This window comes from Oncorhynchus mykiss, chromosome 4 (genome assembly GCF_057628025.1).
Source record: "Oncorhynchus mykiss isolate SJ-2025 chromosome 4, ASM5762802v1, whole genome shotgun sequence".
NCBI classification, from domain to species: Eukaryota; Metazoa; Chordata; class Actinopteri; order Salmoniformes; family Salmonidae; genus Oncorhynchus; species Oncorhynchus mykiss.
In genome coordinates, this window is record NC_143025.1 from 95,014,873 (window position 1) to 95,086,961 (window position 72,089).

A 72,089-nucleotide genomic window follows, 5' to 3' on the forward strand; every position below is an offset into this window, starting at 1 on the left:
ATGTAGTCACCATGTAGTCACCATGCTGTATCAGACAGGAGACCATGTAGTCACCATGCTGCATCAGACAGGAGACCATGTAGTCACCATGCTGTATCAGATAGGAGACCATGTAGTCACCATGCTGCATCAGACAGGAGACCATGTAGTCACCATGCTGTATCAGACAGGAGACCATGTAGTCACCATGTAGTCACCATGCTGTATCAGACAGGAGACCATGTAGTCACCAGGCTGCATCAGACAGGAGACCATGTATTCACCATGCTGCATCAGACAGGAGACCATGTAGTCACCATGCTGCATCAGACAGGAGACCATGTAGTCCCCATGCTATATCAGACAGGAGACCATGTAGTCACCATGCTGTATCAGACAGGAGACCATGTAGTCACCATGCTGTATCACACATGAGACCATGTAGTCACCATGTAGTCACCATGCTATATCAGACAGGAGACCATGTAGTCACCATGCTGCATCAGACAGAAGAACATGTAGTCACCCTGCTGTATCAGAAAGGAGACCATGTAGTCACCATGCTGTATCAGACAGGAGAACATGTAGTCACCATGTAGTCACCATGCTGCATCAGACAGGAGACCATGTAGTCACCATGTAGTCACAATGCTGTATCAGACAGGAGACCATGTAGTCACCATGCTGCATCAGACAGGAGACCATGTAGTCACCATGCTGTATCAGAAAGGAGACCATGTAGTCACCATGCTGTATCAGACAGGATAACATGTAGTCACCATGTAGTCACCATGCTGCATCAGACAGGAGACCATGTAGTCACCATGTAGTCACCAAGTATTCACCATGCTGCATCAGACAGGGGACCATGTAGTCACCATTCTGCATCAGACAGGAGACCATGTAGTCACCATGCTGTATCAGACAGGAGACCATGTAGTCACTATGAAGTCACCATGCTGCATCAGACAGGAGACCATGTAGTCACCATGTAGTCACCATGCTGTATCAGAGAGGAGACCATGTGGTCACCTTGTAGTCACCATGCTGTATCAGACAGGAGACCATGTAGTCACCATGTAGTCACCATGCTGCATCAGACAGGAGACCATGTAGTCACTATGAAGTCAGCATGTTGTATCAGACAGGAGACCATGTAGTCACCATGTAGTCACCATGCTGCATCACACAGGAGACCATGTGGTCAACATGTAGTCACCATGCTGTATCAGACAGGAGACCATGTAGTCACCATGCTGCATCAGACAGGAGACCATGTAGTCACCATGCTGCATCAGACATGAGACCATGTAGTCACCATGCTGCATCAGACAGGAGACCATGTAGTCACCATGCTGCATCAGACATGAGACCATGTAGTCACCATGCTGCATCAGACAGGAGACCATGTAGTCACCATGCTGTATCAGACAGGAGACCATGTAGTCACCATGCTGTATCAGACAGGAGACCATGTAGTCACTATGAAGTCACCATGCTGCATCAGACAGGAGACCATGTAGTCACCATGTAGTCACCATGCTGTATCAGAGAGGAGACCATGTGGTCACCTTGTAGTCACCATGCTGTATCAGACAGGAGACCATGTAGTCACCATGTAGTCACCATGCTGCATCAGACAGGAGACCATGTAGTCACTATGAAGTCAGCATGTTGTATCAGACAGGAGACCATGTAGTCACCATGTAGTCACCATGCTGCATCAGACAGGAGACCATGTGGTCAACATGTAGTCACCATGCTGTATCAGACAGGAGACCATGTAGTCACCATGCTGCATCAGACAGGAGACCATGTAGTCACCATGCTGCATCAGACATGAGACCATGTAGTCACCATGCTACATCAGACAGGAGACCATGTAGTCACTATGAAGTCACCATTTTGTATCAGACAGGAGACCATGTAGTCACCATGTAGTCACCATGCTGCATCAGACAGGGGACCATGTAGTCACCATTCTGCATCAGACAGGAGACCATGTAGTCACCATGCTGTATCAGACAGGAGACCATGTAGTCACTATGAAGTCACCATGCTGCATCAGACAGGAGACCATGTAGTCACCATGTAGTCACCATGCTGTATCAGAGAGGAGACCATGTGGTCACCTTGTAGTCACCATGCTGCATCAGACAGGAGACCATGTAGTCACCATGCTGTATCAGACAGGAGACCATGTAGTCACCATGCTGTATCAGACAGGAGACCATGTAGTCACCATGTCGTCACCATGCTGCATCAGACAGGAGACCATGTAGTCACTATGAAGTCACCATGTTGTATCAGACAGGAGACCATGTAGTCACCATGTAGTCACCATGCTGCATCAGACAGGAGACCATGTAGTCACCATGCTGCATCAGACAGGAGACCATGTAGTCACCATGCTGTATCAGACAGGAGACCATATAGTCACCATGCTGTATCAGACAGGAGACCATGTAGTCATCATGTAGTCACCATGTAGTCACCGTGTAGTCACCATGCTGTATCAGACAGGAGACCATGTAGTCACCATGTAGTCACCATGCTGTATCAGACAGGAGACCATGTAGTCATCATGTAGTCACCATGTAGTCACCATGTAGTCACCATGCTGTATCAGACAGGAGACCATGTAGTCACCATGTAGTCACCATGCTGCATCAGACAGGAGACCATGTCGTCACCATGCTGTATCAGACAGGAGACCATGTAGTCACCATGCTGTATCAGACAGGAGACCATGTAGTCACCATGTAGTCACCATGTAGCCACCATGCTGTATCAGACAGGAGACCATGTAGTCATCATGTAGTCACCGTGTAGTCACCATGCTGTATCAGACAGGAGACCATGTAGTCACCATGCTGCATCAGACAAGAGACCATGTAGTCACCATGTAGTCACCATGCTGTATTAGACAGGAGACCATGTAGTCACCATGCTGTATCAGACAGGATAAATGTAGTCACCATGCTGTATCAGACAGGAGACCATGTAGTCACCATGTAGTCACCATGCTGTATTAGACAGGAGACCATGTAGTCACCATGCTGTATCGGACAGGAGACCATGTAGTCACCATGCTGCATCGGACAGGAGACCATGTAGTCACCATGCTGCATCAGACAGGAGACCATGTAGTCACCATGATGCATCAGACAGGGGACCATGTAGTCACCATCTAGTCACCATGTAGTCACCATGCTGTATCAAACAGGAGACCATGTAGTCACCATGCTGCATCAGACAGGAGACCATGTAGTCACCATGCTGCATCAGACAGGAGACCATGTAGTCACCATGCTGTATCAGACAGGAGACCATGTAGTCACCATGCTGTATCAGACAGGAGACCATGTAGTCACCATGCTGCATCAGACAGGAGACCATGTAGTCACCATGCTGCATCAGACAGGAGACCATGTAGTCACCATGCTGTATCAGACAGGAGACCATGTAGTCACCATGCTGTATCAGACAGGAGACCATGTAGTCACCATGCTGTATCAGACAGGAGACCATGTAGTCACCATGTAGTCACCATGCTGTATCAGACAGGAGACCATGTAGTCACCATGCTGTATCCGACAGGAGACCATGTAGTCACCATGCTGTATCCGACAGGAGACCATGTAGTCACCATGCTGTATCAGACAGGAGACCATGTAGTCACCATGCTGTATCAGACAGGAGACCATGTAGTCACCATGTAGTCACCATGCTGCATCAGACAGGAGACCATGTAGTCACCATGTAGTCACCATGCTGTATCAGACAGGAGACCATGTAGTCACCATGCTGCATCAGACAGGAGACCATGTAGTCACCATGCTGTATCAGATAGGAGACCATGTAGTCACCATGCTGCATCAGACAGGAGACCATGTAGTCACCATGCTGTATCAGACAGGAGACCATGTAGTCACCATGTAGTCACCATGCTGTATCAGACAGGAGACCATGTAGTCACCAGGCTGCATCAGACAGGAGACCATGTATTCACCATGCTGCATCAGACAGGAGACCATGTAGTCACCATGCTGCATCAGACAGGAGACCATGTAGTCCCCATGCTATATCAGACAGGAGACCATGTAGTCACCATGCTGTATCAGACAGGAGACCATGTAGTCACCATGCTGTATCACACATGAGACCATGTAGTCACCATGTAGTCACCATGCTATATCAGACAGGAGACCATGTAGTCACCCTGCTGCATCAGACAGGAGACCATGTAGTCACCATGTAGTCACCATGCTGTATCAGACAGGAGACCATGTAGTCACCATGCTGTATTAGACAGGAGACCATGTAGTCACCATGCTGTATCAGACAGGAGACCATGTAGTCAGCATGTAGTCACCATGCTGTATCAGACAGGAGACCATGTAGTCACCATGCTGTATTAGACAGGAGACCATGTAGTCACCATGCTGTATCAGACAGGAGACCATGTAGTCATCATGTAGTCACCATGTAGTCACCATGTAGTCACCATGCTGTATCAGACAGGAGACCATGTAGTCACCATGTAGTCACCATGCTGTATCAGACAGGAGACCATGTACTCACCATGTAGTCACCATGTAGTCACCATGCTGTATCAGGCTACAGGTGATAATGCTTATTGGCATACCGACCTCTAATAAGCACCATTTACTATATAGGCCCTGAAGATATTACATGTCATCAATATGTTATTGGGCTAATTTATGACATTTTCTTTAAAGGTTAAGGCTATATGTCATCACTGAGAGGGGTGGCTTTACTTTTGTTCCCCAAACAACCAGTGTAAATATCAGATTGTATAGTTGGCTCTATAGGAAATTAAAAAAGGTACTTGCCCAGACTGCAAATGAAACATGAAATCACCCATGATTCAAATTCTGTGTGCATAACTTGGCCCAGCCAGTCATTTTCTCATTCGGGACAGTAGGTTTCCACTTGGTACTGGCAAGGTGTGCCACTGACAAATTTACCTGAATGTCAAGCCCTGAATGGTTAGTGGTTTATGATTCTAACACTTTATAGTGCGTCTGTACAGAAACACGCCCCCTACAGACAGTAACATATATAAAACAACATTATTGCACATATAATAGAAAGATGATCTCCTATGAAGTAGAGGATAACTGTAAGTACTGAACAGGACAAGTAGTAATGTGGTAGTCATGACGACAACAACATGGACTAAAGTAGTAACGTGGTAGTCATGACGACAACTATATGGACTAAAGTAGTAACGTGGCAGTCATGACGACAACTATATGGACTAAAGCAGTAACGTGGTAGTCATGACGACAACTATATGGACTAAAGCAGTAACGTGGCAGTCATGACGACAACTATATGGACTAAAGCAGTAACGTGGTAGTCATGACGACAACTATATGGACTAAAGTAGTAACGTGGCAGTCATGACGACAACTACATGGACTAAAGTAGTAACGTGGTAGTCATGACGACAACTACATGGACTAAAGCAGTAACGTGGTAGTCATGACGACAACTACATGGACTAAAGTAGTAAAGGTGGTAGTCATGACGACAACAACATGGACTAAAGTAGTAACGTGGCAGTCATGGATCTATTGAAGACTGAAAGCAACAGCCTGACTAACTGAACTCAGATCCCACAGTGGTCTAAAACCTCTGAGTCACTGTACGGCTTAGCATAACAACTCAACCACATACTAGATTTACTCACTTATTATGCTTGGTGTCCAGTGTACTATTGGCTCTTATTGTTATTATGACTGCTCCTCTCTGATGAGATAAACAACAAAATAACCATCAGAACAAAGCCACACTTTATCCTCTCCTCCTCCTCCACCACACTGAAGCTACTGTCCTTTACCGGTGTACGGAGCCAACTCTCATCTTCTCCTCTCCTTCTACTTTCTTCTCTCCTCCTCTATCTCTTCTCCTAACTCCCTCTCCTCTCTTCTCCTCTCCTCTAAAGCTGTAGTTCTTCAAGTAATAGCGGCTGGGCCATCTCGCTCTGCCTGCTGGGTAGTTGTCGGAGCGTCATCTGTTTGACGATAACCACCAGGAACCCTGTCACCATGACAACCCCCAGGACCACGCCCAGGGCGGTGGCGAAGGAAGGCTGGTATCTGCCCTCCAGCGGGGTGGAGTGTGTGGGGGGGGGGGGCTCAGAGAGGAGGTCCATAACCCGGGCTAGAGAACCATTGTTGGGGCGGGGCCGGACAGACAGGATGTGACACATGAGGGGGTAGAGGTCAACGGAACGCATGGAACTCTTCACGTAGTCCTGACGGAAGGCGGGGCCACGCGCCACCAAGACAGGATGCATGCTGGGTAGGGTGTTGTCATAGCCGTGGTTACCCACTGTGAAACACAGAGAGAGAACAACATTAAATAGGATCAAAACATTTAGAACACGTTTACTGTTAATTAGCGGTCATTGTGGACTGAATCCTAATATTGGTAACTCTAAATGTTTAACGGACAGCCTAAATATCTGAACTTGTGAAAGTCTGAGAGTTACAATAATACTGCAAATTTCAAAATTGGAATTTAGTTGATCTAGTATTTCCTTACACATGTGTGGTCCTGTGGTTCTGTTCTGGGTGATGGTCCAGCCCTCCTTGGCCTCGATAATTATGGGCATGATCCTGTTGTTGTGACGGTAGTGGAGACGCTCGGGGATCTGCTCCCTCCTATACACCACCATGTTGGGATTGGCCTCAACCAGCGCACTGTACACCTCCTCTAACTTACCTACAGGACAGGTGAGACAGTTACTATACACCTCCTCTAACTTACCTACAGGACAGGTGGGACAGTCCCTTCTCTAGGCAGCATCCCCAGGATCTTACCTCCTCTAGGTAGAATCCCCAGGATCTTACCGTCTCTAGGTAGCATCCCCAGGATCTTACCTCCTCTAGGTAGCATCCCCAGGATCTTACCTCCTCTAGGTAGCATCCCCAGGATCTTACCTCCTCTAGGTAGCATCCCCAGGATCTTACCTCCTCTAGGTAGCATCACCAGGATCTTACCGTCTCTAGGTAGTACCTCCTCTAGGCAGCATCCCTAGGATTTTACTGTCTCTAGGCAGCATCCCCAGGATCTTACCTCCTCTAGGCAGCATCCCCAGGATCTTACCGTCTCTAGGTAGCATCCCCAGGATCTTACCTCCTCTAGGTAGCATCCCCAGGATCTTACCTCCTCTAGGTAGCATCCCCAGGATCTTACCGTCTCTAGGTAGCATCCCCAGGATCTTACCGTCTCTAGGTAGCATCCCCAGGATCTTACCGTCTCTAGGTAGCAACCCCAGGATCTTACCTCCTCTAGATAGCATCCCTAGGATCTTACCTCCTCTAGGTAGCATCCCCAGGATCTTACCTCCTCTAGGTAGCATCCCCAGGATCTTACCTCCTCTAGGTAGCATCCCCAGGATCTTACCTCCTCTAGGTAGCATCCCCAGGATCTTACCTCCTCTAGGTAGCATCCCCAGGATCTTACCTCCTCTAGGTAGCATCCCCAGGATCTTACCTCCTCTAGGTAGCATCCCCAGGATCTTACCTCCTCTAGGTAGCATCCCCAGGATCTTACCTCCTCTAGGTAGCATCCCCAGGATCTTACCTCCTCTAGGTAGCATCCCCAGGATCTTACCTCCTCTAGGTAGCATCCCCAGGATCTTACCTCCTCTAGGTAGCATCCCCAGGATCTTACCTGCTCTAGGCAGTATCCCCAGGATCTTACCTCCTCTAGGCAGTATCCTCAGGATCTTACCTCCTCTAGGCAGTATCCCCAGGATCTTACCTCCTCTAGGCAGTAGCCCCAGGATCTTACCTCCTCTAGGCAGTATCCCCAGGATCTTACCGTCTCTAGGCAGTATCCCCAGGATCTTACCATCTCTAGGCAGTATCTTACCGTCTCTAGGCAGTATCCCCAGGATCTTACCGTCTCTAGGCAGTATCCCCAGGATCTTACCGTCTCTAGGCAGTATCCCCAGGATCTTACCGTCTCTAGGCAGTATCCCCAGGATCTTACCGTCTCTAGGCAGCATCCCCAGGATCTTACCGTCTCTAGGCAGCATCCCCAGGATCTTACCGTCTCTAGGCAGCATCCCCAGGATCTTACCGTCTCTAGGCAGCATACCCAGGATCTTACCGTCTCTAGGCAGTATCCCCACCACAGGACTCTTGTCCACCCAGGTGTAGAGGTCTCTGTCCAGGTATTGGTCCAGCTCAATCACCTCGTCTTTGGAGAGCTGGGTCATGCCATGATCACTGGTCACAATCAGGTTCACACTTTCGTACAGACCTAGGAATGCAGTCAAAATACAACTAATTACATTTAATTGACCAATAATTAAATATTTATTTCATGAATTGATCAATTACATGCGTTTCTTGATAAATTGATTAAAGCATAAGGTAATCTTTCTATCTTGGGTAGTGCATCATCAGTTCCTCTTGTCATGTCAGTCATTGCAAACCTTAGAGATATATTTATAACTTGTCAGAAATGTCCAGATCAACTATCCCAGTCAGCTAATGTTTTTTAGCCCATAGATTTTGTAGTAATGTTCGAGTGTCTCAAATATCACGAGTACACATAAAACATGGCAAAATACATAGAATTGCATGAAAATATGCTTTAAAACTGCAAAATGTTCTCTGTACCCCCATGACATAATGTTCTCTGTACTACATGACAAAATGTTCTCTGTACCCCCATGACAAAATGTTCTCTGTACCCCCATGACAAAATGTTATCTGTACCCCCATGACAAAATGTTATCTGTACCCCCATGACAAAATGTTCTCTGTACCCCATGACAAAATGTTCTCTGTACCCCATGACAAAATGTTCTCTGTACCCCATGACAAAATGTTCTCTGTACCCCATGACAAAATGTTCTCTGTACCCCATGACAAAATGGACTCTGTACCCCCATGACAAAATGTTCTCTGTACCCCCATGACAAAATGTTCTCTGTACCCCATGACAAAATGTTCTCTGTACCCCCATGACAAAATGTTCTCTGTACCCCCATGACATAATGTTCTCTGTACCCCCATGACAAAATGTTCTCTGTACCCCCATGACAAAATGTTATCTGTACCCCCCTGACAAAATGTTCTCTGTACCCCATGACAAAATGTGTAGAATTGCAGAAAATAAGCTTTAAACCTGCAACATGTTCTCTCTGCCAACAAGAGGAGGGTGAACAGTTTAATACTGGAAGGGGGGGGGGGGGTGAACAGTTTAATACTGGAAGGGGGGGGGGGGTGAACAGTTTAATACTGGAAGGGGGGGGGGGTGAACAGTTTAATACTGGAAGGGGGGGGGTGAACAGTTTAATACTGGAAGGGGGGGGGGGGTGAACAGTTTAATACTGGAAGGGGGGGGGGTTGAACAGTTTAATACTGGAAGGGGGGGGGGGGGGTGAACAGTTTAATACTGGAAGGGGGGGGGGGGTGAACAGTTTAATACTGGAAGGGGGGTGAACAGTTTAATACTGGAAGGGGGGGTGAACAGTTTAATACTGGAAGGGGGGGTGAACAGTTTAATACTGGAAGGGGGGTGAACAGTTTAATACTGGAAGGGGGGTGAACAGTTTAATACTGGAAGGGGGGGTGAATAGTTGTCACAGTGCTTGTGCCTATAGAAATAGACATTGCAGGGGGGAACATTAGCAACCCCTTATCTAGATCATAATGTATAATGTACATAGACAGCAGGTACAGACCCATCTTGCGCAGCTCATTGCGGAGGAAGCCCAGCTTGTCGTCGATATCAGCAATGACCGCGTCCATTAGAGGGTTCTCTGGGCCCAGGTTGTGACCGCTCTCGTCAGGCTCCTCCCAGTATAACACGCCAAAGTCCACACCCCCCTGCACAGACCGAACCCCCTCCCCTGGCCTCTCCCCCATCAGCCAGGCTACCATCGTCTCCACGCGCCTCTCGAAGCTCAGCGATGCGTTGTACGGAAGGTAGCGTGACGGGTACGCTCCCCCGATCTCCACGTCCGACCCCGGCCACATAACCCCACCGCTCCGCCCACCCTGCTTCTGATTGGTCACCCACAGAGGCTCTGCCCCAGCCCACCAGCGTGGCTCGTAGGCGCTATGCGTCTCCATGGAGAAGGAGGCGTTAAGGTCTGGGTCGTACATCTCGTTACCCACGATGCCATGTGTCTCGGCATGCAGCCCGGTGACCAGGGTGTAGTGGTCAGGGAAGGTTTTAGTGATGTAGGTGTTCTCAACCTGCTCAACTATTGACCCTTCCTCCATCAGGGCATGGAAGTTAGGGGTGGGGACACGGTCCACGTAGTCCCAGCGGAACCCATCAAAAGACAGCAGCAGTAGCTTGGGGCGAGCCCCTCTGGTGGGCTGGTGGTGAGGATGGAGGGGGTGTCCTGGGGTATAGAGAGAGGAGAGGGTAATGTTAGAATGGCAACAGGCAACATAAAGCCTGGAAGAAGAGGGACCAACACTGCTAGTAAAGGGGTAGGCAATGTATATCTCTTGCATTTGTCCCATGCTCCCTGGTCCTTGACCCTGCCCCATGCTCCCTACCCCATGCTCCCTGGTCCTTGACCCTACTTCATGCACCCTGCCCCATGCTCCCTGGTCCTTGACCCTGCCCCATGCTCCCTACCCCATGCTCCCTGGTCCTTGACCCTACCCCATGCTCCCTGGTCCTTGACCCTGCCCCATGCTCCCTGGTCCTTGACCCTACCCCATCCTCCCTGGTCCTTGATCCTACCCCATCCTCCCTGGTCCTTGACCCTACCCCATGCTCCCTGACCCATGCTCCCTGACCCATGCTCCCTGCCCCATGCTCCCTGACCCATGCTCCCTGCCCCATGCTCCCTGGTCCTTGACCCTACCCCATGCTCCCTGTCCCATGCTCCCTGGTCCTTGACCCTACCCCATGCTCCCTGGTCCTTGACCCTACCCCATGCTCCCTGGTCCTTGACCCTACTCCATGCTTCCTGCCCCATGGTCTCTGCCCCATGGTCTCTATCCCATCCTCCTGCTCCCTGCCCCCGGATCCTTGACCCTACTCCATGCTCCCTGCCCAGCGAGTCCTTGACCCTACTCCATGCTCCCTGCCCCCCGAGTCCTTGACCCTACTCCATGCTCCCTGCCCCCCCGAGTCCTTGACCCTACTCCATGCTCCCTGCCCCCCGAGTCCTTGACCCTACTCCATGCTCCCTGTCCCCCGAGTCCTTGACCCTACTCCATGCTCCCTGCCCCCCGAGGCCTTGACCCTACTCCATGCTCCCTGCCCCCCGAGTCCTTGACCCTACCCCATGCTCCCTGCACCCGAGTCCTTGACCCTACCCCATGCTCCCTGCCCCCGAGTCCTTGACCCTACCCCATGCTCCCTGCACCCGAGTCCTTGACCCTACCCCATGCTCCCTGCCCCCGAGTCCTTGACCCTACCCCATGCTCCCGAGTCCTTGACCCTACCCCATGCTCCCTGCACCCGAGTCCTTGACCCTACCCCATGCTCCCTGCACCCGAGTCCTTGACCCTACCCCATGCTCCCTGCCCCCGAGTCCTTGACCCTACCCCATGCTCCCTGCCCCCGAGTCCTTGACCCTACCCCATGCTCCCGAGTCCTTGACCCTACTCCATGTTCCCTGACCCTACCTTGGTGTCCATGGTGGTCCATCTGTAGGGAGGCCAGAGGCAGGGTCAGGGTTAAGGTCATAAGCCATCCCAGATAGCAGCTTCCTCGTCTTCGTGAGCTGCAACCCAGCATTATGCTCCACAACAGCATACCACCCTGTAATACAAACTGCAGTATAGTGTTATGGTGAATATAGGCAGTGTGAAATATAGTGTTGTGGTTAATATAGGCAGTGTGAAATACAGTGTTGTGGTTAATATAGACAGTGCTGAATACAGTGTTGAATACAGTGTTGAATACAGTGTTGAATATAGTGTTGTGGTGAATATAGACAGTGTTGAATACAGTGTTGTGGTGAATATAGACAGTGTTGAATACAGTGTTGTGGTGAATATAGACAGTGCTGAATATAGTGTTGTGGTTAATATAGACAGTGTTGAATACAGTGTTGTGGTTAATATAGACAGTGTTGAATACAGTGTTGAATACAGTGTTGAATACAGTGTTGAATACAGTGTTGTGGTTAATATAGACAGTGTTGAATACAGTGTTGTGGTTAATATAGGCAGTGTTGAATACAGTGTTGTGGTTAATATAGACAGTGCTGAATACAGTGTTGAATACAGTGTTGTGGTTAATATAGACAGTGTTGAATACAGTGTTGTGGTTAATATAGACAGTGCTGAATACAGTGTTGAATACAGTGTTGTGGTGAATATAGACAGTGTTGAATACAGTGTTGTGGTGAATATAGACAGTGTTGAATACAGTGTTGTGGTTAATATAGGCAGTGTTGAATACAGTGTTGTGGTTAATATAGACAGTGTTGAATACAGTGTTGTGGTTAATATAGACAGTGTTGAATACAGTGTTGTAGTTAATATAGACAGTGTTGAATACAGTGATGTGGTTAATATAGACAGTGCTGAATACAGTGTTGAATACAGTGTTGTGGTGGATATAGACAGTGTTGAATACAGTGTTGTAGTTAATATAGACAGTGTTGAATACAGTGATGTGGTTAATATAGACAGTGTTGAATACAGTGATGTGGTTAATATAGACAGTGCTGAATACAGTGTTGAATACAGTGTTGTGGTGGATATAGACAGTGTTGAATACAGTGTTGTAGTTAATATAGACAGTGTTGAATACAGTGTTGTGGTTAATATAGACAGTGTTGAATACAGTGTTGTAGTTAATATAGACAGTGTTGAATACAGTGTTGTGGTTAAAATAGGCAGTGTTGAATACAGTGCTGTGGTTAATATAGACAGTGTTGAATACAGTGCTGTGGTTAATATAGACAGTGTTGAATACAGTGTTGAATACAGTGTTGAATACAGTGTTGAATACAGTGATGTGGTTAATATAGACAGTGTTGAATACAGTGTTGTGGTTAATATAGGCAGTGTTGAATACAGTGCTGTGGTTAATATAGACAGTGTTGAATACAGTGTTGAATACAGTGTTGTGGTTAATATAGGCAGTGTTGAATACAGTGTTGTGGTTAATATAGACAGTGTTGAATACAGTGTTGTGGTGAATATAGACAGTGTTGAATACAGTGTTGTAGTTAATATAGACAGTGTTGAATACAGTGTTGTGGTGGATATAGACAGTGTTGAATATAGTGTTGTGGTTAATATAGACAGTGTTGAATACAGTGTTGTGGTTAATATAGACAGTGTTGAATACAGTGTTGTAGTTAATATAGACAGTGTTGAATACAGTGATGTGGTTAATATAGACAGTGTTGAATACAGTGATGTGGTTAATATAGACAGTGCTGAATACAGTGTTGAATACAGTGTTGTGGTTAATATAGACAGTGTTGAATACAGTGTTGTGGTTAATATAGACAGTGTTGAATACAGTGATGTGGTTAATATAGACAGTGCTGAATACAGTGTTGAATACAGTGTTGAATACAGTGTTGAATACAGTGTTGTGGTGGATATAGACAGTGCTGAATACAGTGTTGTGGTGAATATAGACAGTGTTGAATATAGTGTTGTGGTGGATATAGACAGTGTTGAATATAGTGTTGTGGTTAATATAGACAGTGTTGAATACAGTGTTGTGGTTAATATAGACAGTGTTGAATACAGTGTTGTGGTTAATATAGACAGTGTTGAATACAGTGTTGTGGTGGATATAGACAGTGTTGAATATAGTGTTGTGGTTAATATAGACAGTGTTGAATACAGTGTTGTGGTTAATATAGACAGTGTTGAATACAGTGTTGTGGTTAATATAGACAGTGTTGAATACAGTGTTGTGGTTAATATAGACAGTGCTGAATACAGTGTTGAATACAGTGTTGTGGTTAATATAGACAGTGTTGAATACAGTGATGTGGTTAATTTAGACAGTGTTGAATACAGTGTTGTGGTTAATATAGGCAGTGTTGAATACAGTGATGTGGTTAATATAGACAGTGTTGAATACAGTGTTGTGGTTAATATAGACAGTGTTGAATACAGTGTTGTGGTGAATATAGACAGTGTTGAGTACAGTGTTGAATACAGTGTTGTGGTTAATATAGACAGTGTTGAATACAGTGATGTGGTTAATATAGACAGTGTTGAATACAGTGTTGTGGTTAAAATAGGCAGTGTTGAATACAGTGCTGTGGTTAATATAGACAGTGTTGAATACAGTGCTGTGGTTAATATAGACAGTGCTGAATACAGTGTTGAATACAGTGTTGTGGTTAATATAGACAGTGTTGAATACAGTGTTGTGGTTAATATAGACAGTGTTGAATACAGTGATGTGGTTAATATAGACAGTGCTGAATACAGTGTTGAATACAGTGTTGAATACAGTGTTGAATACAGTGTTGTGGTGGATATAGACAGTGTTGAATATAGTGTTGTGGTGAATATAGACAGTGTTGAATACATTGTTGTAGTTAATATAGACAGTGCTGAATACAGTGTTGAATACAGTGTTGTGGTTAATATAGACAGTGTTGAATATAGTGTTGTGGTGGATATAGACAGTGTTGAATATAGTGTTGTGGTTAATATAGACAGTGTTGAATACAGTGTTGAATACAGTGTTGAATACAGTGTTGTGGTGGATATAGACAGTGTTGAATATAGTGTTGTGGTGAATATAGACAGTGTTGAATACAGTGTTGTAGTTAATATAGACAGTGCTGAATACAGTGTTGAATACAGTGTTGTGGTTAATATAGACAGTGTTGAATACAGTGTTGTGGTGGATATAGACAGTGTTGAATATAGTGTTGTGGTGGATATAGACAGTGTTGAATACAGTGTTGTGGTTAATATAGACAGTGTTGAATACAGTGTTGTGGTTAATATAGACAGTGTTGAATACAGTGATGTGGTTAATATAGGCAGTGTTGAATACAGTGTTGTGGTGGATATAGACAGTGTTGAATATAGTGTTGTGGTTAATATAGACAGTGTTGAATACAGTGTTGAATACAGTGTTGTGATGGATATAGACAGTGTTGAGTACAGTTTTGTGGTGAATATAGACAGTGTTGAGTACAGTGTTGTGGTGAATATAGACAGTGTTGAATACAGTGTTGTGGTGGATATAGACAGTGTTGAATACAGTGTTGTGGTTAATATAGACAGTGTTGAATATAGTGTTGTGGTTAATATAGACAGTGTTGAATACAGTGTTGTGGTGGATATAGACAGTGTTGAATATAGTGTTGTGGTTAATATAGACAGTGTTGAGTACAGTGTTGTGGTGAATATAGACAGTGTTGAATACAGTGTTGTGGTGGATATAGACAGTGTTGAATACAGTGTTGTGGTTAATATAGACAGTGTTGAATACAGTGTTGTGGTTAATATAGGCAGTGTTGAATACAGTGTTGTGGTTAATATAGACAGTGCTGAATACAGTGTTGAATACAGTGTTGTGGTTAATATAGGCAGTGTTGAATACAGTGTTGTGGTTAATATAGACAGTGTTGAATACAGTGTTGTGGTTAATATAGACAGTGTTGAATACAGTGTTGTGGTTAATATAGACAGTGTTGAATACAGTGTTGTGGTTAATATAGACAGTGTTGAATACAGTGATGTGGTTAATATAGACAGTGCTGAATACAGTGTTGAATACAGTGTTGTGGTTAATATAGGCAGTGTTGAATACAGTGATGTGGTTAATATAGACAGTGCTGAATACAGTGTTGTGGTTAATATAGGCAGTGTTGAATACAGTGTTGTGGTTAATATAGACAGTGCTGAATACAGTGTTGAATACAGTGTTGTGGTTAATATAGGCAGTGTTGAATACAGTGATGTGGTTAATATAGACAGTGCTGAATACAGTGTTGTGGTTAATATAGGCAGTGTTAAAGACAGTGATGTGGTTAATATAGACAGTGTTGAATACAGTGTTGTGGTTAAAATAGGCAGTGTTGAATACAGTGTTGTGGTTAATATAGGCAGTGTTGAATACAGTGTTGTGGTGAATATAGCCAGTGTTGAATACAGTGTTGAATACAGTGTTGAATACAGTGCTGTGGTTAATATAGACAGTGTTGAGTACAGTGTTGAATACAGTGTTGAATACAGTGCTGTGGTTAATATAGACAGTGTTGAGTACAGTGTTGAATACAGTGTTGAATACAGTGCTGTGGTTAATATAGACAGTGTTGAGTACAGTGTTGAATACAGTGTTGAATACAGTGCTGTGGTTAATATAGACAGTGTTGAATACAGTGTTGTGGTGGATATAGACAGTGTTGAGTACAGTGTTGTGGTGAATATAGACAGTGTTGAATACAGTGTTGTGGTGGATATAGACAGTGTTGAATACAGTGTTGTGGTTAATATACAGTGTTGAATACAGTGTTGTGGTTAATATACAGTGTTGAATATAGTGTTGTGGTTAATATAGGCAGTGTTGAATACAGTGTTGTGGTTAATATAGGCAGTGTTGAATACAGTGTTGTGGTTAATATAGGCAGTGTTGAATACAGTGTTGTAGTTAATATAGACAGTGTTGAATACAGTGTTGTGGTGGATATAGACAGTGTTGAATATAGTGTTGTGGTTAATATAGACCGTGTTCAGTGTCCAGTCGTGTGTCTACGTGCACTTCGCTATGTATCCTCCTTGGCTTGTTTACAAACACGTTGTTGACTTGCTACAGTAGCCTGACCTATGTGCTTGGAGAAGAGACGGCTACTAGTCCTGTGTTACTGCTACAGTGTACAGTAGAATGATGTTGCACAACATGTTTATTACTGCACTCTTATTAAAAATGTACAAACAATGACAATCCATATGAAACGAGTGCTAAAGCAAACCCACTCACAGCTGCACCGCAGACATATTGCAACGAGTAAAACGACAGACAGTAGGACTGTTATGATGTAGCTACCTATGAGTTATCCGGAGGGTTACTGGGCACAAACTGCATCTAAATGACAGCGGTCACCTCGACCGACCTCCCAATAATGCAACAGTCGGGAATGTAACCAATATACCGCTAGCAGTAGCTCGGTAGTTACCTACTGCAAAATGGAATTATTATGGTATTCATAATCAGCTGTTAGCTACTATCCCCGAAGTGACTGCTGCCCATCAGTCACCCATAACACGGTCAAAGGGAGACGTTCATAATAATGTATAATGGTCGAGATGAAGATTCAAAATGTCTAAACGTCGTTTTAGAGTGCGGACATTTATAAAGACTAAAAAGACGAACTAAAGTCAACCTTACCTTCTTATCTGCTCTGTGCAAGATCTCTCTGCTATTTCTGCAACACGCACAGATAAACAGTGTTGGCTACAAGGAAGTCCCGCCCATATACAGCAGTCTCCAATTGCCAAGCGCAAATGTTATTCTATTCAAGAGACTGAACAGTGGCTTATTTAATGAAATGTTAGCGTAATATAAGTTATCGACGTGCATCAACTATAAAAGCTATGCTGCAAGTTCTGTATAGTCTGAAAACACTGAGTAAAAAAGCACCTGTCTGAATGACGTAATGGACCTCTGTATTCATTACCCAGACACACTGTCGTCTACTAAAGACTTACACCCTCCCGACGGTACCGAGCCTTACGGCAGGGTTTCTCAAACTCGGTTTCTGCACCCACCCCAAAATAACCAAAGCTTGATCAGCTGTGTAGTGCTAGCAAACGACCGTGCACCGGGAGAGGGGGGGGGGGGGCAGGACCGAGTTTGCGAAACCCTGACCTACTGAATAGACCAGAGACACCCCCCCTGTCATGTCAGTCATTGCAAGCCTTAGAGAGATATTTATAACTTGTCTGAAATGTCCAGATCAACTATCCCATGTCAGCTCACGGTTTTTATTCCATAGATATTGTGGTAGTTTTCGAGTATCACATGAATACACAATAGACACGGGAAAAGGTATAGAATTGCAAGAGAATGTGCTTTAAAACCAGAAGTGGAAAAAGTACCCAATTGTCATACTTGAGTAACAGTAAAGATACCTTAATAGAAAATGACTCAGGTAAAAGTCACCCAGTAAAATACTAGAGGAAAAGTCTAAAAGTATTTGGTTTTACATATACTTATGTATCAAATGTAAAAATAATTGATACAATATACTTAAGTATCAAAAGTAAACGTACTTAAGTACTTTACACCACTGCTTTAAAACTGTAACTAATCAATACATGCAAACAGATATTTTGATTAGCGAGGTAGTTAAGTAGCTAACATTACCTAGCTAACGTGAACTAGCTTGTACAAAGTCCAGTAGCTAACCTCTGTAGCTAGCGAACACCAGTCAGTTGAAAGATAGCTAACGAACAGGGAAAAAAGGTAGCTAGCCAATTTCTGACATTATACCAGTAAGGGTAAGCGATATCCAGGTGAATGACAAAGGTTTACTAGATAAGAAATTCAACTATTGTTTATTATGGGATATTTTCTACAGGAAGTCTATTCCCTCTGCAATATTTTGTTGAGCTTCATTGTTTGATGTAGACTGGCGCTGTGCTTGGCTCACTCAGAACAAATGTATGGTGATCATCAATAACGTAAAGGAGATCTCCTTTAAGATGCTCCATAGATTCTATCCGTGTCGTAGCTTGATTTCTAAATATATACCTGATGTTACCAGTGAATGCAGTTTTTGTGAACTAGAAACTGAATCTATTGAACACTTATTCTGTCATTGTTTACATAGTGAAGTGTTCTGGACTGATGTAAAACTATATCTTGGCAACATAATGCATACAACCATTGAAATATCTAAGTTTGACATGTTATTTTTACAATACTGAATCCACAATTTAACGTGAAAATGTCATATCTCTTTATTTTATCAGGAAAATGTTTCATTCACAAATCAAAATTGATGAAGATTTGGTTTAACTTGACATCTGATTTAGAAAACTATTTAGAATCATTCAAATGTATACACACAAAAAAATGTCAAAATAATTTATTCGCTACATGTCTGTATTTGAATTGATATAATGTGGATCTGCATTATTTTATATTTTTCTTATTTCTTTGTGGAATTTTTTAGTGTTTTGCATGTTACTGTTTAAAAGTGAAAGATGAGAACTAACGTTGGCTAGATAGCTAACCAACTTGCGAGGACATCTAGATAGCTATATTTAGCCAAGAACGGTTTTTCATATTACGGATGAAGTCATCATGTGTAAATTGCTGACGTAAAAAACATGCGTGTAATCAGAGCACAAAACAAATATGCACAAATAAAGCTAGCGAACATCCTTGGCTGCTGATAGCCAGTTAGCTAGCTAGGTAACGTTAGCCAACGGTAAGACTGTAACTTAAGCGAACGCGTATGGCCAGTTCACGCACCACAATATACTGTGTCCTTGCCTTGTCACATCTAAATAATGTCTTGAATTATTATTTTTGGTGGAACCGCTCTGCCGCATCCACAATAATATCTATCTTCCTGGACCTTCTCTCCACCTTGGCAGCGCCCTTAATTACCACAGCTAGAAAGGCCACAAAGTCCACCTTCTCTCCACCTTGGCAGTGCCCTTAATTACCACAGCTAGAAAGGCCACAAAGTCCACCTTCTCTCCACCTTGGCAGCGCCCTTAATTACCACAGCTAGAAAGGCCACAAAGTCCACCTTCTCTCCACCTTGGCAGTGCCCTTAATTACCACAGCTAGAAAGGCCACAAAGTCCACCTTTTTAACATTTAAAATATATCGGTCCTGCTGGTGAAAGGCAACCATTCAAACCCTCAACCCCTTAATGGCGCCGGAGAAGAAGGCTGACGTTTTACGTGTCCCTAACCAATTGTGTTTTTTGTTCGTTTATTTGCATTGTTTGTAACTTATTTTGCACATAATGTAATGTTACCGTCTCTTATGACCGAAAATAACTTTGGTCATCCGGGACTGCGATTACTCACCCTGGACTGGCAAAATACTTTTTTCCCCTTTAATGAGGCTGACGAGCCCGAAGTGAATGATATTCTGCTTTCTCGGGAACTGGCCCAAATCCCCGTGATTTGCATGAAGAGGAGGCAGAGAAATGGTCCGGAGGGCGGGGCTGCCTTCTGAGAAATCGTAGGTGGATCAAATAAACCCCCACTTCCTTCCATTCTGCTTTGGAGAATATAATTGACGCAGAAGATTAAACTACCAACGGGACATTCAAAACTATAATATCTTATGCTTCACGGAGTCGTGGCTGAACATCGACAATATCAACATACAGCTGGCTGGTTATACGCTGTACCGGCAGGATAGTACAGCATCTGGTAAGACAAGGGGCGGCGGACTATGTATTTTTGTAAATAACAGCCTGAAGTATTTGATACACTGCCGATTTTGCAGGTTTTCCTACTTACAAAGCATGTAGAGGTCTGTATTTTTTTTAATCATAGGTACACTTCAACTGTGAGAGACGGAATCTAAAACAAAAATCCAGAAAATCACATTGTATGATTTTTAAGTAATTAATTAGCATTTTATTGCATGACATAAGTATTTGATCACCTACCAACCAGTAAGAATTTCGGCTCTCACAGACCTGTTAGAACCTCCTGTTCTCCACTCATTACCTGTATTAACTGCACATGTTTGAACTCGTTACCTGTATAAAAGACATCTGTCCACACACTCAATCAAACAGACTCCAACCTGTCCACAATGGCCAAGACCAGAGAGCTGTGTAAGGATGTCAGGGATAAAAGTGATTATCGACATATTTCTAAACATGCCTAGCTAAAATATTAGAATCCACGATGCATTCTCAGCTGAGATCTTTTTTATCTTTGAAATGTATTGTAAATTACATCAGTCTGATTTTAGACCAGGTCATAGCACTATCTCTGCTGCATCCCTAGTTATAAATGATGTGAACTGTATGGATAAAAGGTAACATTGTGCTGCCTTCTTCATTGACTGGTCAAAGGCTTTCAATACTGTTGATCACTCACTGCTAATTCAGAAGCTTCTGTCACACCCTGATCTGTTTCACCTGTCTTTGTGCTTGTCTCCACACCACTTCAGGTGTCGCCCACCTTCCCCATTATCCCCTGTGCATTTATACCTGTGTTCTCTGTTTGTCTGTTGCCAGTTCGTTTTCCCCCTGCCTGTTTCTTGCTCCTGTTTTCTAGCCCTCCCCAGTTTTGACCTTGCCTTGTTTTGACCTTGCCCTGAGGCTGCCTGCCGTTTTGTACCTTACCCCACTTTACTGGATTTACTGACCCCTGCCTGCCCTGACCCTGAGACTGCCTGCTGTTCTGGACCTTACCCCACCTTTATGGATTACTGACCCTGCCTGCCCTGACCCTGAGACTGCCTGCTGTTCTGGACCCTTACACAACCTCTCTGGATTACTGACCCATGCCTGCATTTGACCTGTGGTTTGCCTGCCCCTGTTTTGGAAATAAACGTTAGTTTCTTCGACACTGGGTCATACCTGCAACCTGATGCTTTCCTCAATAGCCCTTATGCACATTCCATGATCGAACGTTCTAAACACACTTCCTATCGGTTTGGAAATTTCTGGTCAGTCTAGTTGTTATCGACGATGGAGCGTTACTACCACTATGTCGCAGTTTTTTACTAGGTGTCTTCAGGACTTGCCTGAAATGAAAATGAATGATGTACATCGAATTGTTAAATCAGCCTCCGAGCAAGAATGAAAAGGGGTTCAAGAACAGTGGCAGAAAGCTGATTTGTCCAAGATGGAATCGGACGTTGTCTTTGTCTTATCCCGTGTAAAAAAAAAAATATATATATATATATTTTAATCTCACTTTCTATCTATGAACTAAATATACTTTCCTGCAACCTGTCTCACCCAATGTGGTACAGATCTGCTATTTTCATTCCTTATAACTGGAACCTCCATCAGGAGCTAGCCAGCTAACTAGCTTGTAGCCAGTTAGCCAGAGCAAATCGGACTGCTTTTCTCTACCACATCTCCGGATTCCTGACGCAAGCTCTGGACCATTACACTGAATCATCGCAGCTAGCTAGCTGCAATCGAGTGGCTACTGTTAGCTAACACCTCTGTCCTGAAGCAAGCACAAGCTAGCCTCGAGCTAGGCCCATATACCTGCTAACTTCTTGGGCTACAATACCCCTTTATTGTCGACACGGTGCCCCGTTGATCCATCACGAATGGTCTACCCACGTAATCGTCGGATGTGGTTTCAACAGGCTTTTCCGTTGCGATGTCGCCGAAGACCCATCCACTAGCCCCGGCCCGCTAGCTTTCTGAATACTGTAGTAGTAGCGTAGTAGCGACTACCGAACAGCTCCCTGAATCACCTATTGCTGCTCATTGGACCCTATGATCACTCGGCTACACAGCTGATGCTGGACTATTCAATAACGCGGTACCTCTTTTTGTTTATCTGTCGCCCCAGTCCCGAACTCAGGCCCTGTATGTACCTAACTGACCCTCTCTGCCCATTCATCGCCATATCCGTTGTTGTCTTAGCTCTCCCGATCAAAACCCGTGATTGCTTTATGCCTCTCTCTAATGTCAAAATGCCTTGTCTACTGCTGTCTCGGTTAGTACTTATTGTTTTATTTCACTGTAGAGTCCCCAGTCCCGCTCATCATGCCTTAGCTTTTGTCCCACCCCCCACACATGCGGAGACCTCACCTGGCTTAACTGGTGCCTCCAGAGATGCAATCTCTTTCATCATCACTCAAAGTGATGAAATTGGTGAAGTAGAGGTTAACCAAGGCCCTAGAGCCCCCACTACCACACCTATCCCACAGGCACGCTCATTTGTTGATTTCTGTAACCGTAAAAGCCTTGGTTTCATGCATGTTAACATCAGAAGCCTCCTCCCTAAGTTTGTTTTATTCACTGCTTTAGCACACTCCGCCAACCATGATGTCCTAGCCGCGTCTGAATCCTGGCTTAGGAAGGCCACCAAAAATTCTGAAATTTCCATCCCCAACTACAAAAAGGCTATCTTTTTCATAAAGAAATTTGCATCCCGTAGCACAAATTCCCCAAAGTTTTGGGACACTTTAAAGTCCATGGAGAATAAGAGCATCTCGTCCCAGCTGCCCACTGCACTGAGGCTAGGAAGCACTGTCACCACCAATAAATCTACGATAATCGAAAATGTCAATAAGCATTTTTCTACAGCTGGCCATGCTTTCCACCTGGCTACCCCTAACCCAGCCAACAGCTCTGCACCCCCCGCAGCAACTTGCCCAAGCCACCCCCACTTATCCTTCACCCAAATCCAGATAGCTGATGTTCTGAAAGAGCTGCAAATCTGAACCCAATAAATCAGCCGGGCTAGACAATCTGGACCCTCTCTTTCTAAAATTATCTGCCACAATTGTTGCATTACTAGCCTGTTCAACCTCTTCGTATCGTCAAAGATCCCTAAAGATTGGAAAGCTGCCGCGGTCGTCCCCCTCTTCAAAGGGGGAGACACTCTAGACCCAAACTGCTACAGACCCATATCTATCCTGCCCTGCCTTTCTAAAGTCTTCTAAAGCCAAGGTAACAAAATTCCACCGAACCTTCTCCGCTATGCAATCTGGTTTCCGAGCTGCTCATGGGTGCACCTCAGCCACGCTCAAGGTCCTAAACAATATCATAACCGCCATCGGAAAAAGACAGTACTATGCAGCCGTCAAAATCGACCTGGCCAAGGCTTTCGACTCTGTCAATCACCGCATTCTTATCGGCAGACTCAATAGCCTTGCTTTCTCAAATGAATGACTGCCTCGCCTGGTTTACCAACTACTTCTCAGATAGAATTCAGTGTGTCAAATCGGAGGGCCTGTTGTCCGGACCTCTGGTAGTCCCTATGGGGGTACCCCAGGGTTCAATTCTCAGGCCAACTCTTTTATCTGTAGATATCAATGATGTCGCTCTTGCTGCTGGTGATTCTCTGATCCACCTCAACCTAGACTACACCATTCTGTATACTCCTGGCCCATCTATGGACGCTGTGTTAACAAACCTCCAAACGAGCTTCAATGCCATACAACACTCCTTCCGTGGCCTCCAACTGCTCTTAAATGCTAGTAAAACTAGATGCATGCTCTTAAACCGACCGCTGTCCGCACCCGCCCGCCCGACTAGCATCACTACTCCAGACGGTTCTGACATACAGTTGAAGTCAGAAGTTTACATACAACTTAGACAAATATATTTAAATTCAGTTTTTCACAATTCCTGACATTTAATCCTAGAAAGAATTCCCGGTCTTAGGTCAGTTAGGATCACCACTTTATTTTAAGAATGTGAAATGTCAGAATAATAGTAGAGAGAATTATTTATTTCAGCTTTTATTTCTTTCATCACATTCCCAGTGGGTCAGAAGTTTACATACACTCAATTAGTATTTGGTAGCATTGCTTTTAAATTGTTTAACTTGGGTCAAACATTTGGTGTAGCCTTCCACAAGCTTCCCACAATAAGTCGGGTGAATTTTGGCCCATTCCTTCTGACAGAGCTGGTGTAACGGAGTCAGGTTTGCAGGCCTCCTTGCTCGCACACGCTTTTTCAGTTCTGCCCACAAATTTTCTATAGGATTGAAGTCAGGGCTTTGTGATGGCCACTCCAATACCTTGACTTTGTTGTCCTTAAGCCATTTTGCCACAACTTTGGAAGTATGCTTGGGGTCATTGTCCATTTGGAAGACCCATTTGCGACCAAGCTTTAACTTCCTGACTGATGTCTTGAGATGTTGCTTCAATATATCCACATAATTTTCCCTCCTCATGATGCAATCTATTTTGTGAAGCGCACCAGTCCCTCCTGCAGCAAAGCACCCCCACAACATGATGCTGCTACCCCTGTACTTCACGGTTGGGATGGTGTTCTTCGGCTTGCAACCCTCCCCCTTTTTCCTCCAAACATAACGATGGTCATTATGGCCGAACAGTTCTATTTTTGTTTCATCAGACCAGAGGACATTTCTCCAAAAAGTATGATCTTTGTCCCCATGTGCAGTAGCAAACCGTAGTCTGTCATTATTATGGATGTTTTGGAGCAGTGGCTTCTTCCTTGCTGAGCGACCTTTCAGGTTATGTCGATATAGGACTCGTTTTACTGTGGATATAGATACTGTTTCCTCCAGCAAGGTTCTTTGCTGTTGTTCTGGGATTGATTTTCACTTTTCGCACCAAAGTAGGTTCATCTCTAGGAAACAGAATGTGTCTAGGTTCTTCCTAGGTTTTGGCCTTTCTAGGGAGTTTTTCCTAGCCACCGTGCTTCTACACCTGCATTGCTTGCTGTTTGGGGTTTTAGGCTGGGTTTCTGTTCAGCACTTTGAGATATCAGCTGATGTACGAAGGGCTATATAAATACATTTGATTTGATTTGGTCTCCTTCCTGAGCGGTATGACGGCTGCGTGGTCCCATGGTGTTTATACTTTGGTACTGTTGTTTGTACAGATGAACGTGGTACTTTCAGGCGTTTGGAAATTGCTCCCAAGGATGAACCAGACCTGTAGAGGTCTACATTTTTTTTCTGAGGTCTTGGCTGATTTCTTTTGATTTTCCCAATATGTCAAGGAAAAAGGCACTGAGTTTGAAGCCAGGCCTTGAAATACATCCACAGATGTCATTCAGCATATCAGAAGCTTCTAATGCCATGACATAATTTTCTGGAATTTTCCAAGCTGTTTTAAAGGCACAGTCAACTTAGTGTATGTAAACTTCTGACCCACTGGAATTGTGATGCAGTGAATTATAAGTGAAATAATCTGTCTGTAAACAATTGTTGGAAGAATTACTTGCGTCATGCACAAAGTAGGTGTCCTAACCAACTTGCCAAAACTATAGTTTGTCAGGGATAGGTGGGACGGTAGCGTCCCACCTGGCCAACATCCAGTGAAAATGCAGAGCGCCAAATTCAAATAAATTACTTCTTTTTTTTTTTACTTTCATGAATTCACACATGCAATACACCAAATTTAAGCTACACTTGTCGTGAATCCAGCCAACGTGTCAGATTTCAAAAAGGCTTTACGGCGAAAGCAAACAATGCTATTATCTGAGGACAGCACCCCAGAAAACAAACACAGACAATCATATTTCAACTCTGCAGACGCAACACAAAACGCAGAAATAAAAATATAATTAATGCCTTACCTTTGACGAGCTTCTTCTGTTGGCACTCCAATATGTCCCATAAACATCACAAATGGTCCTTTTGTTCGATTAATTCCATCGATATATATCCAAAATGTCCATTTATTTGGCATCGTTTGATCCAGAAAAACACTGGTTCCAACTCACGCAACATGACTACAAAATATCTCATAAGTTACCTGTAATCTTTGTCCAAACATTTCAAACAACTTTCCTAATACAACGTTAGGTAGTTTTTTACGTAAATAAGATCAAATTTAAGACGGGATAAACTGTGTTCAATACCGGAGGAAAACAAAGTGGAGCTAGCTTTCAGGTCACGCACCTCTAACAAAGAGTTCACTTCCCTCTACCCTCGTTCTGAACAGTGCTACTTCTTCATTTCTCAAATGAAAAACCTCAACCAATTGCTAAAGACTGTTGACATCCAGTGGAAGCGATAGGAACTGCAAGCAAGTCCCTTAGAAATCTGGAATCCCAATGAAAAATGGAGTGACCTCAAAAAAATAAATTCTGAATGGTTTGTCCTCTGGGTTTTGCCTGCCAAATAAGTTATGTTATACACAGACATGATTCAAACAGTTTTAGAAACTTCAGAGTGTTTTCTATTCAAATATACTAATAATATGCATATCTTAGCTTCTGGGCCTGAGTAGCGGTCAGTTTACTTTGCTTTTCATCCGGATGTGAAAATACTGCCCCCTGTCACCAAGAAGTTTAAACAAGATATTTGTTGAAAAACGAGTTTTAATGACACCAACCTAAATGTATGTAAACTTCCGACTTGAACTGTAGGTGTTTGGTTAGACTTTAAACTCTCTTTCCAGACACACATTAAGCATCTCCAATCCAAAATGAAATCTATAATCGGCTTCCTATTTCGCAAAAAAGCATCCTTCACTCATGTTGTCAAACATACCCTCGTAAAACTGACTATCCTACCGATCCTTGTCTTCGGCGATGTCAATTACAAAATAGCCTCCAACATTCTACTCAGCAAATTGGATGTAATCTATCACAGTGCCATCCGTTTTGTCACCAAATATCCATATACTACCCACCACTGCGACCTGTATGCTCTCGTTGGCTGGCCCTCACTTCATATTCATCGCCAAACCCACTTGTTCATCTATAAACCAACTCCTCCTTTGGCCGACTTTCCTTCCAGTTCTCTGCTGCCAATGACTGGAACAAATTGCAAAAATCACTGAAGCTGGAGACTCATATCTCCCTCACTAACTTTAAGCATCAGCTGTCAGAGCAGCTTAACGATCACTGCACCCATCTGTAAATAGCCCATCTGTAAATAGCCCACCCAACTACCACATCCCCATATTGTTATTTATTTTTGCACCCCAGTATCTCTACTTGCACATCATCATCTGCTCATCTATCACTCCAGTGTTAATGCTAAACTGTAATTACTTCGCCACCATGGCCTATTTATTGCCTAACCTCCCTACTCTTACTTCATTTGCACACACTGTATATAGACTTTTATATTGTGTTATTGACTGTACGTTTGTTTATTCCATGTGTAACTCTGTGTTGTTGTTTGTGTCAAACTGCTTTGCTTTATCTTGGCCAGGTCGCAGTTGTAAATGAGAACTTGTTCTCAACTGGTCACCTGGTTAAATAAAGGTGAAATAAAAAACTAAAATAAAACAATGGAGGATCTTACTACTGATGAATGTGTGTTTTTGGTGTCTCGAGGTAAATTCAGAAAGCTGATTGAGGATCTTACTACTGATGAATGTGATGTTCTGGTGTCTCGAGGTCAATTCAGAAAGCTGATTGAGGATCGTGTTACTGGTGAATGTGTGGTTCTGGTGTCTCGAGGTCAATTCAGAAAGCTGTTGGAGGAACGTGTTACTGGTGAATGTGTGTTTCTGGTGTCTCGAGGTAAATTCAGAAAGCTGATTGAGGATCGTGTTACTGGTGAATGTGTGTTTCTGGTGTCTCGAGGTAAATTCAGAAAGCTGATTGAGGATCTTACTACTGGTGAATGTGTGTTTCTGGTGTCTCGAGGTCAATTCAGAAAGCTGTTGGAGGATCGTGTTACTGGTGAATGTCTGTTTCTGGTGTCTCGAGGTAAATTCAGAAAGCTGTTGGAGGATCGTGTTACTGATGAATGTGTGTTTCTGGTGTCTCGAGGTAAATTCAGAAAGCTGTTGGAGGAACGTGTTACTGGTGAATGTGTGTTTCTGGTGTCTCGAGGTAAATTCAGAAAGCTGATTGAGGATCTTACTACTGATGAATGTGATGTTCTGGTGTCTCGAGGTAAATTCAGAAAGCTGATTGAGGATCTTACTACTGACGAATGTGATGTTCTGGTGTCTCGAGGTAAATTCAGAAAGCTGATTGAGGATCGTGTTACTGGTGAATGTGTGTTTCTGGTGTCTCGAGGTAAATTCAGAAAGCTGATTGAGGATCGTGTTACTGGTGAATGTGTGGTTCTGGTGTCTCGAGGTCAATTCAGAAAGCTGATTGAGGATCGTGTTACTGGTGAATGTGTTTGTTTTTTGTGACTGTAACGGTATTCGTCGTCTGAAGAGGAGGAATCATCTGACCAAAGCGCAGCATGGTAAGTGTTCATGCTTTCTTTATTAAAACTGAACACTATTAACAAAATAACAAAGGGAATAACCAAAATAGTCCTGAAAGGTGCAGAACACTAAACAGAAATGAACTACCCACAAAAACCCTGTGGGGAAAAAGCTACCTAAGTATGTTTCCCAATCAGAGACAACGATAGACAGCTGTCCCTAATTGAGAACCATACCCTGCCAAAACAAAGAAATACAAAAACATAGAAAAAGGAACATAGAATGCCCACCCAAATCACACCCTGGCCAAACCAACATAGAGACATAACATAGCTCTAAGGGTGTGACAGTGACCGTGTATTTCGTTCTGCTTGCATGTTATATTTATGTTAAAGTCTGTATCATCTGTCATTTCTGTAATTCAGGGCTCATCTGTAAAATAGATCTTGGTCTCAGTATAACTCCCTGATAAAATAAAATATAAAATAATTCACAGATAGAGCCCACTCAGCACAGGCAGTCTAGGACTATTACTATGGGAACAGAGACACCACCACCACCAGGTCCTAGACTATTATTATGGGAACAGAGACACCACCACCACCAGGTCCTAGACTATTACTATGGGAACAGAGACACCACGACCACCAGGTCCTAGACTATTACTATGGGAACAGAGACACCACCACCACCAGGTCCTAGACTATTACTATGGGAACAGAGACACCACCAGATCCTAGACTATTACTATGGGAACAGAGACACCACCAGGTCCTAGACTATTACTATGGGAACAGAGACACCACCACCAGGTCCTAGACTATTACTATGGGAACAGAGACACCACCACCACCAGGTCCTAGACTAATACTATGGGAACAGAGACACCACCACCAGGTCCTAGACTATTACTATGGGAACAGAGACACCACCACCAGGTCCTAGACTATTACTATGGGAACAGAGACACCACCACCACCAGGTCCTAGACTATTACTATGGGAACAGAGACACCACTACCACCAGATCCTAGACTATTACTATGGGGACAGACACCACCACCACCAGGTCCTAGACTACTACTACAATATTCTAATGGATTTCTGCTTGTACACATGATGTTGTACCCATATGATGTTGTACCCATGATGTTGTTTGGATACAGTACTGCTTTGTCCACAAGGTGTCAGTCAGGTGTAGAGCTGATCTATTTGGGGCTCTACTTTTGACCAGGGCCCATAGGGAATCCCATCGACTAAAGACTGTTAGATGTTTTTGTGACCCTTCAGATAAAAACACAACCCAGTCAGTCAGTCATTCATTCAGTCTAGTCAGTCAACCAGTCAGTCAACTAGCCAGTCAATCTGCCAGCCAGATAGTCAGCTAGTCAGTCAGCCAGTAAGTCCACTAGTCAGTCAGCCAACTAGCCAACCAGTCAGTCAGCAGCTAGTAAGCCAGTCAGCCAGTCAGTCAGTCAGCTAGCCATCCAGCCAGCCAGTTAGTCAGCAAGCCAGCCAGTCAGCCAGTCAGCTATCCAGTCAGGCAGCTAGCCAGTCAGCCAGCTAGCCAGTCAGTTATCCATGCACAGGTCAGTGTTTAGCTGTAATGTCTGTAACAGACTGAGACCCTGACCTTGACTAGCAGGGACCTAGCAACATTAGAGACACACTGGGTCTAAAGTAAGGTCACAGTGTCACTCTGGGTTAAATGTAACAGCACAGTGCCTTACTGACCACCTCTATCAGGACCTTAATGGGCTCTGAAGCCTAGTTTTCATGGGAATTTAGGGCCATGTATATTTAGGACCATGTATATTAAGGACCGTGCTAATCCTCATGGATAAACTGATTTAAATAATAACTAAAGAGACACTACATTTGTAATACAGCTCTCTATGTATTATACCTAGACCTTGGTTAAAATACAATTTTAAATATCTCAATTACTTTCACATATGTTCAAAGTCAGTATTCTGATATATTATTTTAAAAGATAAGAGTATTTTAATATTTTAATGTATTTGGAAATACAACTTGAAAAGTATTCGACAGTATTTTCAAATACTTATTTCAAATATTATTTTCAAATACCTGGGTGCATTGAAGTGTATTTGAGTCAGTGTATTTGAAATATAATTTGGCATACTATTTGTCACGTTCGTCATAGTGACGCAGCGGGATATTAATACATTCTTCTTTTAATAAAGAGAGAACACTAAACAAACTAACGTGCCACTATATAGACCTAGTGCTGACATGCAACTACACACAAACAATAACCCACAACACTAAAATGGACATTTGGCAACCTAAATGGTAAACAGCTGCCTCTGATTGGGAACCAATTCAGGCCACCATAGACCTATAATAAACCTAGACTAACAAACACCCCTCGATATACAAAAAAACCCTGGACAGGTAAACAAGCATACCCGTCAGGGCGTGACAGTACCAAAATAAGGAACGATCGATCGTGACGCCACATAGAACAAGTATTGACAGGCAACTACACATAGACAATAATCCACAAAATACCCAAGGAATATGGCTACCTAAATATGGTCCCCAATCAGAGACAACGATAAACAGCTGCCTCTGATTGGGAACCAATCTAGGTAACCATAGACATATAAACACCTAGATATACAACAACCCCTAGACATACAAAACCCCTAGACAATACAAAAACCACCCTCGTCACACCCTGACCTAACCAAAATAATAAAGAAAACAAAGATAACTAAGGTCAGGGCGTGACAACGCTATACACATGGTCTGCGTTTGTGAGGCTGGTTGGACGGACTGACAAATTCTCTAAAATGACATTGGAGGCGGCTTATCGTAGAGACATGAACATTTAATTATCTGGCAACAGCTCTGGTGGACATTCCTGCAGTCTGAATGCCAATTGCACACTCATGTGTGTGGCATTGTGTTGTGTGACAAACGGCACATTTGAGAGTTGCCTTTTATTGTCTCCAGCACATGCTGTTTAATCAGCTTCTTGATATGCCACACCTGTCAGTTGGATGGATTATCTTGGCAAAGCATAAATGCTCACTAACAGATGTAAACAAATTTGTGCCCAAAATTTTAGAGAAATAAGCTTTTTGTGTGTATGGAACATTTCTGTGATCTTTTATTTCAACTCATGAAACGTTGGACCAACACTTTACATGTTGTGTTTATATTTTTGTTCAGTGTGTAAAGTTATATATTGTATATTATATAATGTAAATTTAGGACTTTATACTGTATATTATATAATGGAAAGTTAGGCCCTAATATACTGTATATTATATCTTGTAAAGTTATGCCTTTATACTGTACATTACATAGTGTAAAGTTAGGTCTTTATACTGTATTCTATATAGTGTAAAGTAAGGCCCTGATGTACTGTATATTATATAGTGTAAAGTTAGGTCTTTATAATGTATTCTATATAATGTAAAGTTAGGCCTTTATACTGTTGATTATATAGTGTACAGTAAGGCCCTGATATATCGTATATGATATAGTGTAAAGCAAGGCCCTGATGTACCGTATATTATAAAATTGTAATTTAGGCCTTTATACTGTATATTTTATAGTGTATATACTGTGAATTATATTGTGTAAAGCAAGGCCCTGATATACTGTATACTATAAACCAGTGGTTCGAGCCCTGAATGCTTCTTGACTGAAAGCTGTGGTATATCAGAACGTATACCATGGGAATGACTAAAACATTTATTTTACTTGTCTAATTACATTGGTAACCAGTTTATAATAGCAATAAGGCACCTCTGGGGTTTGTGGTATATGGCCAATATTCCATGGCTAAGTTTTGTATCCAGGCTGTGCGTTGCCTCTTACATATGAGCAGCCCTTGGCCATGGTATATTGGCCATATACCACTTCACCTCGAGCCTTATTAGTTAATTATATAGGGTGCGTTCCAAAATTAACTCTGGCTATCAACTCATATTTCAGAGCACTCTTGTCTGAGTGTGCCAGAGCACAGAATAACTGAGGAATTTTGTAATGCACAACACCTGTTGAATATATATATTTTTTTTAATTTTACCTTTATTTAACTAGGCAAGTCAGTTAAGAACAAATTCTTATTTTCAATGACGGCCTAGGAACAATGGGTTAACTGCCTGTTCAGGGGTAGAACGACAGATTTGTACCTTGTCAGCTCGGGGGTTTGAACTTGCAACCTTCCGGTTACTAGTCCAACGCTCTAACCACTAGGCTACCCTGCCGCCCCATATGACCTGTGTCAGTACATTTTGGAGAAAAAAAACGTAATTAAATTCCTGCCAGCAGCACAATTACAGTCACCAGCGCTCTAGATCACATTAAAAAAAACTGCCTAACCAGCTCTGCTAGGGCGAGTAAAATGGTCAGGTTGAGGTATTCTCGTATTTGTGTCTGGAAGTAGCTAGCCAACTTTAGTCAGTTAGCTTGAGTGCTTGACTGCGGTTGTGAGATCAACCCACCTCATCTGCCAGAGCGAATTTACTAACACACCCATAGTCTTACCTGGCTGCTCCTGAGTGTTCTAGTTCCTGAAACGCTATTGTATGGTTCTGGTCCACACATGCAGTTAGCCTGGATGGGGGGGTTTGTTGTGTGTGTGTGTGTGTGTGTGTGTGTATTGTAGCCTATTGTGGTGTGCTGTGCTGTGCTGTGGTTTTCCCCATTGTGATGTCACTGTAGAATGTTGCGATGCGATGGCCAATGGCCATTGTTGTTCGGAGGGTTCTTTCTGTAGAATGTTGTGTGAAGTGAGCTCCATTGTGATGGTTTTGTAGAACGTTGTGTGAGATCCAACCATTATGACATCATAGTAGAGTAGAATGGTTGTGTGAACTGGGCTGAGTTCTGTTGTCACGTGTCATAGTAGCCTTAGTGCCTATAGTCTATAGCTACTCTGGAAATATCATCAGGGATGTGGTGGTGGAATCATTCATTCATTCATTCATTCCAGAGTTTCCCTGGACTTCTAAGTTGTTGTGTGTATAAATGTGTTGAGTAAGCTAATGCTGCTATTATGGATCCAATAGATGTATCAATTAATCTGTGTTTCAACTTGGCAGTCATAAGGTAAATTGTTAATATTCATCAATGCATGTGATGTCATCTAGTAACATCCCTATGATATACTATAAATACATGGATATTGCATTGATAAATAGACAATAAAACATTCAAGTTAAAATCCAAGTGAAAAACATGACAAAATGTACATTTACATTTGGGGATACTGAAAGAGTTGTGGTGATTAAGTGGCATAAGTAAGTTTTGGGTGAATGTTTATATTGTTCAGTCCTGGCCTTTGGCATGTTTCATGTAAATAACACCACTTGTTTTAATTTTGGTCGTACTGTGGAAGACGTGGCAATATTGATTGTTGAATATAGCTACTCTATCAACGTTTGTCTTATTGATTTGTTAATGATTGATAGTGTATTTAAAACTCAACCCTTATTGATTGATAATGATTGATAGTGTATTTAAAACTCAACCCTTATTGATTGATAATGATCGATAGTGTGTTTATAACACAGCCCTTATTGATTGATAATGATCGATAGTGTGTATAAGACAGAGCTTATTGATTTGTTAATGATTGATAGTGTTTATAACACAGCCCTTATTGATTGATAATGATTGATAGTGTGTATAAGACAGAGCTTATTGATTTGTTAATGATTGATAGTGTTTATAACATAGCCCTTATTGATTGATAATGATCGATAGTGTTTGTACTTTCCTTTAGACTGCTATAGTCTCATTCTTCTGGCCTGGTCCCTGCCAGCTGGTAAGAACTTGGACTCGGCCCCGAGGACAGTCAGACCCGACCCGAATGGACCCAATAATTCATTTTTAAAATGGAAAACCGGACTCGAAAGGACCCTGAGAAAAACCAGATCCGAACCCGAATGGACCCGAAGACAATTCAACCTAGACCCGACCCGTACCCTATTAGGTCGGGTCCAGACCCTGATTAGACCCGAGTGACAAAAAAATAGAGATCAGCCAAGTTGCTCTTCTGGTTAACAAATAGGTCCTTATATGTTGACTAGGACTTCTATAAGTCAATAAATTCATCTTATTAGCTTAAAATAAATATCTTATACAGTCTATGCAGAGCCATGGTCGGGTCCATTTAGGTCCACTCGGGTCTATCAGCTGTAGTTCGATAGACCAGATGACAATCAAACAGAACCCAACCCGGACCTGAGGGACAAATTACAATTTCAGACCCGAAAGCAAATCGTGCCCAGGTCGGGCCTCAGGTATATTGGGTCCACCCAGAACCGTGAAGACCTCTACTTCCCGCCTAGACTTCCCAGAACCACTTAGAGCCCCATCATCTTTCTATTGGCCTCTCTACTTTTCTCTTCTCTTCTCTTCCCTTCTCTACTCTTCTCGCTTTCTTTCAACCTACACATCTGGCCATCACCCACAAGCGGCCATGATTTGCTTACAAAGAGTGTGTAGCCAATCAGACAAGCCATGGGATCCCCTATTCTTACGCTTCAACCAATGTGCGCAGCGGTGATATTTGCATACAGGGGGCTTGACCAATCCCTTGTCACGACAGGAGCTGGTTTTGCGGGTTCTGGCCTATGGGTGGGCGGGATGCAGAGATAAAGGTCTGCATATGATTACCATGTGATTATAGAAGGTGTTTAGTATTGATCCGGTATCTGGTGGAAGGTTACTTCTAAACTCGCGCTGTGGACCTGCAGGGTGGACTATTTGATCCTTTCTGACGGCAATAGTATCTCTGTAACATCATGCCTAAAAGGAAGGTGAGTCGCTCTGTTTATTTTTTTTTTTATCTAAACCGTTGTATCTGTGAGAGACAGGATAAGCGGCGCGTCTCTCCTAGCAGGTGAGCTGATGCGAAAGTTTCCAAACCCGAGCACCGCCTGTTAGAACGGTTCAACTGGGACCTTTTCGGTCTGATGGGAGTGTAGAGTGGATGCGCGGGACATGGCAGCGTTCCTCCATGTTATTCGGTGTGTTTTCTGTCAAAGCCCCTGCTCTCTTTCTCTCGCTGTTCATGGCCGGTGTGTACTCCCTGTTCACACATACCGGACTGTCTGTAACCACGCAGTGCACAGCTCGCGCTCAGGAATACCGACCGGTAGGGATGCGTGCCGTACCACCGCCGCTGGCGGTTTGAAGTGGCCGCTTTATCCCCGTAGTGACTGCTTGGAGATTATTGTGCCTTTAGTGCATTTTAACGTGTTAGACCTGTCTACCGGTAGGGATTTAAATCTGTCGATGGAAGAAGGATTTCAGATGTTTTTTCCCTCTAGAAGGACAGCCTCTTCCTCGCTCTCTCTCACGGTGGCGACCTGTCATTTTGTTTTCCTACCTGTTTACCTAAAAAATAAAAAAGATCAATTTGCAAACAATGTAAAAAAAAAAAAAAAATGTAATCCTTGAGTTGCTAAAGATGCATAGAAGCATGGTCTCTTGGGTAAGGCTGTTAAATGCAGGCGTTTCAGCCTGGCTCGGTGCTGACTGTGGTGGAGAGGCAGGCAGCGAGAGCACCGAGCATAGGCGTTGGTCATCCTCTCTACTTATGTGGTGATTGGCTCAGTGTTCCGTCACTCATGGGGACGCTGTCACCGCAGAATCTCCAGGGAAAGCAAGCCCCTTTGGGTGCTGCCATACATTTACATTAGAAGTGCCTGTCCAAGAAGGCTCAAGATCATTGGCCACAGATACAATTACGACAAAATCAGGTTATTTCTGCCGTAGCTTTGATTGGACTGATCATGTCAACGCATACTTTAAAAATCTTGGCTAACATGCTAGCCAGACAAGCAGTCATCATCATGAATCACGTTGACAATCTACTGGCAAATCCTTTTCAATCCTTGTCATATTCAGAGAAATTATAGATAAAACGTATCGGTGCTCATCGGCCATTGGACATTACCCAGCAAGTCGGAAATCACAAATTAAACAATGAGTGGTTTGGAAGGAATCAGTGGCTAACTGCAATGCAAAGCAATCACTATTTTGCTTCCTCAGCCCGCTATTCGGGTAAACCACGTCTCCAATCTTTTTGGAACTACAACAAAGAACAAACAGCAAAAACATATGTTGATGGTATTCTCACTGAAATTATATAATATACAGACCACAAATTCCAATTGGCTATACTTAAACTCTTTAACATCATCCTCAACTCTGGCATCTTCCCCAACAAATTTGACCTCAATAACTACTGTGGGAGAAGCGTCAACAGCAACCTTGGGAAAATCCACAGCATTATCATTAACAGCAGACTCGTACATTTCCTCAGTGAGAAAATGTCAAAGTAGCTTTTTAGCAAATGACCTTACGACAGGCCACACATTCACCCTGGACACCCTAATTGACAAACAAACAAAGGCAAAGTCTTCTCATGCTTTGTTGATTTCAAAAAAAGCTTTTGACTCAATTTGTCATGAGGGTCTGCTATACAAACTGATGGAAAGTGGTGTTGGGGGAAAAACATACACCATTATAAAATCCATGTACACAAACAACAGGTGTGCGGTTAAAATTGCCAAAAAACACACACTTCTTCCCACAGGGTCGTGGGGTGAGACAGGGGTGCAGTTTAAGCCCCAACCTCTTCAACATATATATCAATGAATTGGCGCGGGCACTAGAACAGTCTGCAGCACCCAGCCTCACCCTACTAGAATCTGAAGTCAAATGTCTACTGTTTGCTGATGATCTGGTGCTTCTGGCCCCAACCAAGGAGGGCCTACAGCAGCACCTAAATCTTCTGCACAGATTCTGACAGACCTGGGCCCTGACAGACCTGGGCCCTGACAGACCTGGGCCCTGACAGACCTGGGCCCTGACAGTAAATCTCAGTAAGACAAAAATAACAGTGTTCCAAAAAAGGTCCAGTTGCCAGGACCACAAATATAAATTCAATCTAGACACCGTTGCCCTAGAGAACACAAAAAAAACGATACATACTGTACCTCGGCCTAAACATCAGCGCCACAGGTGACTTCCACAAAGCTTTGAACGATCTGAGAGACAAGGCAAGAAGGGCCTTCTATGCCATCAAAAGGAACATAACGTGCTTCTACACATGCATTGCTTGCTGTTTGGGGTTTTAGGCTGGGTTTCTGTTCAGCACTTTGTGACATCAGCTGATGTAAGAAGGGCTTTATAAATACATTTGATTTGATAACATTTGACATCCCAATTAGGATCTGGCTAAAAATACTTCAATCAGTTATAGAACCCATTGCCCTTCATGGTTGTGAGGTCTGGGTCTGCACATCAACCAAGAATTCACTAAATGGGACAAACACCAAATTGAAATTCTGTATGCAGAATTCAGCAAAACTATAATCTGTGTACAATGTAAAACACCAAATAATGCATGCAGAGCAGAATTAGGCTGATACCCTCTAATTATCACAACCCAGAAAAGAGCCGTTAAATTCTACAACCACCTAAAAGGAAGTGATTCCCAAACCTTCCATAACAAAGGCATCACCTACAGAGAGATCAACCTGGAGAAGAGTCCCCTAAGCAAGCTGGTCCTGGGGCTCTGTTCAGAGAGAGAGAGTGAGGGGGGGGCATGGAGAGTGAGGCAGAGAGAGAGTGAGGGGGGAGGCATGGAGAGAGTGAGGGGGGAGCATGGAGAGTGAGGCAGAGAGAGAGTGAGGGGGGAGGCATGGAGAGAGTGAGGGGGGAGCATGGAGAGTGAGGCAGAGAGAGAGTGAGGGGGGAGGCATGGAGAGTGAGGCAGAGAGAGAGAGTGAGGGGGGAGGCATGGAGAGTGAGGCAGAGAGAGAGAGTGAGGGGGGGCATGGAGAGTGAGGCAGAGAGAGAGTGAGGGGGGGCATGGAGAGTGAGGCAGAGAGAGAGGGGGCATGGAGAGTGAGGCAGAGAGAGAGAGTGGGTGTGGGGCATGCAGAGAGGGGGGATAGAGAGTGAGGCAGAGAGAGATAGGGGGCATGGAGAGTGAGGCAGAGAGAGAGGGTGGGGGGCATGCAGAGAGGGGGATAGAGAGTGAGGCAGAGAGAGATAGGGGGCATGGAGAGTGAGGCAGAGAGAGATAGGGGGCATGGAGAGTGAGGCAGAGAGAGATAGGGGGCATGGAGAGTGAAGCAGAGAGAGAGGGAGGGGGGACATGGTGAAAGAGGTTGTTGCTATGTAAATTATGTATTGTCCTCTGGCTAAACCATCAGGGTGTTTGGATAGCCTGTTTTTAGAGGAAGACCCTAGATACATAGGTGTTTAGCTAGCCTGTCTATCTGCCTACCAGTCTACCTGCCTACCTGTCTATCTGCCTACCTTTGAGCCCGTCTACCCACCTACCTGTGAGCCTGTCTACCTGCCTACCTGTGAGCCTGTCAACCTGCCTACCTGTCTATCTGCCTACCTGTCTACCTGCCTACCTGTCTACCTGCCTACCTGTGAGCCTGTCTACCTGTCTATCTGCCTACCTTTGAGCCCGCCTACCTGTCTACCCGCCTACCTGTCTACCCGCCTACCTGTCTACCCGCCTACCTGTCTACCTGTCTACCTGCCTACCCGCCTACTTGTGAGCTTGTCAACCTGCCTACCTGTCTACCCACCTACCTGTCTACCCGCCTACCTGTCTACCTGTCTACCTGCCTACCCGCCTAGCTGTGAGCTTGTCAACCTGTCTACCCGCCTACCTGTGAGCCTGTCAACCTGCCTACTCGTCTACCTGCCTACCCTTCTTGCATCTACCTGCCTTGCATCAGATACTTGATGTGGAATAGAGTTCCATGTAGTCATGGCTCTGTGTAGCAATGTGTGCCTCCCATAGTCTGTTCTGGACTCGGGGACTGTGAAGAGACCTCCAGTGACACTGTCCCCGAGGCTGAGAGATAGTATCTGCTGATAGTCATGATCTCTAGTCCACTCATCTCCTCTCCAGTCATAATTACTATTAGTCATGAAACTTCCTGATTCTCCACAGATTAAAGTCCTGGACTAAGAAATATGCTCCTGAGATTCTCCTCGTCCAGGACAAGGTTTACCGTCCAGGACAAGGTTTACCGTCCAGGACAAGGTTTACCGTCCAGGACAAGGTTTACCGTCCAGGACAAGGTTTACCGTCCAGGACAAGGTTTACAGTAATCTGTGTCGGGGAAACTCTAAACTCTCTCTAATGTCTTAGTGAGGTGGTGTTTCTGAGAGACTTTGTCAATATTCATTAGTATTTTATGATCAAATGGATGTTTGGTCTGCTTGATCGATCTGGGGTACAAACACCAGTGGAGGCTCGTCAGAGGAGGAAAGGGAGGACCTCAGTACATTTCAGAAAAATGTAAATAGTGAAACATTATAAAAGTTTTCCTTTTTAGATAAAACTTTACTAAATATATTCACGGCACCAAATAATTGATTAAATCACACTGTTTTACCATGAAGATCTACAGTTGCTTCAACAGCACCTTCTTGGCTAGCACCATGGTGTAGCCGTAGGAAAGCTAGTTTCCATCCTCCTCTGGGTACATTGACTTCAATACAAAACCTAGGAGGCTAACGGTTTTCACCCCCTTTCCATAGACTTACACAGTAATTATGACAACGTCCGGAGAACGTCCTCAGAGCTCTTGCATTGTTAACTGACATGTTATCCACTCAAAGGATCAGAGAATGGATCGAGTACTGAAAGCATGAGCTACAGCTAACTAGCACGGCAGTGTATAAACTGTGGTGAGTAGTTGACTCAGAGAGAGAAGGACAATAGTTAAACAGTTTAACAACTTCACTTCTTCCAAAATTAAGGAGAAGCAGAGAGAGGGAGAGCTATCATAGAATATATATTTTTACTTTCACTTTCACTTACTTAGCTGGTGTCAAATGCAGCTAGCTAGTTTAACCTACACGGCAGGTTAGAGCTTTGGGCCAGTTGTCCGAAAGGTTGCTGGATTGAATCCCCGAGCGGACAAGGTAAAAATCTCTTGTTCTTCCCGGGAACAAGGCAGTTAACCCACTGTTCCCTGGTAGGCCACCATTGTAAATAAAGGTTACATTTAAATAAAAAAAACAGCTCAGAGACGGATCCTATGTTAGCTAGCTGGCTATGGCTATCCAACAGAGAGTGATGCTATGTTAGCTAGCTGGCTATGGCTATCCAACAGAGAGGGATGCTATGTTAGCTAGCTGGCTATGGCTATGGCTATCCAACAGAGAGTGATGCTATGTTAGCTAGCTGTCTATGGCTGTCCATCAGAGACGGATGCTATGTTAGCTAGCTGGCTATGGCTATCCAACAGAGAGTGATGCTATGTTAGCTAGCTGTCTATGGCTATCCAACAGAAGGGGTGCTATGTTAGCTAGCTGTCTATGGCTGTCCATCAGAGACGGATGCTATGTTAGCTAGCTGGCTATGGCTATCCAACAGAGAGTGATGCTATGTTAGCTAGCTGTCTATGGCTGTCCATCAGAGACGGATGCTATGTTAGCTAGCTGGCTATGGCTATCCAACAGAGAGTGATGCTATGTTAGCTAGCTGTCTATGGCTATCCAACAGAAGGGGTGCTATGTTAGCTAGCTGGCTATGGCTATCCAACAGAGAGTGATGCTATGTTAGCTAGCTGTCTATGGCTATCCAACAGAAGGGGTGCTATGTTAGCTAGCTGGCTATGGCTATCCAACAGAGAGTGATGCTATGTTAGCTAGCTGTCTATGGCTGTCCATCAGAGACGGATGCTATGTTAGCTAGCTGGCTATGGCTATCCAACAGAGAGTGATGCTATGTTAGCTAGCTGTCTATGGCTATCCAACAGAAGGGGTGCTATGTTAGCTAGCTGGCTATGGCTATCCAACAGAGAGTGATGCTATGTTAGCTAGCTGTCTATGGCTATCCAACAGAAGGGGTGCTATGTTAGCTAGCTGGCTATGGCTGTCCAACAGAGAGTGATGCTTCCAAGGTAAGCTTCTGCTTTTATAAATGTATTGCCACCGGGTCCCGCGAGTGTAACCGCTCAAATGTACTGCATGATTGTAGCGGGTTTTATAACGCGTTAGTTCTTTGTTGACTATGACTGACAAACGATGTAGGCTGTGATTAGTGATTCACGGCCATGATATGAAGGTTTGGAAAGTTTTTTTCCCCCGGTCACATGTGTTGTACACTGAAGTCCACAAGTGAAGGGAAAAGGTGAGAGGACAAGAGCAGTAGATAGATGCGAGAAGGAATTATATATACAACAAGCTGTTCGTATGTGTCTGCTATGACAGTGATCATGCTGTTTGTATGTGGCTGCTATGACAGTGATCATGCTGTTTGTACGTGTCTGCTATGACAGTGGTCATGCTGTTTGTATGTGTCTGCTATGACAGTGATCACTCTGTTTGTATGTGGCTGCTATGACAGTGATCATGCTGTTTGTATGTGTCTGCTATGACAGTGATCATGGTGTTTGTATGTGTCTGCTATGACAGTGATCATGGTGTTTGTATGTGGATGCTATGACAGTGATCATGCTGTTTGTATGTGGCTGCTGTGACAGTGAACTGTGTTTGCGTGTGATCAGGAGTGTATTCATTGCGCCGATACTGTTGAAAAACGTTCCTTAAACGGAAGTAAACTAAATGAAACGAGGATAAACATACCTGAATTTGTCCAGTAGAAACTCTCATGTGCAACTGTTGGACTAATGATGACAGATCAGCTAGATGCAGGCCTGAGTGTGCAAGGCCTTGTTTAATGTTTCACTGTCTGTCACCTTGATTACTCAATCCTCTCGACCTGTGCACCTACTCTGTAAACGTCCATTCATAGGCCAGGCTGGAGCAACCTCGTGATGGATATTAACGTGCCGCCGACCTCCTACGTTTTTTTTAGCAATTCGTCGTGTCTATTTAAATATCGAGGAATATGTCACTTTCCCTGGTCATTAGGTACAACATGAATTTGTGCATGAGGTGCGACTCGAGTTTCGCCTCTCTCTGGTCAGTATCACTGGAGGAAAGATAGGAGAGAACAGGGGACAGTGCTCTCTCTCTCCCTCCCTCCCTCCCTCCCTCCGCTGAGACTAATGCTGTGTTCAAAGCAACTGGAAACTCAGAAATCTCCGACCTCAGTGTGTTCAAGATCTGGGAACTCAGAAATAAACGAGATCCTACTAGAAAAAAGCGTTTTGAACGGTCATCTACCTCGGAAACTGTGACGTCATGATTTTCCCTCGTTCAGTTCCCAGTGTTTCTTGAAAGGGCCATGACATCACATGCAGGTGTCCCGTACCATCAGTCCAGGAAAATAAAAAATATGCTCGATTTATGCTCAGCTGTGCCTCGCAAGTGCTACACCAACGGATCTATTTTGTTATCAAAACTTGAGTGTTGAAATATAATATGTTCTGAGAATAATGATATAGGCAGACCAGTTATATAGCCAAAATTAGGTAATAATGTATTAGGTCGACTGCACAAACATAATTTCTACACAACTGTTTATATTAGCTTCATGTTTAAAAATAAAATCTGAGCAATAGATCTCGGTTTGCTTTTTGACTGTGAAAGTGATCTTGATTGGTTGGTGACCACTGGCTCACCGTACAACGTAACAGACATCTCGGCCGTGGATACCGGGTGTGTTGTGTATTCAGTCCTCTCTCTGTTTCTTCTAGTCTGCCGAAGGGGCTGGTGCCAAGGACGCCTCTAAAGTCACTAAGCAGGAGGTCGCTAAGCAAGAGGTCGCTAAGCAGGAGGTCGCTAAGCAAGAGGTAGGAGCTCTGTGTGTGTGTGTGTGTGTGTGTGTGTGTGTGCAGTGTGTGTGTGCAGTGTGTGTGTGTGCAGTGTACAGTGTGTGTGTTTTACACAACCGCAAACACGCTCATTATGTATGTATCGGATTCACCACACAAACACATACAGGAAACGCTTATACACCCTGATACATGAAGAGGATCTTTATACAAACACACTATCCACACTACCCCTAATACACTACCCCTAGTACACTACCCCTCCACACTACCCCAGTACACTACCCCTAGTACACTACCCCTCCACACTACCCCTAGTACACTACCCTTAGTACACTACCCTTAATACACTACCCCTAGTATACCTACCCCTACTCACTACCCCTCTACACTACCCCTAGTACACTACCCTTAGTACACTACCCCTCCACACTACCCCTAGTACACTACCCCTCCACACTACCCCTAGTACACTACCCCTCCACACTACCCCTAGTACACTACCCCTAGTACACTACCCCTCCACACTACCCCAGTACACTACCCCTAGTACACTACCCCTCCACACTACCCCTAGTACACTACCCCTAGTACACTACCCCTCCACACTACCCCAGTACACTACCCCTAGTGCACTACCCCTCCACACTTCCCTTAGTACACTACCCCTCCACACTACCCCTAGTACACTACCCCTAGTACACTACCCCTCCACACTACCCCTAGTACACTACCCCTCCACACTACCCCTAGTACAATACCCCTAGTATACTTACCCCTAGTACACTACCCCTCCTCACTACACATAGTACACTACCCCTCCACACTACCCCTAGTACACTACCCCTAGTACACAACCCCTAGTATACCTACCCCTAGTACACTACCCCTAGTATACCTCCCCCTAGTACACTACCCCTAATACACCTACCCATAGTACACTACCCCTCCACACTACACATAGTATACCTACCCCTAGTACACTACCCCTGGTACACTACCCCTAGTACACTACTCCTAGTACACTACCTCTGGTATACCTACCCCTAGTACACTATCCCTAGTATACCTACCCCTAGTACACTACCCCTAGTACACTACCCCTAGTATACCTACCCCTAGTATAACTACCCCTCCTCACTACCCCTAGTATCCTACCCCTAGGACCCTACCCCTAGTACACTACCCTTAATACACTACCCCTAGTACTGTACCCCTAGTAGACCTACCCCTAGTACACTACCCCTCCACACTACCCCTCCACACTACCCATAGTACACTACCCCTAGTACACTACCCCTAGTACACTACCCCTCCACACTACCCCTCCACACTACCCCTAGTACCTACCCCTAGTACACTACCCCTAGTACACCTACCCCTAGTGCACTACCCGTCTACACTACCCCTCCACACTAACCCTAGTACACTACCCCTAGTACACTACCCGTCCACACTACCCCTCCACACTACCCCTAGTACACTACCCCTCCACACTACCCATAGTACAATACCCCTCCACACCACCCTTAGTACACTACTCCTCCACACTACCCCTAGTACATTACCCCTCCACACTACCCCTAGTACACTACCCCTCCACACTACCCCTAGTACACTACCCCTCCTCACTACCCCTAGTAAACCTACCCCTAGTATACTACCCCTAGTACACTGCCCCTCCTCACTACCCCTAGTACACTACCCCTCCACACTACCCCTAGTACACTACCCCTCCTCACTACCCCTAGTAAACCTACCCCTAGTACACTACCCCTAGTACACTACCCCTCCTCACTACCCCTAGTATGCTACCCCTAGTACACTACCCCTCCTCACGACCCCTAGTACACTACTCCTCCTCACTACCCCTAGTATACCTACCCCTAGTATACTACCCCTCCTCACTACACATAGTTTACTGCCCCTAGTACACTACCCCTAGTACACTACCCCTCCTCACTACCGCTCTTCACTACCCCTAGTACACTACCCCTCCTCACTACACATAGTTTACTGCCCCTAGTACACTACCCCTAGTACACTACCCCTCTTTACTACCCCTAGTACACTACCCCTCCTCACTACACATAGTATACTACCCCTAGTACACTACCCCTCCTCACTACCCCTAGTACACTAACAGACCCTCAATACACAACTGATATGCCCTCTGTCCCCTCTCCTCCTCTCCCCCTCTCTCTCTCTCCCCCTCTCTCTTGCTGTCTCTCTCTCCCTCTCTCTCTTGCTGTCTCTCTCTCCCTCTCTCTCTTGCTGTCTCTCCCCCTCTCTCTTGCTGTCTCTCTCCCTCTCTCTCTTGCTGTCTCTCTCTCCCTATCTCTCTTGCTGTCTCTCTCTCCCTCTCTCTCTTGCTGTCTCTCTCTCCCTCTCTCTCTTGCTGTCTCCCTCTCTCTCTTGCTGTCTGTCTCTCTCTCCCTCTCTCTCTTGCTGTCTCTCTCTCTCTCCCTCTCTCTCTTGCTGTCTCTCTGCTGTCTCTCCCCCTCTCTCTTGCTGTCTCTCTCCCCCTCTCTCTTGCTGTCTCTCTCACCCTCTCTCTTGCTGTCTCTCTCTCCCCCTCTCTCTCTCTTCTGTAGCCCACCAGACGGTCAGAGAGGTTGTCATCGGTAAGTTTAATCATCCCCTCTTCCTTCCTCCCTCCTCTCTCTCGTCGTTGCTCCACCAGAAGCAGTCTGTGGGTCATAGTTTCTCACTGTCACCAGATATGATATTAGGATCTGAAATCATAACTAGCTAGATATTCAGACAGTGTTCTATTCAGACTGGGTTATAAAGGAGTGTTCTATACAGACTGGGTTATAAAGGAGTGTTCTATTCAGACTGGGTTATAAAGGAGTGTTCTATTCAGACTGGGTTATAAAGGAGTGTTCTATTCAGACTGGGTTATAAAAAAGTGTTCTATTCAGACTGGGTTATAAAGGAGTGTTCTATTCAGACTGGGTTATAAAGGAGTGTTCTATTCAGACTGGGTTATAAAGGAGTGTTCTATTCAGACTGGGTTATAAAGGAGAGTTCTATTCAGACTGGGTTATAAAGGAGAGTTCTATTCAGACTGGGTTATAAAGGAGTGTTCTATTCAGACTGGGTTATAAAGGAGTGTTCTATTCAGACAGTGTTCTATTCAGACTGGGTTATAAAGGAGTGTTCTATTCAGACTGGGTTATAAAGGAGAGTTCTATTCAGACTGGGTTATAAAGGAGAGTTCTATTCAGACTGGGTTATAAAGGAGTGTTCTATTCAGACTGGGTTATAAAGCAACCCAGCAAAGACAGCAAGCTGTCTTCATCGGGGTATCGTGACAGCAAGCCGTCTTCATCGGGGTATCGTGACAGCAAGCCGTCTTCATCGGGGTATCGTGACAGCAAGCCGTCTTTATCGGGGTATCGTTACAGCAAGCCGTCTTCATCGGGATATCGTGACAGCAAGCCGTCTTCACCGGGTATCGTGACAGCAAGCCGTCTTCATCGGGGTATCGTGACAGCAAGCCGTCTTCATCGGGATATCGTGACAGCAAGCCGTCTTCACCGGGTATCGTGACAGCAAGCCGTCTTCATCGGGGTATCGTGACAGCAAGCCGTCTTCATCGGGGTATCGTGACAGCAAGCCGTCTTCATCGGGGTATCGTGACAGCAAGCCGTCTTCATCCGGGTATCGTGACAGCAAGCCGTCTTCATCGGGGTATCGTGACAGCAAGCCGTCTTCATCGGGGTATCGTGACAGCAAGCCGTCTTCATCGGGGTATCGTGACAGCAAGCCGTCTTCATCGGGGTATCGTGACAGCAAGCCGTCTTCATCGGGGTATCGTGACAGCAAGCCGCCTTCATCGGGGTATCGTGACAGCAAGCCGCCTTCATCGGGGTATCGTGACAGCAAGCCGCCTTCATCGGGGTATCGTGACAGCAAGCCGCCTTCATCGGGGTATCGTGACAGCAAGCCGTCTTCATCGGGGTATCGTGACAGCAAGCCGTCTTCATCGGGGTATCGTGACAGCAAGCCGTCTTCATCGGGGTATCGTGACAGCAAGCCCTCTTTATCGGGGTATCGTGACAGCAAGCCGTCTTTATCGGGGCATCGTTACAGCAAGCCGTCTTCATCGGGGCATCGTGACAGCAAGCCGTCTTCATCGGGGTATCGTGACAGCAAGCCGTCTTCACCGGGTATCGTGACAGCAAGCCGTCTTCATCGGGGTATCGTGACAGCAAGCCGTCTTCATCGGGGTATCGTGACAGCAAGCCCTCTTTATCGGGGTATCGTGACAGCAAGCCGTCTTTATCGGGGTATCGTTACAGCAAGCCGTCTTCATCGGGGCATCGTGACAGCAAGCCGTCTTCATCGGGGCATCGTGACAGCAAGCCGTCTTCACCGGGTATCGTGACAGCAAGCCGTCTTCATCGGGGTATCGTGACAGCAAGCCGTCTTCATCGGGGTATCGTGACAGCAAGCCGTCTTCATCGGGGTATCGTGACAGCAAGCCGTCTTCATCGGGGTATCGTGACAGAATTCAGTGTTGTAAAGGTGGTGGGGGGAAAAGGTCCCTGCAGGTTGCTTCTGGTCCTGCGCTTGTTTTCTCTCTCTCGTCCTCATTTCCTTTACCAGACTTGATATCTATCTGTTCTGTTCATCCTCGGTCTGTCGTGATTTCACTGTCTTCAAGCATGGCGCACATGGGCCGGATCTCAAACTGCAGCATATTCCCTTTGTAGTGCACTATTGTTGACCCCATAAAGAATAGGGTTTCATTTGGGACACATGGTCTTGGTAACTTCAGCTTGTTGTGAACGTTAGCCCTTCATCATTAACATGTTTATATAACACATTATTACAGCCTTGTTTATATATCGCATTATTACAGCCATGTTTATATGATGCATTATTACAGCCATGTTAATATAACGCATTATTACAGCCATGTTTATATGATGCATTATTACAGCCATGTTTATATGACGCATTATCACAGCCATGTTTATATGACGCATTATCACAGCCATGTTTATATGATGCATTATTACAGCCATGTTTATATGATGCATTATTACAGCCATGTTTATATGATGCATTATTACAGCCATGTTTATATGATGCATTATCACAGCCATGTTTATATGATGCATTATCACAGCCATGTTTATATAACACATTATCACAGCCATGTTTATATAACACATTATCACAGCCATGTTTATATAATGCATTATTACAGCCATGTTTATATTATGCATTATTACAGCCATGTTTATATGATGCATTATTACAGCCATGTTTATATGATGCATTATTACAGCCATGTTTATATGATGCATTATCACAGCCATGTTTATATGATGCATTATTACAGCCATGTTTATATGATGCATTATCACAGCCATGTTTATATAACGCATTATTACAGCCATGTTAATACATTACCTTATCTCAATATTACTATTATAGCTGATTATGTGATCAGGTTATTACAGATTTTTAACCAACAGGTTCTCACGGCTTTATTTTAGTCACTTTAATAACGAAAGGATCCAATGATAGTCTTCCCTGTTTACATAATGATGATATGTTAAATATACTGTTAAGTTAAATATGTTAAATATACTTTTAAGTTCGCATTGATTAAGCTGTCTGTACGTACCTTCAGCTGAGGTGTTGCCGTCTACTAGTGGGTATTGTATGGCCTCCCCTATAGCCCACAATGCACTATTGTTCAGGTTATACATATATTCCTATGCTAAGCTATTTCTATGGTGTTTTCCCATTGTCTTTGCTAAGCTAAGTTTATAGAAATGCTCCATTCTCTCAGCTAAGCTAATTCCATTGAAATGTCCAATCCACTCAGCTGAGCTAATTCTATAGAAATGCCCCATTCTAAACTAAGATAATTGTATGGTGTTTCCCACTTTTTGTGCTAGGCTAAGCTAAACTAAGCTAATTCTATAGCGTTCCCCCACTCTTTAACTAGGCTAATGCTAAAGCTAATGGCTCTCTCTCTCTGACCTACAGAAACCAGCTCCTCCCAAACCGGTTGAGGTCAAGCCTAAGAAGGCTATCGCCAAGGTAATGCCATCGAGCACACACACACTGTCCAGGTGTTAAAGTGCGTTTCCATAAATGCATGTTGTGTTTGTTTTAAAGTCTCAAAGTTTCTGTCCATTTGAATGTTCTCAGAGCTGTTTTTAATTGGTTGTGTCTGTCCTCTGTTGGGATTGGTAGTCTCTGTTTCTATGCTGTGTTCTGATTGGCTCTGTCTGCCTAGAAGCCGGTGGACAAGGTGGACGACAAGGCCATGAAGGGAAAGAAAGGAGGCGCTAAGTTGAAGAGGGAGGATGGCCCCTCCCATAACCGACAGACTCTTACAGAGGTACGCTAGGCCACACCTCCATCAGAGAATGTAGAGGAGATACGCTAGGCCACACCTCCATCAAAGGATGTAGAGGAGGTACGCTAGGCCACACCTCCATCAGAGAATGTAGATGAGATACGCTAGGCCACACCTCCATCAAAGGATGTAGAGGAGGTACGCTAGGCCACACCTCCATCAGAGGAGGGGGGCTGGTTGTGGGATTATAATCATCTAACATGTCTTCCTTCAATGTTCTCCCTGTCTCTCTCTCACACACACACACACACGCACACCCACGCACACACACACACACACACAGATCTGTGTGTCTCGCTCCAGTGTCAGTGTGACCTACTACAGAAGTCTTGCTCCCTACTCCATGTCTGTCAGAGGACCGAGTGAGACAGTCCGAGTCAACGGTATGACAGACAGACCGACAGAGTGCTGTGGATTTGAACCAGAGTTGTTAGGGGGTCTCCCAAATGGCACTCTATTCCCTCCGTAGAGCATTACTTTAGACCTAGCCATAGACCTAGCCATAGACCTAGCCATAGACCTAGGCCTAGCCATAGACATAGCCATAGACATAGACCTAGCCATAGACCTAGGCCTAGACATAGCCATAGACCTAGACATAGACCTAGACATAGACATAGATATAGACATAGACCTAGCCATAGATCTAGCCCTAGACCTAGGCCTAGACATAGACATAGACATAGACCTAGCCATAGATCTAGCCCTAGACCTAGGCCTAGACATAGACATAGACATAGACCTAGCCATAGACCTAGGCCTAGCCATAGACATAGACATAGCCATAGACCTAGCCATAGATCTAGCCCTAGACCTAGGCATAGACATAGACATAGCCATAGACCTAGCCCTAGACCTAGGCATAGACATAGGGAACGGAGTCCGATTTGGGATGCGGTTTGTGTGATTTAACCACTGTGTGTTGTAAACTGAGTGTGTGATTTAACCACTGTGTGTGTGGGCACTAACATTGTATGAAATGTGTGTGTGTGTGTGTGTTCTCACTCTTCAGTATGTACAGTCTGTTAACACATCAGGATCACTAGTGATGCTACTAACTAGCCAGCAGGACCAGACCAGTCTTTTCCTCGGCCATGGAACTAGGTTGTCACTAGCTAAATTAATAATAATAATAATAATATATATTATCACTGTGTAATGTGATGTATTACAAGGGTCATAGTAGTACGACAGTCCCTCTTCACCTCTTACTGCTCTAATTACGTTGGTAACCAGTTTATAATAGCAATAAAGCACCTCCGGGTTTGTGGTATATTGGCCAATATACCACACTTCCCCAGGCCTTATTCTTTAATTGTGTAATTGAATTGTCAATTTTTCTGTATAAATAGCCTCTAAAATATTTAAGTGTAATGTCCTGATAAGCCAGTGTTTGGACGATATATTGACGCTGGTGTTGTTGGGCCCGAGAAGTCAAACCATGCCAATATATCTTCCAAATGCAGTCTTCGTGGGCATTATCCCTTTTATACAGTGGGTTACCAACATATTCAAATAATGATTGACATATTTTAATTAAATAGTTATTTTGATGAATTTCTTCATAACATTTCATCCTGCCACCAGATATAGTCCCGACACAAATCTAGGGTTGTTACTCAAGCCGGATGGTCATTCGTTCTCTTATCGGTTCGGTTGCCAGAGACGCGACCCAGTCGTTCAGTATCTATGGACGCGACCCAGTCGTTCAGTATATATGGACGCGACCCAGTCGTTCAGTATCTATGGACTTGACCCAGTCGTTCAGTATCCAGTCGTTCAGTATCTATGGGCGCGACCCAGTCGTTCAGTATTTATGGACTCGACCCAGTCGTTCAGTATCTATGGACTCGACCCAGTCGTTCAGTATCTGTGGACGCGACCCAGTCGTTCAGTATCTATGGACTCGACCCAGTCGTTCAGTATCTATGGACGCGACCCAGTCGTTCAGTATCCAGTCGTTCAGTATCTATGGACGCGACCCAGTCGTTCAGTATCTATGGACTCGACCCAGTCGTTCAGTATCTATGGACTCGACCCAGTCGTTCAGTATCTATGGACGCGACCCAGTCGTTCAGTATCTATGGACTCGACCCAGTCGTTCAGTATCTATGGACTTGACCCAGTCGTTCAGTATCCAGTCGTTCAGTATCTATGGACGCGACCCAGTCATTCAGTATCTATGGACTCGACCCAGTCGTTCAGTATCTATGGACTCGACCCAGTCGTTCAGTATCTATGGACGCGACCCAGTCGTTCAGTATCTATGGACGCGACCCAGTCGTTCAGTATCTATGGTCGCGACCCAGTCGTTCAGTATCTATGGACGCGACCCAGTCGTTCAGTATCTATGGACTCGACCCAGTCGTTCAGTATCTATGGACTCGACCCAGTCGTTCAGTATCTATGGACGCGACCCAGTCGTTCAGTATCTATGGACTCGACCCAGTCGTTCAGTATCTATGGACGCGACCCAGTCGTTCAGTATCCAGTCGTTCAGTATCTATGGACGCGACCCAGTCGTTCAGTATCTATGGACTCGACCCAGTCGTTCAGTATCTATGGACTCGACCCAGTCGTTCAGTATCTATGGACGCGACCCAGTCGTTCAGTATCTATGGACTCGACCCAGTCGTTCAGTATCTATGGACTTGACCCAGTCGTTCAGTATCCAGTCGTTCAGTATCTATGGTCGCGACCCAGTCATTCAGTATCTATGGACTCGACCCAGTCGTTCAGTATCTATGGACTCGACCCAGTCGTTCAGTATCTATGGACGCGACCCAGTCGTTCAGTATCTATGGACATCTATGGTCGCGACCCAGTCGTTCAGTATCTATGGACGCAACCCAGTCGTTCAGTATCTATGGACTCGACCCAGTCGTTCAGTATCTATGGACTCGACCCAGTCGTTCAGTATCTATGGACGCGACCCAGTCGTTCAGTATCTATGGACTCGACCCAGTCGTTCAGTATCTATGGACGCGACCCAGTCGTTCAGTATCCAGTCGTTCAGTATCTATGGACGCGACCCAGTCGTTCAGTATCTATGGACTCGACCCAGTCGTTCAGTATCTATGGACTCGACCCAGTCGTTCAGTATCTATGGACGCGACCCAGTCGTTCAGTATCTATGGACTCGACCCAGTCGTTCAGTATCTATGGACTTGACCCAGTCGTTCAGTATCCAGTCGTTCAGTATCTATGGACGCGACCTAGTCATTCAGTATCTATGGACTCGACCCAGTCGTTCAGTATCTATGGACTCGACCCAGTCGTTCAGTATCTATGGACGCGACCCAGTCGTTCAGTATCTATGGACGCGACCCAGTCGTTCAGTATCTATGGTCGCGACCCAGTCATTCAGTATCTATGGACTAGACCCAGTCGTTCAGTATCCAGTCGTTTAGTATCTATGGACTAGACCCAGTCGTTCAGTATCCAGTCGTTCAGTATCTATGGACGCGACCCAGTCGTTCAGTATCTATGGACGCGACCCAGTCGTTCAGTATCTATGGACTCGACCCAGTCGTTCAGTATCTATGGACTCGACCCAGTTTTCAGTATCTATGGACTCGACCCAGTCGTTCAGTATCTATGGACGCGACCCAGTCGTTCAGTATCTATGGTCTCGACCCAGTCGTTCAGTATCTATGGACGCGACCCAGTCTTTCAGTATCTATGGACGCGAACCAGTCGTTCGTTCTAAATGTTCCATTGTCATACTGACTGGAAACGTTCCTATCCTTTGCTTGTTAGCTAGTCAACTACAGCTAATTTACAGTCAAATAGTGCAGCCAGAATAACATCAAAGTAGCGGCATCTGTTTAAGGTGTTTTCCAGTGACATTTATTTGGATACATCCATAACAATGAGCTAATGAGGCGCGATTTCGCCTGGCATAGAACATGTGCTCTCTCAGAGGAGCCAACAACACAGCTACAGTAACTCAATCACTTTAAACTGAAGCTGGAAATACTGCAAACTAGGTGCACTTCGCATTTCTTTGTATATATCCATAAAAATGATACCAGCTGATTCATGATTTCGACTGGCTGAGAAACGCTGCCTGCCTGTCTGTCTCGTACCGACTTCCGACATGTATATTACTATGGGACAGCTGGTGATCCAATTTGAATATTGAAACAATGTTGCAAATGTCGGAGAGACAGACAGCAAGGTTTATACAAATGTTGAAAACTAAATGTTGGTCGAAAAAGAAATGTGAGACAATGTCTAGATGCTTTTTATAGTGGAGATCAAGTTTATAAATTGCCTGGTTGGGCTGAGGAGGCAGTGTATTGCAGCAGTCAGATGGAACAGAGTGAATAAGCATTTTAAAGTAATAGATTTAACCGGTGGTAACTTGTGGAGTAGACACCGCCTGGAATGTGATTTTAACCAATCAGCATACAGGATTAGAAGCACCCATTGTATAAATGCAAATAGACAATACCTGTAAATGTCATTGTTATCTTGGAAAGCTGTGAGTGCTATTATATGATACTATATCAGTACTTGTTGCATTTCCAACTTGTTTAAGTCAGCCAGTGTATGGCTGTGGTTTGACTGCATATGAATGGGTTGAATGGAATGTTGGCATATTTTTTTATTTAACCTTTTATTAACTAGGCAAGTCAGTTAATAACAAATTCTTATTTACAATGACGACCTACCCCGGCCAAATCCAGTCGACGCTGGGCCAATTGTGCGCCGCCCTATGGGACTCCCAATCACAGCCGGATGTGATACCGCCTGGATTTGAGCCAGGGACTGTAGTGACGCCTCTTGCACTAAGATGAGGTGCCTTAGACCGCTGTGCCTCTCAGGAGCCCTTTGGAATATTGGCAGTTACAAAATAATTAGTGGAGTCATTCATTTAAAACTCTGGCTAGCTGGCTAACAAACATACAGTGTAGATAAATTCTTCAAATTCATTATTTTACACTATCTTATCACAGCACTGGCAAACCATGGTTGACCAACTCCCTGACCATCATGGCTGACCTTTATCCCATCATAAGAAGGTTCATGTCCATTCTAGTGTTCTGATTCCTAATTCTATGTGTTTGTGTCTGTCTGCAGGAGACTGAGGCTGTGGGGGCGGGGTCTGACGAGGAGAAGGAATGAGGAAATTGGGGGTGTGTCTTTCTCGGACTTCTCCCAAACCGGTACCATGGAAACAAAGAAAGGATCTTTTTTTACGAGGATTTTGTAAAATGCTGAATTTTTTGGGGTCCTGTGATATTAGCGAAGATAAACCAACACCCCACGTCCACACTCCTTGCAGTTCTATCACTCTCTCTCTTTTCCAATCCTTTCCTCCCTCTCTTCCATTTTGTTGTTTTACTCCTCTCCCTCTCTTTCTCCTCAACCTTTTCTTGAAAGACAGAATGAAGTGACATGTTTTTAAAAAATGGCTGCAACTATTCTTCCTCTGGCAGTGGGAGGAGCCTCACAGGGTCACCATTATAATGTGTCTCACGTCCTTTCTAAATGATGACGTCATATCCTCTCTACTAAGATAGCTCTTTTTGATGACATCACTGTAAATCATCTCCCGGCTATGACATCAGAGACCCAGGGGTCAAACTAGGCTCCTATGGCATCACAGGTGACCTTTGACCCTGAACTGAGGTGTTGCCATGGAGAATATTTGCGGCTTTTTAAGCAGATGTAGAAAAGTTTGAGAATTGTCACTCCTGTGTTTGAAACTGGCAGAGCAGTGGCATAGCAATAACAAGTGGTGTTTCAGTTCTAGAACGCTGTGGATTCTAGAACCTCTCTGAGTTCCACCCTGCCTGGGGGAAAACATTATTTTGAAATAAAAGCTGAAAGTTGAAGTCTTGTGAGTAGCGTGTGTTTTGTCTCTCTGCCCAGTACATCACTGGGGCCAAACTTCCTGCCATCCAGGACCTCTATACAAGGCGGTGTCAAAGGCCCCAAAAATTGTCAAAGACTAGAGCCACCTTAGTCATAGACTGTTCTCTCTGATACCGCACGGCAAGCGGTACCGGAGCACCAGGTCCAAAGGGCTTCTTAACACCTTCTACCCCAAAGCCATAAGACTGCTGAACAATTAATAAAATGGCCACCGGACTATTTAAAATTGACCCCCAACCCCCTGATTCTACAGTACAACATCACCACCTGATTCTACAGTACAACATCATCACCTGATTCTACAGTACAACATCACCACCTGATTCTACAGTACAACATCACCTGATTCTACAGTACAACATCACCTGATTCTACAATACAACATCACCACCTGATTCTACATTACAACATCACCTGATTCTACAGTACAACATCACCTGATTCTACAATACAACATCACCACCTGATTCTACAGTACAACATCACCACCTGATTCTACAGTACAACATCACCTGATTCTACAATACAACATCACCTGATTCTACAATACAACATCACCACCTGATTCTACAGTACAACACCACCTGATTCTACAGTACAACATCACCACCTGATTCTACAGTACAACATCACCTGATTCTACAATACAACATCACCTGATTCTACAATACAACATCACCTGATTCTACAATACAACATCACCACCTGATTCTACAATACAACATCATCACTTGATTCTACAGTACAACATCATCACCTGATTATACAGTACAACATCATCACCTGATTCTACAGTACAACATCATCACCTGATTCTACAGTACAACATCACCACCTGATTCTACAGTACAACATCATCACCTGATTCTACAGTACAACATCATCACCTGATTCTACAGTACAACATCACCACCTGATTCTACAGTACAACATCACCACCTGATTCTACAGTACAACATCATCACCTGATTCTACAGTACAACATCACCACCTGATTCTACAGTACAACATCACCTGATTCTACAGTACATCATCACCTGATTCTACAGTACAACATCATCACCTGATTCTACAGTACAACATCATCACCTGATTATACAGTATAACATCATCACCTGATTATACAGTACAACATCATCACCTGATTCTACAGTACAACATCATCACCTGATTCTACAGTACAACATCATCACCTGATTCTACAGTACAACATCACCACCTGATTCTACAGTACAACATCATCACCTGATTCTACAGTACAACATCATCACCTGATTCTACAGTACAACATCACCACCTGATTCTACAGTACAACATCACCACCTGATTCTACAGTACAACATCATCACCTGATTCTACAGTACAACATCACCACCTGATTCTACAGTACAACATCACCTGATTCTACAGTACATCATCACCTGATTCTACAGTACAACATCATCACCTGATTCTACAGTACAACATCATCACCTGATTATACAGTATAACATCATCACCTGATTATACAGTACAACATCATCACCTGATTCTACAGTACAACATCATCACCTGATTCTACAATACAACATCACCTGATTCTACAGTACAACATCATCACCTGATTCTACAGTACAACATCACCTGATTCTACAGTACAACATCACCTGATTCTACAATACAACATCACCTGATTCTACAGTACAACATCACCTGATTCTACAATACAACAACATCACCTGATTCTACAGTACAACATCACCTGATTCTACAGTACAACATCACCTGATTCTACAGTACAACATCACCTGATTCTACAATACAACATCATCACCTGATTCTACAGTACAACATCACCTGATTCTACAGTACAACATCACCTGATTCTACAATACAACATCACCACCTGATTCTACAGTACAACATCACCTGATTCTACAGTACAACATCATCACCTGATTCTACAGTACATCATCACCTGATTCTACAGTACAACATCACCTGATTCTACAGTACAACATCACCTGATTCTACAGTACAACATCATCACCTGATTCTACAGTACAACATCATCACCTGATTCTACAATACAACATCATCACCTGATTCTACAGTACAACATCATCACCTGATTCTACAGTACAACATCACCACCTGATTCTACAGTACAACATCACCTGATTCTACAGTACAACATCATCACCTGATTCTACAGTACAACATCACCTGATTCTACAGTACAACATCATCACCTGATTCTACAGTACAACATCACCTGATTCTACAGTACAACATCATCACCTGATTCTACAGTACAACATCATCACCTGATTCTACAGTACAACACCACCTGATTCTACAGTACAACATCACCTGATTCTACAGTACAACATCACCTGATTCTACAGTACAACATCATCACCTGATTCTACAATACAACATCATCACCTGATTCTACAGTACAACATCATCACCTGATTCTACAGTACAACATCACCTGATTCTACAGTACAACATCATCACCTGATTCTACAGTACAACATCATCACCTGATTCTACAGTACAACCTCACCACCTGATTCTACAATACAACATCATCACCTGATTCTACAGTACAACATCATCACCTGATTCTACAGTACAACATCACCTGATTCTACAGTACAACATCACCACCTGATTCTACAATACAACAACATCACCTGATTCTACAGTACAACACCACCTGATTCTACAGTACAACATCACCACCTGATTCTACAGTACAACATCACCTGATTCTACAGTACAACATCACCTGATTCTACAGTACAACATCATCACCTGATTCTACAGTACAACATCACCACCTGATTCTACAGTACAACATCACCTGATTCTACAGTACAACATCACCTGATTCTACAGTACAACATCACCACCTGATTCTACAGTACAACATCACCCCCTGATTCTACAGTACAACATCATCACCTGATTCTACAGTACAACATCATCACCTGATTCTACAGTACAACATCATCACCTGATTCTACAATACAACATCATCACCTGATTCTACAGTACAACATCACCACCTGATTCTACAGTACAACATCACCTGATTCTACAGTACAACATCACCACCTGATTCTACAGTACAACATCACCCCCTGATTCTACAGTACAACATCACCTGATTCTATAGTACAACATCATCACCTGATTCTACAGTACAACATCACCTGATTCTACAGTACAACATCACCACCTGATTCTACAGTACAACATCACCACCTGATTCTACAGTACAACATCACCTGATTCTACAGTACAACATCATCACCTGATTCTACAGTACAACATCACCTGATTCTACAGTACAACATCATCACTTGATTCTACAGTACAACATCATCACCTGATTCTAAAGTACAACATCATCACTTGATTCTACAGTACAACATCATCACCTGATTCTAAAATACAACATCATCACCTGATTCTACAGTACAACATCATCACTTGATTCTACAGTACAACATCACCACCTGATTCTACAGTACAACATCATCACCTGATTCTACAGTACAACATCACCACCTGATTCTACAATACAACATCCTCGCCTGATTCTACAGTACAACATCATCACCTGATTCGCCAGTATAATTTCACCTGATAGATCTAGATGGTCCGTAAAAATGTAATAGAGACAGTAGCTCTAGCTGGTCTGTCATAATATGATAGAGACAGTAGATCTAGCTGGTCTGTCATAATATAATAGACACAGTAGATCTAGCTGGTCTGTCATAATATATGAGAGAAAGTAGATCTAGCTGGTCTGTCATAATATAATAGAGACAGTAGATCTAGCTGGTCTGTCATAATATAATAGAAACAGTAGATCTAGCTGGTCTGTCATAATATAATAGAGACAGTAGCTCTAGCTGGTCTGTCATAATATAATAGAGAGAGTAGATCTAGATGGTCTGTCATACTATAATAGAGACAGTAGATCTAGCTGGTCTGTCATGATTTAATAGAGACATTAGATCTAGCTGGTCTGTCATAATATAATAGAGACAGTAGATCTAGCTGGTCTGTCATAATATAATAGAGACAGTAGATCTAGCTGGTCTGTCATAATATATAAGAGACAGTATATCTAGCTGGTCTGTCATAATATAATAGAGACAGTAGATCTATCTGGTCTGTCATAATATAATAGAGACATTAGATCTAGCTGGTATGTCATAATATAACAGTGACAGTAGATTTAGCTTGTATGTCATAATATAATAGAGACAGTAGATCTAGCTAGTCTGTCATAATATAATAGAAGTAGTAGATCTAGCTGGTCTCTCATACTATAATAGAGACAGTAGATCTAGCTTGTCTGTCATAATATAATAGAGACTGTAGATCGAGCTGGTCTGTCATAATATAATAGAGACAGTAGAATGAGCTTGTCTGTCAAAATATAATAGAGACAGTACAAATACCTGGTCTGTCATAATATAATAGAGACAGTAGATCTAGCTGGTCTGTCATAATATAATAGAGAGATTAGATCTAGCTGGTCTGTCATGATTTAATAGAGACATTAGATCTAGCTGGTCTGTCATAATATAATAGAGACAGTAGATCTAGCTGGTCTGTCATAATATAATAGAGACAGTAGATCTAGCTGGTCTGTCATAATATAATAGAGACAGTAGCTCTAGCTGGTCTGTCATAATATAATAGAGACAGTAGATCTAGCTGGTCTGTCATAATATAACAGAGACAGTAGATCTAGCTGGTCTGTCATAATATAATAGAGACAGTAGCTCTAGCTGGTCTGTCATATTATAATAGAGAAAGTAGATCTAGCTGGTCTGTCATAATATAATAGAGACAGTAGAATGAGCAAGTCTGTCAAAATATAATAGAGAAAGTACAAATACCTGGTCTGTCATAATATAATAGAGACAGTAGATGTAGCTGGTCTGTCATAATATAATAGAAGTAGTAGATCTAGCTGGTCTCTCATACTATAATAGAGACAGTAGATCTAGCTGGTCTGTCATAATATAATAGAGACAGTAGATCGAGCTGGTCTGTCATACTATAATAGAGACAGTAGAATGAGCTGTTCTGTCATGATTTAATAGAGACGTTAGATCTAGCTGGTCTGTCATAATATAATAGAGACAGTACATCTAGCTGGTCTGTCATAATATAATAGAGACAGTAGCTCAGCTGGTCTGTCATAATATAATAGAGACAGTACATCTAGCTGGTCTGTCATAATATAATAGAGACAGTAGATCTAGCTGGTCTGTCATAATATAATAGAGACAGTAGCTCAGCTGGTCTGTTATAATATAATAGAGACAGTAGATCTAGCTGGTCTGTCATAATATAATAGAGACAGTAGATCTAGCTGGTCTGTCATAATATAATAGAGACAGTAGATCTAGCATAATATAATAGAGACAGTAGCTCTAGCTGGTCTGTCATATTATAATAGAGACAGTAGATCTGGCTGGTCTGTCATAATATAACAGAGACAGTAGATCTAGCTAGTCTGTCATAATATAATAGAAACATTAGATCTAGCTGGTCTGTCATGATTCAATAGAGACATTAGATCTAGCTGGTCTGTCATAATATAATAGAGACAGTAGATCTAGCTGGTCTGTCATAATATAATAGAGACAGTAGATCTAGCTGGTCTGTCATAATATAATAGAGACAGTAGATCTAGCATAATATAATAGAGACAGTAGCTCTAGCTGGTCTGTCATAATATAATAGAGACAGTAGATCTAGCTGGTCTGTCATAATATAACAGAGACAGTAGATCTAGCTAGTCTGTCATAATATAATAGAGACAGTAGATCGAGCTGTTCTGTCATAATATAATAGAGACAGTAGAATGAGCTGTTCTGTCAAAATATAATAGAGACAGTACAAATACCTGGTCTGTCATAATATAATAGAGACAGTAGATCTAGCTGGTCTGTCATAATATAATAAAGAGAGAGTAGATCTAGCTGGTCTGTCATAATATAATAGAGACGATCTAGCTGGTCCGTCATGATTTAATAGAGACGTTAGATCTAGCTGGTCTGTCATAATATAATAGAGACAGCACATCTAGCTGGTCTGTCATAATATAATAGAGACAGTAGATCGAGCTGGTCTGTCATAATATAATAGAGACAGTAGCTCAGCTGGTCTGTCATAATATAACAGAGACAGTAGATCTAGCTGGTCTGTCATAATATAATAGAGACAGTAGATCTAGCTGGTCTGTCATAATATAATAGAGACAGTAGATCTAGCATAATATAATAGAGACAGTAGCTCTAGCTGGTCTGTCATAATATAATAGAGACAGTAGATCTAGCTGGTCTGTCATAATATAACAGAGACAGTAGATCTAGCTGGTATGTCATATTATAATAGAGCCAGTAGATCTAGCTGGTCTGTCATTATATAACAGAGACAGTAGATCTAGCTAGTCTGTCATAATATAATAGAGACAGTAGATCTAGCTGGTATGTCATTAAATAATAGAGACAGTAGATCTAGCCGGTCTGTCATAATATAACAGAGACAGTAGATCTAGCTGGTCTGTCATATTATAATAGAGACAGTAGATCTAGCTGGTCTGTCATAATACAATAGACACAGTAGATCTATCTGGTCTTTCATAATATAATAGACACAGTAGATCTAGCTGGTCTGTCATGATATAATAGAAACATTAGATCTAGCTGGTCTGCCATGATTCAATAGAGACATTATATCTAGCTGGTCTGTCATAATATAATAGAGACAGTAGATCTAGCTGGTCTGTCATAATATAATAGAGACAGTAGATCTAGCATAATATAATAGAAACAGTAGCTCTAGCTGGTCTGTCATAATATAATAGAGACAGTAGATCTAGCTGGTCTGTCATGATATAATAGAAACATTAGATCTAGCTGGTCTGCCATGATTCAATAGAGACATTAGATCTAGCTGGTCTGTCATAATATAATAGAGATAGTAGATCTAGCTGGTCTGTCATAATATAATAGAGACAGTAGACCTAGCATAATATAATAGAGACAGTAGCTCTAGCTGGTCTGTCATAATATAATAGAGACAGTAGATCTAGCTGGTCTGTCATAATATAATAGACACAGTAGATCTAGCTGGTCTGTCATAATATATGAGAGAAAGTAGATCTAGCTGGTCTGTCATAATATAATAGAGACAGTAGATCTAGCTCGTCTGTCATAATATAATAGAAACAGTAGATCTAGCTGGTCTGTCATAATATAATAGAGACAGTAGCTCTAGCTGGTCTGTCATAATATAATAGAGAGAGTAGATCTAGATGGTCTGTCATACTATAATAGAGACAGTAGATCTAGCTGGTCTGTCATGATTTAATAGAGACATTAGATCTAGCTGGTCTGTCATAATATAATAGAGACAGTAGATCTAGCTGGTCTTTCATAATATAATAGAGACAGTAGAACTAGCTGGTCTGTCATAATATAATAGAGACAGTAGATCTAGCTAGTCTGTCATAATATAATAGAAGTAGTAGATCTAGCTGGTCTCTCATACTATAATAGCGACAGTAGATCTAGCTGGTCTGTCATAATATAATAGAGACTGTAGATCGAGCTGGTCTGTCATAATATAATAGAGACAGTAGAATGAGCTTGTCTGTCAAAATATAATAGAGACAGTACAAATACCTGGTCTGTCATAATATAATAGAGACAGTAGATCTAGCTGGTCTGTCATAATATAATAGAGAGATTAGATCTAGCTGGTCTGTCATGATTTAATAGAGACATTAGATCTAGCTGGTCTGTCATAATATAATAGAGACAGTAGATCTAGCTGGTCTGTCATAATATAATAGAGACAGTAGATCTAGCTGGTCTGTCATAATATAATAGAGACAGTAGCTCTAGCTGGTCTGTCATAATATAATAGAGACAGTAGATCTAGCTGGTCTGTCATAATATAACAGAGACAGTAGATCTAGCTGGTCTGTCATAATATAATAGAGACAGTAGCTCTAGCTGGTCTGTCATATTATAATAGAGAAAGTAGATCTAGCTGGTCTGTCATAATATAATAGAGACAGTAGAATGAGCTGGTCTGTCATAATATAACAGAGACAGTAGATCTAGCTGGTCTGTCATAATATAATAGAGACAGTAGCTCTAGCTGGTCTGTCATATTATAATAGAGAAAGTAGATCTACCTGGTCTGTCATAATATAATAGAGACAGTAGATCTAGCTAGTCTGTCATAATATAATAGAGACAGCTGTTCTGATCGAGCTGTTCTGTCATAATATAATAGAGACAGTAGAATGAGCTGTTCTGTCAAAATATAATAGAGACAGTACAAATACCTGGTCTGTCATAATATAATAGAGACAGTAGATCTAGCTGGTCTGTCATAATATAATAAAGAGAGAGTAGATCTAGCTGGTCTGTCATAATATAATAGAGACAATCTAGCTGGTCCGTCATGATTTAATAGAGACGTTAGATCTAGCTGGTCTGTAATAATATAATAGAGACAGCACATCTAGCTGGTCTGTCATAATATAATAGAGACAGTAGATCGAGCTGGTCTGTCATAATATAATAGAGACAGTAGCTCAGCTGGTCTGTCATAATATAATAGAGACAGTAGATCTAGCTGGTCTGTCATAATATAATAGAGACAGTAGATCTAGCTGGTCTGTCATAATATAATAGAGACAGTAGATCTAGCATAATATAATAGAGACAGTAGCTCTAGCTGGTCTGTCATATTATAATAGAGACAGTAGATCTGGCTGGTCTGTCATAATATAACAGAGACAGTAGATCTAGCTAGTCTGTCATAATATAATAGAAACATTAGATCTTGCTGGTCTGTCATGATTCAATAGAGACATTAGATCTAGCTGGTCTGTCATAATATAATAGAGACAGTAGATCTAGCTGGTCTGTCATAATATAATAGAGACAGTAGATCTAGCTGGTCTGTCATAATATAATAGAGACAGTAGATCTAGCATAATATAATAGAGACAGTAGCTCTAGCTGGTCTGTCATAATATAATAGAGACAGTAGATCTAGCTGGTCTGTCATAATATAACAGAGACAGTAGATCTAGCTGGTCTGTCATATTATAATAGAGACAGTAGATCTAGCTGGTCTGTCATAATATAACAGAGACAGTAGATCTAGCTGGTATGTCATTAAATAATAGAGACAGTAGATCTAGCCGGTCTGTCATAATATAGCAGAGACAGTAGATCTAGCTGGTCTGTCATATTATAATAGAGACAGTAGATCTAGCTGGTCTGTCATAATATAATAGACACAGTAGATCTATCTGATCTTTCATAATATAATAGACACAGTAGATCTAGCTGGTCTGTCATGATATAATAGAAACATTAGATCTAGCTGGTCTGCCATGATTCAATAGAGACATTATATCTAGCTGGTCTGTCATAATATAATAGAGACAGTAGATCTAGCTGGTCTGTCATAATATAATAGAGACAGTAGATCTAGCATACTATAATAGAGACAGTAGCTCTAGCTGGTCTGTCATAATATAATAGAGACAGTAGATCTAGCTGGTCTGTCATGATATAATAGAAACATTAGATCTAGCTGGTCTGCCATGATTCAATAGAGACATTAGATCTAGCTGGTCTGTCATAATATAATAGAGATAGTAGATCTAGCTGGTCTGTCATAATATAATAGAGACAGTAGATCTAGCATAATATAATAGAGACAGTAGCTCTAGCTGGTCTGTCATAATATAATAGAGACAGTAGATCTAGCTGGTCTGTCATAATATAACAGAGACAGTAGATCTAGCTGGTCTGTCATATTATAATAGAGACAGTAGATCAAGCTGGTCTGTCATAATATAACAGAGACAGTAGATCTAGCTGGTCTGTCATAATATAATAGACACAGTAGATCTAGCTGGTCTGACATAATATCATAGAGACAGTAGATCTAGCTCGTCTGTCATATTATAATAGAGACAGTAGATCTAGCTGGTCTGTCATAATATAATAGAGACAGTGCATCTAGCTGGTCTAACATAATATAATAGAGACAGTAGATCTAGCATAATATAATAGAGACAGTAGCTCTAGCTGGTCTGTCATAATATAATAGAGACAGTAGCTCTAGCTGGTCTGTCATAATATAACAGAGACAGTAGATCTAGCTGGTCTGTCATATTATAATAGAGACAGTAGATCTAGCTGGTCTGTCATAATATAACAGAGACAGTAGATCTAGCTAGTCTGTCATAATATAATATACACAGTAGATCTAGCTGGCCTGTCATAATATAATTGAGACAGTAGAACTAGCTGGTCTGTCATAATATTATAGAGACAGTAGATCTAGCTGGTCTGTCATAATATCATAGAGACAGTAGATCTAGCTGGTCTGTCATATTATAATAGAGACATTAGATCTAGCTGGTCTGTCATAATATAATAGAGACAGTAGATCTAGCTGGTCTGTCATAATATAATAGAGACAGTAGATCTAGCATAATATAATAGAGACAGTAGCTCTAGCTGGTCTGTCATAATATAATAGAGACAGTAGATCTAGCCGGTCTGTCATAATATAACAGAGACAGTAGATCTAGCTGGTCTGTCATATTATAATAGAGACAGTAGATCTAGCTGGTCTGTCATAATATAATAGACACAGTAGATCTATCTGGTCTGTCATAATATAATAGACACAGTAGATCTAGCTGGTTTGTCATGATATAATAGAAACATTAGATCTAGCTGGTCTGTCATAATATAATAGAGACAGTAGATCTAGCTGGTCTGTCATAATATAATAGAGACAGTAGATCTAGCATAATATAATAGAGACAGTAGCTCTAGCTGGTCTGTCATAATATAATAGAGACAGTAGATCTAGCCGGTCTGTCATAATATAACAGAGACAGTAGATCTAGCTGGTCTGTCATATTATAATAGAGACAGTAGATCTAGCTGGTCTGTCATAATATAACAGAGACAGTAGATCTAGCTAGTCTGTCATAATATAATATACACAGTAGATCTAGCTGGCCTGTCATAATATAATTGAGACAGTAGAACTAGCTGGTCTGTCATAATATTATAGAGACAGTAGATCTAGCTGGTCTGTCATAATATCATAGAGACAGTAGATCTAGCTGGTCTGTCATATTATAATAGAGACATTAGATCTAGCTGGTCTGTCATAATATAATAGAGACAGTAGATCTAGCTGGTCTGTCATAATATAATAGAGACAGTAGATCTAGCATAATATAATAGAGACAGTAGCTCTAGCTGGTCTGTCATAATATAATAGAGACAGTAGATCTAGCCGGTCTGTCATAATTTAACAGAGACAGTAGATCTAGCTGGTCTGTCATATTATAATAGAGACAGTAGATCTAGCTGGTCTGTCATAATATAATAGACACAGTAGATCTATCTGGTCTGTCATAATATAATAGACACAGTAGATCTAGCTGGTCTGTCATGATATAATAGAAACATTAGATCTAGCTGGTCTGTCATAATATAATAGAGACAGTAGATCTAGCTGGTCTGTCATAATATAATAGAGACAGTAGATCTAGCATAATATAATAGAGACAGTAGCTCTAGCTGGTCTGTCATAATATAATAGAGACAGTAGATCTAGCCGGTCTGTCATAATATAACAGAGACAGTAGATCTAGCTGGTCTGTCATATTATAATAGAGACAGTAGATCTAGCTGGTCTGTCATAATATAATAGACACAGTAGATCTATCTGGTCTGTCATAATATAATAGACACAGTAGATCTAGCTGGTCTGTCATGATATAATAGAAACATTAGATCTAGCTGGTCTGCCATGATTCAATAGAGACATTAGATCTAGCTGGTCTGTCATAATATAATAGAGACAGTAGATCTAGCATAATATAATAGAGACAGTAGCTCTAGCTGGTCTGTCATAATATAATAGAGACAGTAGATCTAGCTGGTCTGTCATAATATAACAGAGACAGTAGATCTAGCTGGTCTGTCATATTATAATAGAGACAGTAGATCTAGCTGGTCTGTCATAATATAACAGAGACAGTAGATCTAGCTGGTCTGTCATAATAGAGACAGTAGATCTAGCTAGTCTGTCATAATATAATAGACACAGTAGATCTAGCTGGTCTGTCATAATATAATTGAGACATTAGAACTAGCTGGTCTGTCATAATATAATAGAGACTGTAGATCTAGCTGGTCTGTCATAATATCATAGAGACAGTAGATCTAGCTGGTCTGTCATATTATAATAGAGACAGTAGATCTAGCTGGTCTGTCATAATATAATAGAGACAGTAGATCTAGCATAATATAATACAAACAGTAGCTCTAGCTGGTCTGTCATAATATAATAGAGACAGTAGATCTAGCTGGTCTGTCATAATATAATAGAGACAGTAGATCTAGCATAATATAATAGAGACAGTAGCTCTAGCTGGTCTGTCATAATATAATAGAGACAGTAGATCTAGCTGGTCTGTCATAATATAACAGAGACAGTAGATCTAGCTGGTCTGTCATAATATAATAGAGACAGTAGATCTAGCTGGTCTGTCATAATATAATAGAGACAGTAGATCTAGCATAATATAATAGAGACAGTAGCTCTAGCTGGTCTGTCATAATATAATAGAGACAGTAGATCTAGCCGGTCTGTCATAATATAACAGAGACAGTAGATCTAGCTGGTCTGTCATATTATAAAAGAGACAGTAGATCTAGCTGGTCTGTCATAATATAATAGACACAGTAGATCTATCTGGTCTGTCATAATATGATAGACACAGTAGATCTAGCTGGTCTGTCATGATATAATAGAAACATTAGATCTAGCTGGTCTGCCATGATTCAATAGAGACATTAGATCTAGCTGGTCTGTCATAATATAATAGAGACAGTAGATCTAGCTGGTCTGTCATAATATAATAGAGACAGTGGATCTAGCATAATATAATAGAGACAGTAGCTCTAGCTGGTCTGTCATAATATAATAGAGACAGTAGATCTAGCTGGTCTGTCATAATATAACAGAGACAGTAGATCTAGCTGGTCTGTCATATTATAATAGAGACAGTAGATCTAGCTGGTCTGTCATAATATAACAGAGACAGTAGATCTAGCTGGTCTGTCATAATAGAGACAGTAGATCTAGCTAGTCTGTCATAATATAATAGACACAGTAGATCTAGCTGGTCTGTCATAATATAATTGAGACAGTAGAACTAGCTGGTCTGTCATAATATAATAGAGACAGTAGATCTAGCTGGTATGTCATAATATCATAGAGACAGTAGATCTAGCTGGTCTGTCATATTATAATAGAGACAGTAGATCTAGCTGGTCTGACATAATATCATAGAGACAGTAGATCTAGCTGTTCTGTCATATTATAATAGAGACAGTAGATCTAGCTGGTCTGTCATAATATAATAGAGACAGTGCATCTAGCTGGTCTGACATAATATGATAGAGACAGTAGATCTAGCATAATATAATAGAGACAGTAGCTCTAGCTGGTCTGTCATAATATAATAGAGACAGTAGATCTAGCTGGTCTGTCATAATATAACAGAGACAGTAGATCTAGCTGGTCTATCATATTATAATAGAGACAGTAGATCTAGCTGGTCTGTCATAATATAACAGACACAGTAGATATAGATAGTCTGTCATAATATAATAGACACAGTAGATCTAGCTGGTCTGTCATAATATAATTGAGACAGTAGAACTAGCTGGTCTTTCATAATATAATAGAGACAGTAGATCTAGCTGGTCTGTCATAATATCATAGAGACAGTAGATCTAGCTGGTCTGTCATATTATAATAGAGACAGTAGATCTAGCTGGTCTGACATAATATCATAGAGACAGTAGATCTAGCTGGTCTGTCATATTATAATAGAGACAGTAGATCTAGCTGGTCTGTCATAATATAATAGAGACAGTGCATCTAGCTGGTCTGACATATTATAATAGAGACAGTAGATCTAGCTGGTCTGTCATAATATAATAGAGACAGTAGATCTAGCATAATATAATAGAGACAGTAGCTCTAGCTGGTCTGTCATAATATAATAGAGACAGTAGATCTAGCTGGTCTGTCATAATATAACAGAGACAGTAGATCTAGCTGGTCTGTCATATTATAATAGAGACAGTAGATCTAGCTGGTCTGTCATAATATAATAGAGACAGTAGATCTAGCATAATATAATAGAGACAGTAGCTCTAGCTGGTCTGTCATAATATAATAGAGACAGTAGATCTAGCCGGTCTGTCATAATATAACAGAGACAGTAGATCTAGCTGGTCTGTCATATTATAAAAGAGACAGTAGATCTAGCTGGTCTGTCATAATATAATAGACACAGTAGATCTATCTGGTCTGTCATAATATGATAGACACAGTAGATCTAGCTGGTCTGTCATGATATAATAGAAACATTAGATCTAGCTGGTCTGCCATGATTCAATAGAGACATTAGATCTAGCTGGTCTGTCATAATATAATAGAGACAGTAGATCTAGCTGGTCTGTCATAATATAATAGAGACAGTGGATCTAGCATAATATAATAGAGACAGTAGCTCTAGCTGGTCTGTCATAATATAATAGAGACAGTAGATCTAGCTGGTCTGTCATAATATAACAGAGACAGTAGATCTAGCTGGTCTGTCATATTATAATAGAGACAGTAGATCTAGCTGGTCTGTCATAATATAACAGAGACAGTAGATCTAGCTGGTCTGTCATAATAGAGACAGTAGATCTAGCTAGTCTGTCATAATATAATAGACACAGTAGATCTAGCTGGTCTGTCATAATATAATTGAGACAGTAGAACTAGCTGGTCTGTCATAATATAATAGAGACAGTAGATCTAGCTGGTCTGTCATAATATCATAGAGACAGTAGATCTAGCTGGTCTGTCATATTATAATAGAGACAGTAGATCTAGCTGGTCTGACATAATATCATAGAGACAGTAGATCTAGCTGTTCTGTCATATTATAATAGAGACAGTAGATCTAGCTGGTCTGTCATAATATAATAGAGACAGTGCATCTAGCTGGTCTGACATAATATGATAGAGACAGTAGATCTAGCATAATATAATAGAGACAGTAGCTCTAGCTGGTCTGTCATAATATAATAGAGACAGTAGATCTAGCTGGTCTGTCATAATATAACAGAGACAGTAGATCTAGCTGGTCTATCATATTATAATAGAGACAGTAGATCTAGCTGGTCTGTCATAATATAACAGAGACAGTAGATCTAGCTAGTCTGTCATAATATAATAGACACAGTAGATCTAGCTGGCCTGTCATAATATAATTGAGACAGTAGAACTAGCTGGTCTGTCATAATATAATAGAGACAGTAGATCTAGCTGGTCTGTCATAATATCATAGAGACAGTAGATCTAGCTGGTCTGTCATAATATATAAGAGACAGTAGATCTAGCATAATATAATAGAGACAGTAGCTCTAGCTGGTCTGTCATAATATAATAGAGACAGTAGATCTAGCTGGTCTGTCATAATATAACAGAGACAGTAGATCTAGCTGGTCTATCATATTATAATAGAGACAGTAGATCTAGCTGGTCTGTCATAATATAACAGAGACAGTAGATCTAGCTAGTCTGTCATAATATAATAGACACAGTAGATCTAGCTGGTCTGTCATAATATAATAGAGACAGTAGATCTAGCTGGTCTGTCATAATATCATAGAGACAGTAGATCTAGCTGGTCTGTCATAATATATAAGAGACAGTAGATCTAGCATAATATAATAGAGACAGTAGCTCTAGCTGGTCTGTCATAATATAATAGAGACAGTAGATCTAGCTGGTCTGTCATAATATAACAGAGACAGTAGATCTAGCTGGTCTGTCATATTATAATAGAGACAGTAGATCTAGCTGGTCTGTCATAATATAACAGACACAGTAGATATAGATAGTCTGTCATAATATAATAGACACAGTAGATCTAGCTGGTCTGTCATAATATAATTGAGACAGTAGAACTAGCTGGTGTTTCATAATATAATAGAGACAGTAGATCTAGCTGGTCTGTCATAATATCATAGAGACAGTAGATCTAGCTGGTCTGTCATATTATAATAGAGACAGTAGATCTAGCTGGTCTGACATAATATCATAGAGACAGTAGATCTAGCTGGTCTGTCATATTATAATAGAGACAGTAGATCTAGCTGGTCTGTCATCATATAATAGAGACAGTGCATCTAGCTGGTCTGACATATTATAATAGAGACAGTAGAT

The 72,089-nt window shown here is 42.6% G+C and overlaps 2 protein-coding genes across 10 annotated transcripts; one reads left to right on the forward strand and one right to left on the reverse strand.

Moving 5' to 3' along the window:
- Positions 1–5,778: 5,778 nt before the first annotated feature.
- On the reverse strand, positions 5,779–17,789 carry enpp5 (ectonucleotide pyrophosphatase/phosphodiesterase 5). Of its 2 annotated transcripts, none has more exons than XM_090233337.1 (6): positions 17,332–17,789; positions 11,628–11,763; positions 9,708–10,384; positions 8,131–8,275; positions 6,556–6,735; positions 5,779–6,342 (listed from the first exon to the last, which is right to left on the reverse strand). In XM_090233337.1, exons 2-6 carry the CDS (start codon positions 11,755–11,757, stop codon positions 5,948–5,950), a joined length of 1,527 nt encoding a protein of 508 aa, XP_090089463.1. In that variant the 5' UTR covers positions 11,758–11,763; positions 17,332–17,789; the 3' UTR covers positions 5,779–5,947. The 2 variants fall into 2 exon arrangements, with proteins under 2 accessions (XP_090089463.1, XP_090089464.1); XM_090233338.1 differs by having other exon boundaries at positions 11,628–11,775; positions 17,332–17,766.
- A 17,517-nt stretch (positions 17,790–35,306) lies between these two features.
- LOC110510408 (uncharacterized) lies at positions 35,307–55,669 on the forward strand. Of its 8 annotated transcripts, none has more exons than XM_090233523.1 (7): positions 35,382–35,524; positions 43,361–43,456; positions 46,033–46,062; positions 49,451–49,504; positions 49,704–49,808; positions 50,110–50,209; positions 54,912–55,669. In XM_090233523.1, the coding sequence occupies exons 1-7, from the start codon at positions 35,510–35,512 to the stop codon at positions 54,917–54,919; spliced, it is 408 nt and encodes a 135-aa protein (XP_090089649.1). In that variant the 5' UTR covers positions 35,382–35,509; the 3' UTR covers positions 54,920–55,669. The 8 variants fall into 8 exon arrangements, with proteins under 8 accessions (XP_090089654.1, XP_090089653.1, XP_090089649.1 ...); XM_090233524.1 differs by having other exon boundaries at positions 49,707–49,808; XM_090233528.1 differs by lacking the exon at positions 50,110–50,209 and having other exon boundaries at positions 35,307–35,524; positions 49,707–49,808.
- Positions 55,670–72,089: the final 16,420 nt, after the last annotated feature.

What these genes read in the sequence shown, in the direction of transcription:
- enpp5 (XM_090233337.1), bottom strand. Translation starts at nt 11,757, where the DNA reads ATGCTGTTGTGGAGCATAATGCTGGGTTGCAGCTCACGAAGACGAGGA. An exon ending in GGGGATACTGCCTAGAGACG is followed by an intron (nt 6,736 to 8,130) that starts GTAAGATCCTGG and finishes CCTGTCCTGTAG; the next exon opens with GTAAGTTAGAGGAGGTGTAC. An exon ending in AACCACAGGACCACACATGT is followed by an intron (nt 6,343 to 6,555) that starts GTAAGGAAATAC and finishes TGTGTTTCACAG; the next exon opens with TGGGTAACCACGGCTATGAC.
- LOC110510408 (XM_090233523.1), top strand. An exon ending in GGTCAGAGAGGTTGTCATCG is followed by an intron (nt 46,063 to 49,450) that starts GTAAGTTTAATC and finishes TCTGACCTACAG; the next exon opens with AAACCAGCTCCTCCCAAACC. An exon ending in CTAAGAAGGCTATCGCCAAG is followed by an intron (nt 49,505 to 49,703) that starts GTAATGCCATCG and finishes CTGTCTGCCTAG; the next exon opens with AAGCCGGTGGACAAGGTGGA.